Here is a 72,089-nt window from a genome sequence, read left to right as displayed (position 1 = left end):
GGGGATTCGTTGCATATAAAAAAATTGTTACCTATTTGAGTTTCATTTATTGGAAAACACATCATCGTTTTATTTCTCCAAAGGGAAGTTTGACGTTATATTTTTGATAGTATCCTAACCTAACTCCATGGCACTACAGCCCTTGAAGGGCCTTGGCCTACCCAGCGACCTCTCCTTAGCTCAAAGGCCTACAGATCACGAGGTGTCGTGTGGTCAGCAAGACGAATCCCCTCGGCCATTATTCTTGGCTTTCTAGACTGGGGCCGCTATCTCGCCGTCAGATAGCTTGTCAATTATAATCACGTAAGCTGAATGGACCTCGAAGCAGCCCACAGGTCCAGGTAAAAGTCCCTGACCTGGCCGGGAATCGAACACGGGGCCTCCGGGTAAAAGGCAGGCACGCTCCTCCTATACCACGGAGCCAGCTTTTAATAGTATACCTTGTTGTATTGTCTGAGTAAGTGTAATGATTAACTATGAGTTTGTAAAGAAATATACATAGTCGTATTAAAACATAAATTCGATATAGGTTTCCTTGCTACATTAAGACTTGATTTCTCTCCCTGAAGTAGTAACCTACACAAAAATAATGCAAGAATGAATGTATGCCCGGCTTATACGATCGCAGCTGTCATGAGGTCCTTGCCAGAACATGATTAGCAAAGATAGGGAACCGCGAGTGCTGCAAATTTTGGAATCGCTGCCCTAGACGTATCATACAGAGCTTAAGAATAATAATAAATTTATTGGCTTTACGTCCTACTAACTTCATTTTTGTGCGGTTTTCGGAGACTCCGAGGTGCCGGAATTTAGTTCCGCCGGAGTTATTTTTCACACAGAAGTAAATCTACCGAAACTAGGCTGGCGTATTTCAGCACCTTCAAATACCACCGGACTGAGCCAGGATCTAACCTGCCAAGTTAGGGTCAGAAGGCCAGCGCCTCAACTGTCTGAATCATTCAGCCCGGCATCTAGCTTACTCTACAGCCCAGTCTTCTTCATGTGCTTCAAAGAGACATGGAAATATGATACATAACACCAAATAGTACATACTACAACTATATAAACGAACAAATTCCAAAAGTTCTATGTTACAAACTTCTTAATACAGGAATTATGCATTTGTTATACTATTAGATAAAATTATGTATCCAACTTTTGCGACGTCAACATTCCTTTACTCGTGTGAACCTTTCCACTCATGCAAATAAAAATAGAGTACTCTTCACGCAAGAGTTGCATAAATAATGATTAATTTTTAAATGGTATTTTAGAAAGAACACGATAAATAAGCCTAGAAGAGCGTAAGATGCTTGATAGTTGAGTGGCATAATGAATGGATTCTCACTAAGGTGGCCGCTATCCGAATCCAGTCCAATGAATGTGGAAGTTTTTATATAATGCTTGTTGTTTTAAGGGGCCTAACATCTAGGTCATCGGCCCCTGATGGTACGAAATGAGACGAAATGCAATGAAGAAAATAAAATCCAAAATCCTCCACTGAGCAAAATTCAAAGCGTGAGGACGAAAAATGAACGGATGGATATGAATTTATAACAATCAGTGGAGCCGACCCGCAATGCCTCAGTCTCAGAAACTGATGGAAAACAATAGTAGTACTGTCCAAGGGACTGCTGCTATAGCATAACACTGAAGCGATGATGCTTGCAGTCTAAAGGGGGTCCAAAATCCAAGTTATCGGCCCCTCATAACAATACTGATCGCCAGGAAAGTAGAACCATGGTATTTGTCATGCTGCGGTACTAATCAAAAGTAGCAGAGACTTGAGGTATTCCACACATTATTGTACTACTCAGAGGTTATTAAATTCGATACATAATACAGACCTATGTTTTTCTCACTTTGCGGCGCCATTTACAGGCAACGCAAACCTATGGTGTTCATCACATAAGAATACTAACCACAGGGACCTTTCCCTATCCCGTGGTGTTCTTCATATAGTGGTTACTAATCACAGGCAAGGCAGAACCATGGTAGCTATCATCTCATGGTCCTGCTCATATGGTGGTACTAATCACAGGTACTGCAAAAGCCGACCGCACGGTGCTCCTGTGTGCTACTAATCACAAACCTATTTGGCACCTAATATAGTGGTACTACGCGCAAGTAAAAACGACCCATGATGTTCTCCGCGTGGTGGTACTAATCACAAGTAGTTTCATGGTTCCAAGGCAAACATCCCTTGGTCGCCCCTTTTAGTCGCCTCTTACGACAGGCAGGGGATACCATGGGTGTATTCTTCGCCGGCGTCCACCACCCACAGGGGGTTGTGTGTTTGGTCCGCGAGAGGTATTTTATTCCCCTCAAGTCTTCCGGCAAGCCGGTTGGGACCTGCCTATCCGCCATCTGGGACGCGCCACGTGGGAGTATCACCTCTCCCCCTGCTACGCCAGCGTAGTAGGTTCGTGGAGTTCTTATATAAAAGATCACGTTGTTTTGGTTGAATTTCTTATACGGAATTCATATCCTTTGCATTGTGATGTAAATTTAAATTGATTGTAGTTTAAGTATCATTACAATATCTATTTCATCTGTCCTTAAGGACTGCTGGAGAAGAAATCTTTGCATTTCTTAGACAGAATTTATAATCAATATGTCTATGCTCAAGAAGCACAGCATCAGTATCGCGCTTTCGGCAGTGTTCCAACAGAAATATCCGGTTAAACGTGGAATCCGAAGCAAACCCATTACCTTTTTCCTTTTACGATGCGCATATCAATAGTAAAGTAGACCGACTCATTGGCTGAATAGTAAGCGTTGATGCCTTCGGTTCAGAGGGTCCCAGGTTCAATTCCGGACCATGTCAGGTATTTTAAAGTTAATTGGTTAATTCATCAGGGTCGGGAGCTTGGTGTGTGTGCCGTCATCATCAATATAAACCATCTTAAGTGGGGCCTCTTCATCGCGGACATGCGGTTACCTATATGCCGTCTGCTTGGAAGGGAAAGGAATTGAAATGGTATTTTAGAAAAAAACATGACCATTAAGCCTAGAGGTGCGTAAGATGCTTCATAGCTGAGTGGCATAATTTCCACGCCTCCCCGGAGGCCATACACCATTATTAATACTTCTTAGGTCAGATCTTTAATCTTATGCATTCTGAAGGTAAAGTCAATATTGATGCCATTAGTTATGCTTTCTTTTGAACAGTGATCATGTCTATATGCCTAGAATCACTTCCTCATACCCCCATTGCGAAACGAACCTACAACCTATAGTTGAAATGCCCAATTATGGTTCTCCGCTGTGTTGGCGTAGAAATGGAGATATTATCCATATATCAAGAATATAAAAATATGTTTGGAAATTTTAACCAAGCTGAATGAATCAGGTAGTGAGAATGTCGAGTTTGATCCCAGTTCAATAATATAGGTACATTTACTTCTCCTGTTAGTTTTTCGTCCTAGCAACTAGTTATGCGACCGTTGGGTACGCCACGGTGCCACAATTTCTTCCGACAGGAATTCCTTTGCATGCGAATAAACCTACCAACACCACATTGACGTATTTGAGCACCTTATCTACCATTGGCCTGAGCTGGGTGTGAACCTGTAAACTTAGTATCAGAAAGGCAGCGCTCTACCGTCTGAAATACTCAGCTCGACAGACACATTTGGGCGGTATTTAAATGCCAACCAAGTACACTAGTAATCGATGACACATCATGATCATCGAAGGTGAGTGCCCGGTATAAATACGCGATGCAGTCGGTTATAACAACAGCGATGAGCATTTGTCATTTAGAATAACTCCGATGTTCACATTTCTCTAAATCATTCACTACTTCCCATTCTTCAGTAATTAGCTGTAAAATACTTCGAAAATATTTCCCCTTTAAAATCCTTATATCGATTCATGTGCGTGTTTCAATTTAGATTACCTCTTTTTGGGAAAGGGGTTCTGTAATTTACGTTCAAATCACTCTAATTTTAATATTTTTCTTCTTCCGCGTTTTCCGCACACCTTGGTAAGGACGCAGGCACACATATGGCCTTAGCCTTATTTGTAGGCCGAATAACCTTCCTTACACCAATCCTCTTCGAAGTTTTTATACTGCATAAAGAGACATGTATTGAGATAGATAGACCTACAAACACTCAATACCGGTCTGAGTAGCTCAGATGGCACAGCAATGGCATTCTGAATCCAAATTGGTTGGTTTGATCCAGGCTTAGTCCAATGATATTTAATTGTACTTAAAAATACTTAATTCTACAGCGAATCAGTAGATTTTCCGGCAACTAAAATAACTCCTACGAGATAAAATTACCGCACCTCGGCATCTCCAAAATACCTTAAAATAGTTTGTGGGACATAAAACTAATTACATTTGTATATTATTATTATTATTATTATTATTATTATTATTATTACAAACTCACACTTTTTGAGCCAAAATTAGTTAAACAAACTTGGCCAAAATCCCCAACACGTCTAGAAATCGAACAAGAGACTCTCTGAAACGAAGGCAATTTAGTGAGGAATCCGGACAGTTATTATTTATTTTATTTCCTACTTTACCAAATTATTTCTGGAAACGCCCTTTCTGGCTCGTTTGAGGTCCAACTCCCTCATATTCCAGGCATCATGCCAGTTTCATGGTAACATTTCAACTCAATATTCACATTTCGTCTTCCTTCCACGTATTTTTTTAAAGGATTTATGTTCTTTTTTTTTTTTCATATTTTCATCTCTTCTTTTTTTGAATTTCTACTCGTTTGAATTATTCCATATACGTATTTAAGTATCTAATCACTTCTCCCTGATAAACACACGTTCACGTGAATGCTATATTAAATCATTTTCTGGAAGTTGTTTGTGTGCACCCGTTTATATTCCTAAATACTGCCAGAATTCCTTGGTTTATTCTGGTAAACATTCACGCATTGCTAGTTTCCTTATTAAAGGGAACAATGCTAGATCCAGAACAAAAAGAATTCTATTCATTTGAATATGTGGAAATGTTAGTGTGACTATGAGTGTAATACTGGACTGAGCCGTTGTTAATTCATATCGTGAGGTAGATGTCTTAATGGTTGAGTAATAGTTAAGCAGACATAGGTGGAGCTCGGACCTCTTAGGCAGTTATACCAGAGAATGCAGTAATTTGGCCAGTCTGAAATGTCGCTTAACCCAGTCTTCCGTAATATACCGAGAGTAACATAAATTCTAGGCGTTATAATAGGTGTACCCCGAATGTTTATGCAAATCTTTTTACTTGCTTCACTATCATTCAATTCTCACCTACCACTTAGTGTCCGAGAAGACCTCAGCCGTATTACCTAGCTAGGTAGACCGGGTCCGCTAACTCTCATATCAGACAGCTTCTAGATAACCTTTCAAGACAGAGTGAACGTCGTTTTAGTCCTACTGGATTATTATTTTTTAATTACTTTTTTGCTATTTGCTTTACGTTGCACCGACACAGATAGGTCTTATGGCGACGATGGGATAGGAAAGGCCTAGGAATTGGAAGGAAGTGGCCGTGGCCTTAATTAAGGTACAGTCCCAGAATTTGCCTGGTGTGAACATGGGATACCACGGAAAATCATCTTCAGGGCTGCCGACAGTGGGGTTCGAACCCACTATCTCCCGGATGCTAGCTCACAGCGAAGCGCCCCTAACCGCACGGCCAACTCTCCCGGTATTATTATTATTATTATTATTATTATTATTATTATTATTATTATTATTATTACTATTATTATTACTTACATCTATAGAGCCAACTGTGGACTACGGTTACGCAAAATACCTGCCTCTCTTTCTTAGGCTTACACATTATTGTTTACATTTTAACAAAATATTTTCAAATTTTACGATCTTTTTCAGCCCTTCTCCGCCGAGATATTCGGTGGTTTTTCAGGTCATTTCTCTGGATCATACCTCATCCCTCAGCTTCTTTTCTAAAGATGGTACTCTTCATTATGTCCACTGGTTTTATATAATTTACCCGCATGTCTTTGTGCAGCTCCTTCAGCCAGTAGGGATGACATTTTTCTTTTCCTTGGAAAGTGAGCGATTTGTGCACCAATCTCTCCGTGTTCATTCCCTTCAGGTGACCGTAAAAGCCTAACCGTCGTTTTTGCTTAACGGTGGTCATCTTTTTGACTCCCGTATGCATTTCATTGTTTGACCTCAATTAAAAGGCAAAACCCTCGGACATTTTCTTAGGATACAAAATCTTTCCGAAGAATTTGCTTTCCTTTTTCTCAATCGTCATAACTTTTGCAATTTTTGCGAGTGTTTCTGCTGCGTAAAGGCACACCGTTCTGACTACTATGCAGTAGTATCTCAGTTTGGCCTGATAGGAGATGGATATGGATCCGTATCATGGCTAATTTTAAATGCCAATTCGATTTTCATGCTCTCTCCTCCAGTGCTTCCTTTCTTTATCATTTGGAGTAACGATCTCGCCAAGATACTTAAATTTTATGGTCCTCCGGATAATCACATAAACCATCTGAATGCTGCGAGTAGAGTCTATCTTTTACAAATTCATATACTCGGTCTTTTCAAAGGAGATCCATAAGCCTGTTTTAGCAGCTATTTCTTGAAGAATTCCCACGTGTTTTACTGCACATCATCACTGGAGAAAGTCAAACATTCGAACGTGATGCGTGTGCATTTTGAAAGTCACTTTAGAACAACTTTTCCTCCGATCTTTTATTATCTGCTCCGAAACAAAATTGAACAGGAGTGGAGAATATTCTTCTTCCTCTGCTCCTCTTCTATTTCCTTTATCCCTCCTCTCTCTCTCTCTCTTTCTCTCTCTCGGTCAAGAACCCTGAATCCCTTTCAGAAACAATAAAATTCTATCTCATAATGTTCTACTACACTACTCTGGCTTCTTTTGAAACCTGTGATCTGGTTCAAGAGTACGATCACACGTTCAGGAAGGGAATGAAGGAAATACCTTTAATACATGCAATGTAGAATGTGGCTTCCTGCGCAATGTAGCTATACGCAGCCTCCAATGAACAGCAATATTTCTGCGATTCAATGTATAGAAGAGTGTGCTTGCTAAGAAGTAACTCACCTGTGGCTGCGGCTGTCCTCGAGTGAGAATCTTCCTCTTCAGAGAAGAGAAGTCACGAAACCGCAAAGCTTGCTCACAGCTGCTCTCGTTCAAACTGGTGTAAAGTGTCCGTGAAGTTCGAGCCTCTCAGAGGATTTACATCTGTTTGCTGTGCAATTCACCACTGACCCAGTACCCAGCATTGGACTTTGGAACCAGATCCTTCTCACTTCTAACAAGGTTATAATAATCATAGAGGTACTTCGTACATTCAGAAATGATCGATACTAAGTGCTTTTTAATGTAAGGATTTATTGTAATGGACAGTACTAGGAATCGAAAGCGGACCCCCGAGGACGGCAGGTAATAGAGCTAAACGTTACACTACGGAGGCGGACACTCCTAAAGGTGATTGTACGTTATGGTATTTGGAACCGCAGAGAATGTATTTTAAATCTAAGATGAAATGGGAGATACTTGTCCTTGTTTCCTGAAATTATTCAAAACTTTTTACTATCTGAAACCATCTATTTTATGTTTCGACTCAGTTAATTGATAACCGTTAGGTTATTTAGTTTTCCAAAACTAACTATAAATAACAATAATATGAGTAAAATAAAATAAAATAAAATCAGTAAATTCATTTATAAACTAACTGAAAGAGAAAGCATACGGTAACGGTATTACACGTCGAAAGGGAAAGGAACAACTTAATTAAATTAGAGTGGCACGTTTCGTTGCTGATAGAATATCAGCATACACTGGCGGAAAAAATATCCAAACACCATGAAATAAGGAATGTAGAATAAGAAAATGTTGGCAGTATATTGCTCGAGTTAACACATTTAATTGATTAAAGGTACAAGACTGCAGGTTATTATCCGCACGTGATAAGCCATCGCAAATGTGCCATGCTGATCCATTAATAACCGGTATAATCGTCTGACTGTCCAATGCAGGCATACAAATGCCCATGCATTGTGTCGTACAGGAGCCGGATGTCAGCTTGTGGGATGGTGTTCCATGCCTGTTGCACTTGGTCGGTCAATGCAGGGATGGTTAATGCCGGTTGTAAACGACGCTGAAGTTGTCGCCCAATGATGTCCCATACGTGCTCGATTGGAGACACATTGGGGGATTGAGCTGGCCAAGGCAGCATGTAACCTAACGTGCTCTACAGAGGTCGACAACAGTGGCACGGGTGCGTGCATTATCCTATTGGAAAACACCCCCGGGAATGCTGTTCATGAATGGCATCACAACAGGTCGAATCACTAGACGGACGTACACGTCTACAGCCAGGGTGCGTGGGATAACCACAAGAGTGCTCCTGCTGTCGTAGGAAATTGCATGCCAGACCAGAACTCTCGGTCTAGGTCCGGTGTGTCGACGCCGCAGATAAGTGAAATATAGGCGCTCATCTGGCCTCCTCGTAACCAACACACGGCCATCACTGGCTCCAAGACAGAATCGGCTTTCATCGGAAAACACAACGGACCGCGACTCCATCGTCCAATGAGCTCTCGCATGACACCACTGAAGTCGCAGACGGCGGTGCTTCGGGGTAAGTGGAATGCACGCCGCAGGGCGTCTGGCTCGGAGCTGTCCTTCAAGTAACCGATTTCGAACAGTTCGTTGCGTCAATGTGGTGCCAACTGCTGTTCGAATTTCTGCTGCAGAAGCAGTCGGCTGTGTCACAGCCATACGCCTAATACGGCGGTCCTCCCTCCGGAGACAGTCTTCTTCCGAGCGTACCTTCTCGTGACCACTGCAGCCAGCACGCATGTACAGTGGAGACATTCCTGCCAAGTCGTTCTGCAATAGCGCGGAACGAATATCCACCTTCACGTAGCCCTGTTATACGGTCTCGTTCAACCGCAGTGAGCTGTTGATACTAGCCTCTTCGTCGTCGTAAAGGCATTCTTGACCCACTCACAGTCACTTCGTCCAATCTCACAGGTAACTAACGCTCTCGCACAGTACAGGCCGTATTTAAAGCAAACCTGATGTGCAAAGTGATGGGTCCGCAACTAGCGCCGTGTTGATGCGATTTTTGGGAAATTTTAATCAGCGTCATCTTTGAGATGTATAAATACGCCTACCAACGTTCATTAATCTAGCACAACACTTTCTTGGTGTTTGGATACTTTTTCCGCCAGTGTATATTTATTACTTTTTTCTAAACATTTGAGTAGGATTTGATATAACCTAATGATGTAATTTTAAGAACGAAATATGTCATTCTGTTTCTTTTTTAGGTGTAATACTGTTAGCATATATTTTCTCTTTTAGTTTAATAAATATACTTACTCAAAGTTAATTTCGGCAGACTGGAAGAGCCTAATAGTTATAAATATTCAAAGCGTAACTGAGCGACCTATGTGAGCCCACCTCGTCTCCATGATGGTTTCTAATGTTAATCTGAAGATAGGACAATGGCATTGTACTTAGGCTCGAAATTAGCCTGCTGCCAACAGTGAAGAAGGCAAGAAAATCACAAGTGGGTTTGGAGGGGATGGGGGGGGGGGAAGTGTGTGTCAAAGTCAAGTGTCTAATCATTGCCACGAGCTGGAAGCGAGAACCTGAGACTGAGCCTCGGTTTCCTCGTAAGCTAGACTTTCCGTACCTGTGAGCACGAAATCAACAGTTACGAAACACTACAAATTACTTTGTTACAATTACAATTTATAATAATGTTACTGGTTCTACACCACAATGATGACTTTCTACAGTTTTTGCAGTCGCCGATGTGACGGAATTTTGCTCCGTCGAGTTCGTTTACCAGCTGATAAATCTACGGGCACGAACCTGACCTATTCTGAAACCTTCAATTACCAGTGGACTGAGTCGGAGAATTGAACCTGACTTTCAAAGTTTACCGTCTGATCTACTTAGCTTGGCGAGATTTTAGCAAATAGATTTAGTTAGAAAACCAATATTTTACGATACAAATTTGTTCAATCGGAGATTTGGAGGGATAAAAACTATTTCGTGTATATAGAAGAGTACTGCAATCTGAAATGATGAATATTCCATAATATTTAAACTGATTGGAAGGACGTTGAGAATAAAATTATTATATCGTTTAATTATTTCTTAAATTAGCTATATATTCCACCGACACAGATAGGTTTTATGACGACGATAGGATAGGAAAGGGCAAGGATTGGAGAAGGAAGCAACCCTGAACTTAATTAAGGTACAACCCCAGCATTTTTCTGGTGTGGAAAATGGGGAACCACGGAATACTATCTACAGGGCTCCCTGTAGTGGGATTGAAACCCACTATCTCCCGAATTCAAGCTGACAGCTTGATCAGTATGTCTATATCTTTAGTGAATATGTGACCACGAAGACTTGTTGATATTCTCTACATTCGTTCCTGCTATAGATATGCTGAGCTGTGCTAACACCGATCGCCTATTCATTACGGTTCCCCTTGAGTGTACCTAACATCCCCACTCCCAACATGTTTCTGTGTTTGTGGTAATGTGCACTTAGGGGCAACAGCCGGGCCTACATCGCGTACAACAATGTCAACATGCACGATGGTGCATTCATTGGCTCTGGGAGGTAGAGTCAATATCTTCCTTCCTGTCACTCTGCGTATGCGTATGCGTATCCATAGTTACCGTGTGATCTGCGTTACGTATTCTTTCTCTAAACTGTTTCTTTTACCTGGTACATTTTCCCTAAATAGATACCATTTTTCCCCTCACACATTCTTTGAGGAAACTATATTTTCCAAGATCATTCACTTCCAGGATAACATTATGTACATTTTCTCTTAAATAGTTATGCATGAAATCTTTGCCAAAACTCTCTCACCAATATAATTAGTCATCAATAATTGTGTTTTTAATGATAACTATTTCTTTATTTATTCATGAAAGGTCCCCACGAGCAGAGCTCACTTTAAGGGGCCGTACACATGGGACATATACATAATATGCAAGTGTTAATATTGTAATATATTCATATGTGTGAGAAATCAGAATGGTACAATGTGATTTAAATTAAATGCTTCAGTAATACCCATAATAATATCAACAAAAACTGCAATATAATTGCAAGAAATACATTGTAGTCTAACGAATAACAGAACAATGCTTACATGTATGCATTTAATAATTTGCAAGAATATGTAGACCAGGTAAGCCTCCGTGGCTCAGGTGGCAGTGCGCCGGCCTCTCTACACTGGGTTCCGTGGTTCACACCCGGTCACGTCATGCAAGATTTGTGCTGGACAAATCGGAGGAGGGACAGGTTTTTATCCGAGTACTCCGGTTTTCCCTGTCATCTTTCATTTCACCAACACTGTTCGGTATCATTTCATTTCATCTGCCAGTCATTAATTCAATTCCATACCTGATCCGGTCAAATGATTGAAAGTAGGCTGTGGATTTTAATTATGTAAACCAGGTAAGACTGAGAAAATAACTTCCTTAATTTAAAATTAAATTTATTAATAGCTGAAATGCTTTATTTTATGGGATAGTTCGTTGTATATTTTAGACAAACAGTACTTCAGACTCTTAGTTCCATAAGTTACTGTTCCTCATTGATGGGGATAAATATTTAGATTTTTGCGTGCATCATGCTGATGTATATTTCTATTGTACTGCATGATAAGGTTGTTATGTATTGTTAACATTTTTTGTGAATATAAACAGCGTCATTGAACTTAATCTCTACTTCGAAATTTAGTATCCTAGAATGCTCATGAAGTACTTGGTTTTCACTATGGTGCTCCTAACAAATTTCTGATTCTAGTTAAATCGCCATTTGAAATGTCCAGTCATTGGAACAGTTCCAATATAGTTCAACGGTCAGTATCCAGTATTCGGGAGATAGTACGTTCGAACCCCACTGTCGGCAGCCCTGAAAATGGTTTTCCGTGGTTTCCCATTTTCACACCAGGCAAATGCTGGGGCTGTACCTTAATTAAGGCCACGGCCGCTTCCTTCCCACTCCTAGCCCTTTCCTGTCCCATCGTCGTCATAAGATCTATCTGTGTCGGTGCGACGTAAATAAACTAGCAAATATAGTTCAAATTATTGTATAAAATTACTTGTGTTTCGAACAGTATGTCAAACGATATTAACATTATCGTCTCTCCCGGGAACTGTCACATCCGTGCTGAAACCTGCTTTGAAATTGTAGTGGCAGGGAGGCAGGCATGTACAGCTGTATTGCGTTACCGTCTGGCCACGTATGGTAGGATTCCAGCTTTAGTTTTGGGGCCTTGTACTGGAATGAGACAGCTATTTCTTTGTACTGTATGTGGTATTCCTGCAGCCTGTCAGTAATGTCAGCACAGTTTCAAGGTAGAGTTCGGCTTGCATGGTACGGCACTTCCTCTGTCAACACAAGGAGGTAAAAAGGTACTTTACTATTGATATATTCTTCTTCTACCGCTTTTCCCAAACCTATAGGGTGCGATCTGTGTCGCACTTGTGGATTTGGCACCGTTTTACGTCCGGATGCCCTTCTTGATGCCAACCTTATATGAAAGGATGTAATCACTATTGCCCTTTTTTCTGTGGTGGTTGGTAGTGTAGCATGTTGTCTGAATATGAAGAGGAAAGTGTTGGAACAAACACAAACACCCAGTCCCCTACCTGGCCTGGAATCGAACCCAGCCGAAGGCCTCAACGCTAACCAGTCAGCCAATGAATCGAACTACTTTACTATTGATTTGCGCATAGTAAAAGGAAAAATGTAATGGGTAAAATACATACCGAAAGTTGGTGCAGGGGGAAAATGGATTAGGGAAATACATATTGGAATGAATGGTTCTAGGGAAAAGTGATCGGAAATTGCGTATATGCAGTAGGTCACAAAGGCTCTTGGTGCAACCACATAGCGTGAAGTTATTATTGTGCTACGTAGTCAGCGCGCAACAATCTCTGCCGTATTGTTCGGCTTCTGCGACCGGGTGTACTACTTTTTGTACCACATAGCTCCTCAGTTCGTATCTCGAGAGACTGAGTGAACCCTACTCCAGTCCTCGGTTCAGAATTGAAATCCTTGGACTGGTCGGCAATCAAATCCAGAGCCACCTTCACAGGACAGGCACGCTATTCATACTTCTGAAAGGATTATGAAGGAGACATGCTTTTTACAATTGTTGTCCATCATTATTATTGTTAAAATCAAACAATCTTATCAGCACACGAGTGTTTACTACATATCCGCTTTTTCGGACATTACGGTCCATAACCAGTGACTAAAAAGTTTTTAGAACATACCAATCCACATGGGTGTGTCATCAAGCTAAAATGGAGCCCATATGAAATATATTCTAAAAATAAAGAGGTGGAAACGAATGAAAGGGTGTACGAACCCAAACGCTAGACCTTAAAATATGAACTAAACACGCGTATGTCGATACGACTATTTGATTTAAATAATAATAATAATAATAATAATAATAATAATAATAATAATAATAATAATAATAATAATAATAATAATGAAATGGCGTGTGGCTTTTAGTGTCCGAGGACAAGTTCGGGTCGCCAGATGCAGGTCTTTTCATTTGACTCCCGTAGGTGACCTGCGCGTCGTGATGAGGATGAAATGATGATGAAGACGACACATACAACCAGCCCCCGTCAGCGAAATTAACCAATTAAGGTTAAAATTCCAGACCCTGCTGGGAATCGAACCGCTGTGGCCAAAGGTCAGCACGCTAACCACTTAGCTATGGAGCCGGACATAATTATAATAATACACCAATACGTCTTATCATAATGGCTTTGATATTTTATTTACCGAGCTCGATAGCTGCAGTCGCTTAAGTGCAGCCAGTATCCGGTAATCGGGAGATAGTGGGTTCGAGCCCCACTGTCGGCAGCCCTGAAGATGGTTTTCCGTGGTTTCCCATTTTCACACCAGGCAAATGCCGGGGCTGTACCTTAATTAAGGCCACGGCTGCTTCCTTCCAATTCCTAGATCATTCCTATCCCATCGTCGCCATAAGACGTATCTGTGTCGGTGCGACGTAAAGAAACTAGTAAAAAAATAAGATATTTTATGATGATTATAACTCAAGCAAGAATCCGTTAATGATGGAAAATATAAACATATATTCTAGTGTTTTAACGTCCCTATAACACAGGCCTGCCGAAGGTGCGTTTTGAATCCACCACCTCCCGAATGCAAGATCATATCTACGCGACCATAACCACTAAGCCACTCGCTCGGTAGGGAAGATTCTTAAATACGAGTATACCTTAATTCTATTCTTTCCCTTGAGAGTTGAATATGTAACTTTAAATAATTTGGATATACTTCTTGTCACACCGGTGTTCTGTCTGTCGATATTCCTTCCCAAGTGTCATGGGTGAAGTCTTCAGTGAATATTGAGTCATCATGTCTGGTAGCACGTTACTAGTTAACCATGAGCCACGGTAATGAGGTCACACTTCAAAGGTTGCGACCCGCCCAAATCGCCAGCAGTACACGTTCACTGGTCATGCAATACGTAGCCGCAAGGTTTAACCGGCCGGCCGTTCCTCCACGAGCTCTGTACCTCGCGTTCGCATAGCTCACTCCATACACACCGCTGATCTCAAACTCAGGTATATGACACGCAGTAAGTGTAGACTTCCGTAACCATGCAGGGTCTTCCAGCCAACTACCTACTCTACACACATCACCGTTCGAATCCGTTCTTACTAACTTTACAGAATTAAGATATTATCACGTTCACGATGCTCTTGGCCACGGTGATGCATCACCTATCTGCCAGCGAGTGACCCCTTCAAGCATTCGCACTTGTCACAGGTCCAGTCCGTCAACATTAGCACTATCATTGTAATGTTGAATACCGTAATGTCCGGAACAGGTACAATATATACTTAGGTATGTAAATTTTTGAAAATTTTTGAAGTAAACAAACAATTATTGAACTTAAAAGAGTTTAAAAACTAAAATTAACTTAACGTACCTGTTCTTGTTTGGATCATCAGTCCACAGACTTATTTGAAGCAGCCCTCCTAGCCACCCTATCCTGTACTAATCTTCTAATTACCGGGCGAGTTGGCCGTGCGCGTAGAGGCGCGCGGCTGTGAGCTTGCATCCGGGAGATAGTAGGTTCGAATCCCACTATCGGCAGCCCTGAAAATGGTTTTCCGTGGTTTCCCATTTTCACACCAGGCAAATGCTGAGGCTGTACCTTAATTAAGGCTACGGTCGCTTCCTTCCAACTCCTAGTCATTTCCTATACCATCGTCGCCATAAGACCTATCTGTGTCGTTGCGACGTAAAGCCCCTGCTTGTTAGATTCATACCTTTGTCTACTTCTAACATTTTTACCGTCTATACTTTTCCTCAAAAATTAACAGAACAAGTCGTAGGTATTATAAGGTACCCTCCATCATTTCGTCTCTTCTTCTGTTCAAATTTCAACATATTCTTTTCTGGTTGAGAGTTGTTAACCCTGCAGCAGAGGTAGAGGTAAGCAAATTTAAAGCCAGGTGAACAGTTGGTAGGGATTCTTGCACCTAGGCGGCAACCCTAAATGCAGATTGATTGATTGATTGATTGATTGATTGATTGATTGATTGATTGATTGATTGATTCGATCTACCCGTCTCACCTTCATCAATCTTCTGTAACACCACATTTCAAAAGCTCCTGTTCTATTTCCTTTTGAGCGAGTTATCGTCCATGTTTCACTTCCATACAAGGCCACGCTCCAGACGCCTTTCCAAATCCTATATCAATGTTCGAAGTGAGCAAACTTCTTAAGACTATTAGTCAATGAAAATTCATAAATAAACTCGCTGCACTAATGGCTAATCTTCAGCATAGAGTACTTGTGTGTGATCAACCACATCTCCATCATGCGTGATGTTCTTCAGAGATTGATTGAGCTTGTTCAGACAGAGACATTTCAGAAGTTCTTCAAGATCCTCATCCTTCTTTGAAAAATATGTTAATGCATTTCTGCACTATATTGAACAATGTGTAAGATTTCCTATAAGAGTAGACTGATTTCTTCTTTAACACTTAGAATTCATTTAAGTCTCAATTGTAGCCTAGGTATTTTTGCTCAAACTTCATTCTGTTTTTTGTACATAATGATGATGAAGATATTTGTTATTTAAAGGGTCCTAACATCTACTGTCGCTCATCGACCACTAATGGTACGAAATGTAATGACAATTTAAAATTTCAAAATTAATCCACTAACCAGAATTCAGAACTCAAAATAATGAGAATTAAAAATAATTCCACAATAAATCCAATGACTGGAATTAAGAAAGCAACGATGAACAATGGCTATCAACTTAAAACTATCGGTGGAACCGACCCGTAATGCCCCACCTTCCCAGAAACTAACATAAAACAATAGTATAACTGACCAATAAGCTGCTTCCAAAGCACATTCCTGAATCAATGGTGCTTGTTGTCTAAAGGGGTCCAAAATCCAGGTCAACGGCCCTCATAATGGTACTTACCGCTAGTAAAGTAGAACCATTTTATCTCTCATATAACGGTACTAATCACAAGTAGACTCACGGTGTTCCACACATTTTGGTACTAATTACAAGTAGTGCACGCCGCACAGGAAACGCAGACGTATGGTGTTTCTCATATAATGGCGCCACTCATAGGCAACGCAAACCCACGGTGTTCCTCACAAAGTGGTACTAAACACAGGTACCCATACTATCCTGTGGTGTTTCTCACGTATTGGTACTAATCACAGGCAACGTAAGCCCATGGTGTTACGCATATAGTGGTATTAGTCGCGGGTACTTTATACGCATATATTTCCACCCACGTTGCTACTAAGAACAAACCTATTTTGTACCTCATTTTGTGGTACTACTCGCAAGTAGTCGACCCATGGTGTTCGTCGCGTGATAGTACTTACCACAAGTAGTCTCCTGGTTCTGATTCAATCATCTCTTAGTCGTCCATTTTAGTCGCCTCTTACGACAGGCTGGGGATACCGTGGTTGTTTTTTTTTACTGAAGAACACGCTACTCCCTCACCAAAAACAGGCTACACGAGATAACACTCGTACGCATGTGTATTAAACTTAGCAGATTTTGGAAGGCATCACGTCCTGACTTAACGCAGTTTTCAAAAAAAAAAAAAAAAAAAAACATACGATTTCCAACCAAACACTTTACGATGAGTTCTGGAATAAAATATTAGTGCTAGGGGCTTTACGTCGCACCAACACAGATAGGTCTTATGGCGACGATGGGATAGGAAAGGCCTAGGAGTTGGAAGGAAGCGGCCGTGGCCTTAATTAATGTACAGCCCCAGCATTTGCCTGGTGTGAAAATGGGAAACCACGGAAAACCATCTTCAGGGCTTCCGATAGTGGGATTCGAACCTACTATCTCCCGGATGCAAGCTCACAGCCGCGCGCCTCTACGCGCACGGCCAACTCGCCCGGTTAAAGTATTAGTGACAAAGATAACAAACAAAAGCTAACGGACTTCTCGTTTTTCTTAAAACTAACTTAGTGAGTTATGGAAACTAGCTCTTCAATTAGGAAATGAAATATCAACTAAGTCATACTGAATAGACACATCTATAACAAGAAACATATTCCACCTCAAAGCTTGTACCAGCGACTTTGCACATTTTCCTACCTTGAAGAAGGTGTCTGATATTAGCAAGAAAAGTGCGAAAATGCAAATGTTATATGAAGATGCGTTGGGAATCTTACAATGTACAGGTTGAGTCGATAAGATTGTTCACCTGAAATATCTCCAGATTCCTTAACTTGGTTAATCGACAATCTGCATTCATATTCCTGAATAATATTAAAGGGCTTGAGAAAGTTTCGCTCCCCTTTTCCGTGATGTTTCTCATTACAGAGATGTCGACAAGAAAATTCAATTTTCGAATGACTTCATCCGCGACCACAATAGCGACAAATTAGGAGAGCACCGGGTCAAGAAAACTCCTCTCTTTTTTACATTAATCCTTTTCCTATTTTTGCGTCAAGACATGACCATTCCTTCCTCTTTTAATCAATAGAAGTTTTGTCTGTTAGTGGTTAAACGCCTTACTGACTGAGATACGTTTTCGTTCAGTGTATGCTTTTTTCCCGTACAAGCATGAGCAAATATTAATGTGTCCTTCAAACATCTGAAGAGAAGCAAACACGTTCCACGATCAATGGTTAAAATTACCAAAATTTAAACTTTTGATAAAGCGAGACGACCATGTTTCAGCGACGTACATTATATGTTATTATGCATGATTGTTATTGTGCGGTTCAATGGCGTACTACAAAGAAATAGCATCTCCCAGCCTAACGAAATTCGAGGCAGGCTATTGGTGTCGGAATTAATTTTTGGTTGAGAGTTGTTAACCCTGCAGCAGAGGTAGAGGTAAGCAAATTATAAAAGCCAGGTAAACAGTTGGTAGGGAATCTTGCACCTGGGCGGCAGCCCTAAATACAGATCATTGATTGATTGATTGATTGATTGATTGATTGATTGATTGATTGATTGATTGATTGATTGATTGATTGATTGATTGATTGATTGATTGATTGATTGATTGATTGATTGATTTGATTGATTGTGCTGACACTTACTTTAGCGGCGCCGTTTCTATTCGACTCCCTTGTCTATTTATCATAATGCAACACGCGACAGTAAATAATAATAGGCCTCGTAAATCCTGTTTGCTTGATCTATATGTTAATAGATTATTAAGTATACAGTGTTCTGACGATATCATTTGCATGTTACATGCGACTGTCGGTGTACAAACATGGTCCATAAACCAAGCTGCAACGTGTTGGGCAGGAGATAGTTCCCCATATGTTCCCCTAGTGAGGAGGAAGCCATTTTAACATCCTCTCACATGTTCTCATGAGTCATTGGTCATCAGGAGTCTCGAGATGAAGCGAGTATTTCTATCACGTGGTAATGAAGCTTAAAACACTCTGACGGAACCATAACGGTCAACAAAGGCGCCTTAGAATATCGGCAATTTGTGAGAAACGCTCAACTCCGAGGAATAAATTTAATTTTTTGTCAATCCAGGGAGATTCCGAAATAGAATACAACAGTAGATCACCTACACAAACAAGGTATAAACTAAGCTTATCTCAAAACCATCCAACTTCTTCATCCGTATGAAACCTCACGTGAAATGTCCAAGCAATGGACTACAAGGGACCTTCACAAAGAACGATCATATTCTGCGCTTAAAACCAATAAAACACTCTCTTCGGCGTATCCAACACATGTATCAGGTCGATGGAGCCACGCAGGTTCATTTAGGTTCTGGACTGAAGATTAACCCCGCTTGTCTTTTTTGATGCAATGTGATAATCGAGCTGAAAATCTCATCCCATGATCGATTCAAATCTCACCGTTCTGCTAAATCACTGAGTTCACTGCGCTTCAAACCGATATCCGTACAAAGCAATGGTTCACCGTCATATCTCTTACAATCACTTGCTCGCATGAGACTTTGACATGGATCTTATGCCAAACCATCTTCATCGTATTGAGGTGCTGAACTCCCACACGTGCATTGTAGATTTGAACCTTATTGCACTTTTTAGTACAACGCTCAGTGCATCACGAATAGCGATATTGATGTTCAAAAAACTGATAGAAATCGGAACTCCACTTCCCCACATTACGAAATATTATTTCTAGAATTCATCATTTTCACTTATTTTATTTAAGGAAAATTTGTATTGCGTCGATTTTTTTATATGAAAGTGTGCAAAAGAATTAACTCTGAATATTAGAACAACAGGTGAAAAAGTTTTAAAAATAATGCTACATGTACTATTCTCTGTTTACTCTCCTTTTTTTTAAGGTATATTACATCTATGCAATATGTTAATGTCTGGAGACAGTGAGTTTTTTATATGTAGTTGGCAATCTCAGAAACTAATGGGCCGATTATGAAATTTCTTTACCATTTGTAATGTAATAACTTTACGAGAAACACAGGAATCATTCCGGAATATCAGTGTGTATTCCATGTAATGCAAGAGCCATAAAATTTGATTAAATCTTGCAACATGTAGACTTCTTCATATACAATTCTGTATACAATATATAGCGAATCAGCTAGTATGTATATAAATAGTGTTAAATAAATGCCAAATATATCCTGGCTGTACGGGTAATAGAGCCAATAGCAAACTTGAAATAGAGGATCTTTTCTTAAGGTGAAGGATTTAACCCATACTAGAAAGTAGTTTCTAGAAAGGGCCCTGGTATGTCTGGACAAATGCTCAATTTCTTCCCGGCTATATAGCCTGCAGATATTAGAGTAATACGTGGCCAGCGTAACAACTTCATCAACCATATAATTTACATAACTTATCATGCCCTAATATCAGACAGTACCTCAGTTGGCTTAGCCGAGCTGAGTGAACCTTGTTTCCGGAATTAAATTCTCTATACTGATCGGAAAAAGAACCTAAAGTCTCTGGCTAAGAGACAGATACGGAACACCTACACTACTGGACAGGCACCAGGCGTTCTTATGTTCCTATGTGCCAGTAAATCTGCCATCACGAGGATGGCGTATTTGAGCATTTTCAAATATCATCGAACTAAGCCGTACTACCACTTGAACCATTGGTCCGAATGTTCAGTAAATTAATTCGAATCTTTTTTCTACTTCAGTCATGATTGATTATGTCCCGCTCGGTGGTCATGATCGTCAAGGCGTCAAATTTATATGGTCTGATACCGTGGTTAGTTGTTTCCAGTCCCGCTAGTGAAAAATATAGAATATCATTCTGATAATCCTGCAACTCGTTTGCTACTCTATACAGTATAACATAATCCACAAATAGTCTCATCTGGGATTCCAGCTCTTTACTCGTAAAAATTAAGGGTCCGGCTCCATGGCTAAATGGTTAGCGTGCTGGCCTTTGATCACAGGGGTCCCGGGTTCGATTCCCGACAGGGTCGGGAAATTTAACCATCATTGGCTAATTTGTCTGGCACGGGGGCTGGGTGTATGTCTCGTCTTCATCATAATTTCATCCTCATCATGACGCGCAGGTCGCCCGAGGGAGTCAAACCGAAAACCTCCACCTGGCGAGCCGAACATGTCCTCGGACACTTCCGGCACTAAAACCCACACGCCATTTCATTTTTCACCAATTAAGGTCCAATTATACTGCCCAGCGGGGCCCCCTCTTAATCATTACAGGACCAGATAACAGTTCACCTACTCCGATTCTCTGAGTTCTATTTCCTAGAAATATAGCCACCCATTCAAGCACTCTTTTGTCTAGTCCAGAATAGGTCAACGAATGAACAGTGAAACTCTATATTGTCTCCTGCCGTAATAATTTAGAGAAACTTCACTTTGATATGAGACATACACCCAATGAACCGGTAAGAACAACACCATCCTGCACTTCATAAGTGTTCCATCAGATACTTTTCGAATTCGGAGAAAGTTTTACATAGAAGGCTAAACTTTATCGGAACTGCAAGGAACGGTACAGTTGAAGTAGACCACCATGGTGATACTCAAACAGTTCATTTACATAACTTGTTTGTACAGAGAACTCATACCCTCGTTCGGTCTTAAGGCTTGGCACTTTTGAAGGCCAAGGACCACTACTTGCGGCAGACAGTCCCTTGCGATGAAGGGAGAGCAATTCGCATTATTATTATTATTATTATTTTTTTTTTGATTCGTTGTGCCCAGCTGTGGAGCGCGTTTGAACTTATTTTGCACAATGTTTCTTCTTCTTTTCTTCCCAATATCTCTTCATTTTTTCACTGTGTTCCTTTCTGCGTGTTTCTGTCCAGCCTGTATTTTTTCTTGTTGGTTTCTCTGCAAATTTATGTTTGTTTACTAAGCTTCTAAATTTCATTCTATCTTGAATGGTTTCGTCCTCAATACCCATTTCTTGTAGATCTTCATGAATTTCTGCTAACCAATTGTTGCGGATTTTCAGGGTTAGAGCTAGATTTAGAATTTTCTTTGTCAGCCTGTTGTTATCCATTCTGTGTAGGTGTCCGTAGAATTTTAGTCGTCTCTTTCTGATGGCATCTGTGATTTTTTCTGTGAATTGAAAAATTTCATGTGGTTTCTTTTTCATCCAAATTCCATTTTCGAACTTTGGTCCTAGGATTTTTCTGAGAATTTTCCTCTCTTGTTTCTCAATGCTTTTCATTTGTGACCTGCCGCCAATGATCAGTGTTTCAGATGCATAAAGTGCCTCTGGTTTGATGACTGTATTGTAGTGTCGTAATTTTGCATTTTTTGATATACATCTTTTGTTGTATCTGTTCCATGTGATTTTGTAAGCCCTTTGCAGTTTAGCAGTTCTTTCTTTGTTAGCTTCCTGATTTAACCCTGCTGGCTGAATAATTTCACCTAGATACTTGAATTTGTCTACTTGGGAAATTATTCCACAATTGGTGATTAATGGTTGATTGTCGAATCTTGATTTAGTTCCTTCCATAAACTGCGTCTTTTCAAATGAAATTTGAAGTCCGGTTTTTGCGGCTATTTCATTCAATTTTTCTATGGATTGGATTGCTTCTTGTCTGTTGTTCGAAAGGATCGCAAGGTCATCTGCGAAAGCTAAGCAGTCAAGGTGAATTTTGTCTTTAAGAAGTCTGCCAATGTTTATACCTTTAGTTTCTTTTCTCCATTCACGAATCACTTTTTCCAAAACTAAATTGAATAGTAGTGGGGATAATCCATCTCCTTGTCGGACGCCAGTTCTGATTTCGAACGGTCCAGAAATTTCTCCCAAGAACTTAACTTTTGATGTTGTGTTGGTCAGAGTTTGTTTAATCAATTCCCTCGTTTTCCTGTCGACTTGAAATTCCTCTAGTATGTTGAACAGGGTCTGCCGATCTATGGAATCATACGCTTTTTTGAAGTCAACAAAGGTGATTACTCTTTGTTTGGTTTTGCGAATCTGTAGTATGGTTTTTAGGTTTAGGATTTGTTCTGCGCAGGATCTCCCTTTTCGGAATCCAGCCTGATAATCTCCGATCAGGTGGTCTGTTTGTTTCTCTAATCTATTAAGTAGAGCTTTAGAGAAGATTTTATATACGAGTGAGAGGAGAGAAATTCCTCTGTAGTTATTAATATCTGATTTGTCTCCTTTCTTGTGAAGTGGGTGAATCAATGCACATTTCCAATCCTCCGGAATTTCTTCAGAAAACCAAATGTCCTGTAAGATTTTTTGAATACTCTGGGCCAGTTTGTCACCACCAATTTTCAACATTTCAGCGATTATTCCATCTTCTCCTGGTGCTTTGTTGTCTTTTAAATCTCTGATTATTTGTTTGACTTCTTGTAATGTGGGAGGTTCTGAATTTGGATTAGGTGTTGGTTTTTCATAGGTGAATTGTTCCTTTGGAGATTCACAGTTTAAAAGGTCCCTGAAATGGTTTGCTAGGAGTTCACAATTTCCCTTATTACTTGTTTCCAAAGTCCCATCTGTACGTTTGAAACAGAGACTAGGTGCCTGGTAATTGGATAATTCTTCTCTGAATGTTCTGTAGAAGTTCCGTGTATTGTTTTTCTTGAAATCTTCTTCTATTTCTACCAGTCTGTTTTGATCATATTTTCGTTTTTCAGATCTGATGATTTTTGAGGTTTGTTTCTGTGTTTTGAAGAATTCATCACGATTTTGATCAGTTTTATGGGAACTCCAGTTTAGCCAGGACCTAATTCTGACTTCTATGGCCTTGTCACAGGTGTCATTCCACCACCTGTGTTTGCGTTTCCTTGGGGGATTGCTGATGTTTTGTGAAGCTTTCAAGAGTGTGTCCTTGAGTTCTAGCCAGTTTGAAGGAGCATCGTTGGAGATATTCGCAAGGAAATTGTCTGAGTTCTGTCTGAGAAATTCAGGGTCGATTCTTGGGTTTCTGATTGTTTTGGTTTTCTTCCTGTTGGGTTGAAACTTTACTTTAACAAGAGATAGGTGGTGGTCGGAGTCAATAATTCCCTTTTTGACTTTAACGTTCATAATTTCTTTTTGGTTTTTCTTGGAAATAGCCACATGGTCTAGTTGAAATTCTCCTAAATGCATGTTCGGGGATCTCCATGTCATTTTCTTTTGTGGAAGTGCCAGGAAATGGGTTGACATCAATTTTAGATCGAAATTCTCGCAGAAGCCAATTAAACGTTCTCCATTTTTATTGGTTCTTTTGTGAGCAGGTTAAAGTCCTACAGTGGTCCTAAATTTCTTCTCTTTGCCAATTTGTGCATTGAAGTCCCCCAGCAAAATTTTGACATGATGTTTTGGAACTTTGGCTGTAGTTTCTTCTAGTAATTCCCAGAGGTCATCTACCTTCTGTGGGTCTTTTTGATTGTAATTGTTTGTAGGTGCATGTGCATTGATTAGTGTATAAGCTTTGTTTCCTGATTTGATTGTCATTAGCGAAGTTCTTTCAGAAGGTGATGTAAAGTATAATACCGAATTTGTGATATTTTTTCTCACTGCAAAACCAGTGCCAAATTGTAATATTTTGTTAGGGAGGAGGGTAGCTGGTTTACCTTTATAAATTCTATAGTTTCCTGATTCAAAATGGTTTTCGTCACTGTACCTAGTTTCTTGGAGTGCCAGAATTTGGATGTTGAGTTGGTCTAATGTGTCTGTTAAGTGCTTCAACTTTCCAATTTTGCGAAGCGTGTTGATGTTTAAAGTGCCAATAAAATGTTTTTCCTTTGGGCGAAGAGATTTGGGAAGCTCCGATACATTCCCGCATGATGTTCTCGGTCCCCCAGAATCCGATGACCGAGAAAACCTAGTATGAATACTAGGGCCTGGGGTAGTAGTATCATTAACTGACGTTGCCATCATGCTAGTAAGTTGAAGATAATGGGGAGATTGATCTTTGTCAATCTCATAGTTACAACTAAGGTATTGAGCCTCAGAGGTTGCCTCAAGATGTTTTCTGGCTGTGCCTGTTTTTGGTCCGCGAGAGGTATTTTATTTCCCTCAAGCCCTCCGGACAAGTCCGGCGAGCCCCCCGATCCGCCACCTGGGACGCGCCCGATAGGGGAACAGGCAAAACCCCCACGGGATTATTATTATTATTATTATTATTATTATTATTATTATTATTACTGCATAAATGATAATATATTTCCATGCAATCGTATGCATTGAATAATACGAAGTGCTCAGAAAGTCACTGTGTACTAAGACCATGGATACAAGAAAAGATTAGATTGATTTGTAAATTCGACCGAAACTAAGATTTCTCTAGAATCTTACCACATGATACAATATCTAGATAGAATTGATTGTTCATTGTTGTTCGACTTTTCCTTGATTATTTTCTTTCATTGTAGTGTAACATTTAACTGTTTTAGCTCAATATTCAGTCCCTAGACACCTTAGAAAGGCGATACTGGTGTAGTGATTAGTTGTTTAATTTGTATTTGTCGTTATGGAATGAGTAAAAGAAAAAAGTGCAGGAAAAGCTGGAACTTTGGAGAAAGCTCCTTGAAGAAGGAGGACTTATGATTGCTTTTGCTAGTGGCTTTACGTCGCACCGATACAGATAGGTTTTATGGCGACGATGGGATGGGAAAGGCCTGGGAATTGGAAGGAAGTGATGATGATGATGATGCTTGTTGTTTAAAGGGGCCTAACATCGAAGGTCATCGGCCCCTAATGGAATGTGATAAATGACATGACATGAGAGATGATGTTAAAATTTTAAAAAACATATCCACTGACTAGAGTTTAAAAATGATGGAGAAAAATGAGGGTGAGATTAAAACAATCAGTGGATCTAATACGCAATGCCTTATTTTCTAATAAAACAAGAGAAATTACAGGAAAACAAAAGAATAAGGCATTGCCTGGTAGTACATAATTTACGAGAGACGTTAAAATAACACATTAAAATAAGCAAAACAAACTAAAATTAAGTCAATAGGATAAAAGCGAAAGTGACACAAAACACACTAGGACAAAGGACAGCATTACACACGAGAAAACAGTCCACTATCCCTCATAAAGCGGATGACGAGGTCTGCTGACTGCTCGTCATCACGCAAGATAAGGGAGATAGTACTCGGAAGGTTAAGACTACGGCGCAGATCGACCAGGTCCACACACTCCGTAAGGATGTGCACCACGGTAAGGTGGTCGCCGCAGGTACACACCGGAGGGGGTTCTCCTTTCAAAAGATGCAAGTGAGTCAAGATACCGTGGCCGATCCGAAGACGACATAATACCAAGGCTTCCCTCCGCGAAGCCCGAAGGGAAGTCCTCCATACCTTCGTTGTTCCTTTTATCGCTCTCAGCTTATTGGGAAGTGGAATGGCCTGCCACTCCATCTCCCAATGGGACATAACAAGATGTCTCAGCTGGGAGCGAATATCACTTACTGGAACCTGGAAAGGCAACGTGGGCAGTGTAACTGCCTCCTTGGCAGCCTGATCTACTAACTCGTTTCCCTCTATGCCCATGTGGCTTGGGAGCCACAGAAATGTGATTCTGGTGCCAGCATCCCAACACCCGGCCAGCAGGTCCTGGATTAGCTGCACCAGAGGGTGCCGAGGGAAACAGGTATCTATAGACTGGAGCGAACTCAAGGAGTCGGTACACAGAAGAAAGTGTCGGCGCTCATTGTACAGTGCGTACCGCAGAGCCTCATAGATAGCATAGAGCTCTGCTGTGTACACACTACAGGTTGCCGGAAGAGCAAAAAGGAACCTATCATTGTTAACAACGAACGCACAGCCCACCTTCGTATCTGACCTTGAACCATCCGTGTAGACGACGACTGAACCTGGATAGCGGCCAACAACGGACAGGAAGAGCCTCCGATAAATCGAAGGGTCCGTGTTTTCCTTTGGACCAGTGTGCAGATCCAGGATTACTTCAGGTCGTCGTACGACCCACGGAGGTACCCCACTTGGTTGTCTGACAAGGCAAGGAACCGAAGGTACGTCAAACAATTCGGAAATGTTATCCAAGCGTATCCCAACCGGCCGCGTCGCTCGAGGACGAGCAGCGTACAGCAAACGGTTGCCATTGTTGAACACGCAAGGATAGCTGGGATGAAGTGGCATCTGTCGCAAATTTGCAGCATATGTAAGTAGAAGTTGCTGGCGCCTCAGGTGTAAAGGCGGCACACCAGACTCAGCGAGCAGGCTAGCGATGGGGCTTGTACGAAAAGCTCCCGTCGCCAACCTAACCCCGCTGTGGTGGATACTGTTCAGCTTCGCAAGAACGCTTGGTCTTGCGGAGCCATATGCTGCACTGCCGTAGTCTAACCGGAATAAAATGTGTGCCCGATAGAATCGCAGGAGCACCGCGCGGTCAGCCCCCCAAGAAGTGCTGCTAAGAAACTTAAGGATATTAAGCTTCCTAGTGCATTGCACTTTTAACTGCCGCACGTGTGGCTCCCACGATAATTTACTGTCAAAAAGGAGCCCAAGAAATCGGTAGGTGTCAACAACTGGAAGAACGACATTACCTAGATAAAGCTCAGGATGAGGGTGAAGTGTACGTTGACGACAAAAGTGGACAACGGAGGTCTTTGCGGCAGAAAACCGAAAGCCATGTTCTAAGGTCCACTTCTCCACCCTCCTAATAGCTTGCTGTAACTGTCGCTCTGCGACTGCCATACTGCACGAGCTATAGTGCAGAGCAAAATCATCCACATATAGGGACGGTATGACGGCTGGACCAGCAGCCGCGACAATACCGTTTATGGCAATCGCGAACAGAGTGACACTAAGAACCGATCCCTGTGGTACTCCATTTTCTTGAACGTGGTATTGCGAATATGTCCTCCCTACTCGGACACGGAATAGACGGAGGGACAAAAAATTCGCAATAAATACCGGCAAGTTACCTCGGAATCTCCATTGATGCAGGACTGAAAGGATGCCATATCGCCAGGTGGTGTCGTAGGCCTTCTCCAAGTCAAAGAAGACAGCTACCAAGTGCTGTTTGCGGAGAAACGCATCCTGGATAGAGCTCTCCAGGCGTACCAAGTGGTCTGTGGTGGATCGAGCGGCTCGAAATCCACATTGGTACTCGGACAAGAGTCCTTGTTTCTCCAGACACCACACGAGTCTGCGATTTACCATCCTCTCAAAGAGCTTACACAGGCAATTTGTAAGACAAATCGGTCTGTAACTTCCTGCATACTTAGGATCTTTGTCAGGCTTGAGGACAGGGATGACTATGCCCTCTCGCCACTGAGACGGAAAATCACCCTCTGTCCAGATTCGGTTGAACACACGAAGGAGATATAGTAAACTATCATCACTAAGGTGTTTCAACATCTGGTTATGGATGTTGTCCGGTCCAGGAGACGTGTCCTTGCAAAGCGCTAATGCGCTGCGGAGTTCCCACTCCGTAAAGGGCACGTTGTAGTCCTCTGAAGCTTGTGTGGCAAAACTAAGGTGATGACGTTCAGCCTCCCGCTTCAGAGGGAGGAAATCAGGATTGTAATTCCCGGAGCCAGAGACATCCGCGAAATGACTAGCGAGATGATTAGCAATCGCGAGGGGATCAGTGGCGACACTGCCTGCAATGGAAATTCCCGGTACAGCAGATGATCCTTGAATACCCGAAAGTCGTCGAAGTTTCGTCCACACTTGAGATGATGGAGTATGCGACGTCATGGACGACACATATCTCTCCCATGAAGCCTTCTTACTTTGTCGAATAAGAACTCGCGCCTTAGCGCGGTGTTTCTTAAATGTTACCAAGTTGGCCACAGTAGGCTGTCGACGGTAACGTTTATGAGCGCGACGGCGTTCTTTGATGGCTGCTGCTATTTCATCGTTCCACCAAGGAACGAGTTTTCGGCGAGGAGCCCCCGAGAAAAACGGAATGGACTCCTCAGCAGCAGCAAGAATAACTTGGGTGACGTAAGTTATTTCCTCGCCGACGGTCCGCCTGACATCATCGTGAAAGACAGCTAGTGATGTGTACTTTGGCCAATCAGCATGTTTAAGAATCCATCGAGGGGGAGCCTCGACGGGTTTATGTTTCAACAAAGTAAGAATAATGGGAAAATGGTCACTGTCACAGAGATCATCGTGTGCATTCCACCGAAACAGTGGAACCAACGTTCGGCTGCATAGACTTACGTCTATGCGAGAGTATGTGCCGTAACGTACACTAAAGTGAGTTGGTTCCCCTGTGTTCAAAATACATAAATCCAGATCTGTTATAAGTGTTTCCAACTCTCTTCCTCGGGGAACAAGGCGTCTCAGAGCCCCATATGGGGTGATGGGCGTTAAAATCGCCCAATAAGAGGAAGGGTGGTGGAAGCTGATCTATAAGATCAGCGACATCATTGATGTTCAGATGCTGGCCGGGTGGAAGATAAACATTACACACTGTTGCTATGACAGGCAGCGAGACGCGAACAGCTACAGCCTCTAGAGGGGTTCGTAATGGAACCTCTTCGCTGTAGCTATCAGAACGTACAAAAATGCCAACGCCTCCGGAAGCCCGGTGAGCATAGTATCGTTCTGTCGAGTATAGTTTGAAATTCCTCAAGACCGTATGATGACCAGGTCTGAAATTGGTCTCCTGAATACAGACTATACTCGCTGCGTACTCACTAATAAGCTGACGTAACTCAGCAAGATGCCTGTCATAACCATTACAATTCCACTGTAACAGTGTCATAGTGTGGACTGTAAAAGGAGTGTTAGGTTATGAGCGAAAAATGCTCGTTAGCCTAAACACTATCTAATTCTACATCCGTAGATGTAGAGGACAGCGCGACATCCATCCCGTCATCAAAAGATGGCAGGGGTGCCGCCCAGAACTTCGACAAATTTCGGGCGCGAGGGGGTCCCCTACGAGGAGAGCGCGCAGGTTTAGGAGCAGGAGTGCCTCCTGGCGCAGACTCATACCCTCCAGATGGGGGGCATGACTTCTCCTTCGCAGGGGAAGGCCGAGAGCGCTCAGAACGGGCGCTCTTCTTCCCCTTCTTTTTTTCAGGTTTAGACGGGCTGGGAGATGGTTTCCCAGCCCTGGTCAACGAAGCCGCCTCCGCCGGCTGGGGCACGACTTTCGTCGACCTCCTAGGGGGGGGGAGACTTAGTCTTCCCCCCTTGCTGTGCCGGCTGGGAGTTCCCAGCCGGCACAGACTTCTGGTTGGTCGAAGGTGGGGTGGTCCCCCCCTTCGAGCTTTGACTATTCGCGACGTTGCTGGGAGCAGCAACAGTCGCCTTGGGCGCAGCGGTCTGGACAGGTGTCTTGGTCGTAAATGACGAACCTGGAAGACTCTGAGCTATCAAGCTATAGTCGAGTGTACGGGCAGGTGTATTCATAGAATGAAACTTACGGCGCGCTTCCTGGTAGGAAAGACCATCCAGGGTCTTGATCTCCTGGATCTTCTTCTCACTCAGGTATGTCGGACAATTCCGATCCCGAGGAGAATGAAAACCGGAGCAGTTAGTGCACTTGTATGGAGTTGTGCACTCCTCCGCGCCGTGAGCTACTCGTCCACATGTACCACATACAGCCTGATTCGAACAGCGAGATACCATATGTCCGAATCGCTGGCATTGATAGCATCGCATAGGAGGCGGGATGTACGGCCTCACATCGCAACGATGAGTGGTTACCTTGACTTTCTCTGGTAACACTGACAACTTGAAAGAGACAATAAAGGCACCAGTGGCAACGTCTTCACCGTTGACCTTGCGCGTAATGCGCCGGACGTGTGTCACGCCACGGTTCTTCATGTCTTCCATCAACTCGTCGTCAGTGTTCAAAATAAGGTCGCGGTGAAAGATGACTCCGCGAACCAGGTTCAAGGACTTATGCTCCTCCACTTTGACGGGGATTTCGCCAAAGTGCTCGCACTTAAGCAACTGATCAGCTTGCAGTGCTGTACGAGTCTTGAGAAGCAAACTACCGTTGCGCATTTTCTTAAGTTCCTCCAGTTCGCCATAGACGCCTTCGATGTGCCGACTAAAAAGGACCGACTTCACCAGCTTAAAATCGTTCCCATCGGTTCTGGTAGCGACCAGAAACCTAGGGAAGCTGGATCCCATTCCTTCACGCTGCGCATGTTCCCAGGGAGTTGAACCTCTCAGGGAAGCAAAAGTTAAAGACTTAGGTGGGCGACCACCTTGAGAGAGCAGACTTCGTTTGGAAGCCATGCCCGATAGCATCCTCCCCGAATGCCACCCACTCCGATCAGGGGTCTCTGTAGCCGAACCAAGCAGCCAAGGCAATACCCACCTGGTCATAGCAGGTACTGCCCGGGGTCCGATGTTGGACGATGCCTAATACGGCATGACTGAGGCAATGAGCACTAAGACTCCCTTCCTCCAGTCACCCGCAATAGCATGTACCCCATAGCGTTTACAGAGCACTAAATATAGAGAAAAAAATAAAAATAATTAATAATAATATGTCCTTCTGGCATTCGGCTGTGCGGGGACCTGCGTTGTCAGGCGGATACCACTGCCCGGGTACATGATACTCCCACCCGCCGCGTCCTGGGTGGTTGCTGGCACGGGCTTTCGAGCGTAGTCGCACACATAGGAGCTCCATCGCCGGGCAGCACGCACATCAAATTTTGAATGGTCTACATCTGACCCTCGGAAAAATAATAAAAAATAAAGAGGGGACCATGGCCACATGACCCTTTAAGTCGCCTTTTACGACAGGCAGGGATTACCTATGGATGTATTCAGCCTCTCCCATCCACAGGAGGTCCATCACATTATACCAAACCGCAATCCATGTCCGTGCCAAGGTCGCCCCTTTTTGTCGCCTCTTACGACAGGCAGGGGATACCGCGGGTGTATTCTGCATGTGTGTCCCCCACCCGCAGGGGGTAGTGTGTTTGGTCCGCGAGAGGTATTTTATTTCCCTCAAGTCCGCCGGCAAGCCGGTTAGGACCCCCCTATCCGCCACCTGGGACGCGCCACGTGGGAGTATCACCTCTCCCCCTGCTACGCCATCGTAGTAGGTTCGTGGTGGAAGGAAGTGGCCGTGGCCTTAATTAAGGTACAGTCCCAGCATTTGCCTGGTCTGAAAATAGAAAAAAAAGAAAAAAAAACATCTTCAGAGCTGCCGACAGTGGGATTCGAACCCACTATCTCCCGGATGCAAGCTCACAGTCGTGCGCGCCTAACCGCACGGCCAACTCGCCCGGTGAGGACTTAAGGTTAGCAGAGGGAACACTGAATACATGTGGATTGGAGATGATAGAGATGGAAGTGTATGGATACTAGGGGACAGTTGAAATCTCTATTTCGTGATAATCTGTCTTGGGTTGTACCTCATGGAGAATGGGGGGATTGGACAGAGAAATAAAGCACAGGATTAAGGATGGGCGGGGAAATTGGAAGAATGGCCAGTGTGCTAGGTAACCGGAATATTGGAAAAAAGGAAAAAAGGAATTCTAAATTTGGTGGAAATAAGGATGTTTTAGTGCATAATGGGAAAAAGGCGCACACATAAGATTGAGAACGAAAGTATTCGAGAGATTTGTGGTGTTGTGGAAGTTTCAAGGAAGGTCCAAGAGGAATAAAAAGTTATGGTTTGGACACAGTATGAGACGAGAGGAGAACTACTGTATGCGGGAAGGAGGGTGAGCATCCTGAAGGAAGATGTTGGAAGAAACGAGCTGGAGGTAGACCGAAAAAGAGGTAGGACTGTGTGGTGGATGAAATGAAGGAGGTAGGAACAGTGACCCCTAAATAAGAATAAAGAAATGGTGGTTAGGGAGAAAAGGAAGAAGAAGAAGAAGAAGTATAATAAGAAGAGAATGAAGTTGATTCTATTCATAAATAAATTTCCAAATCATTTAGTCGACATACTGAGAGTTACGGAGAGATAGATACACTCAGGAGTGTTCGGTGGTGAAGGAGGCAGAAGGTCACTTACTGTAAACTAAACGTAGAGAAGTTGCGTGAGCATTTCTAACTCTATGCTATGGAGCCCATAAATATCATAATACAGACTGGCCCAGGAAGGAGACATCGGCTTTGTAGCAGTACATAAAACGATTCGAAAAACATTAAAAGTACTTCCGTTCAGTGTAACTATTTAAAAATGCAGATCCTGATGAGTGCCACAATGTCCTCTTGAGGAATAAGCTGAAATTCTTCTTGAAGGTCTTCCTGCAGTTACTGCATAGTCTCTGGACTATGACTGGGCATTTTTCTTCCCAAGGTGGCGCATAGTTGTGCAAGTAGTTTGATGATATCCGGGCTGCGCGAGGTGCTGAATGACACATTTTACTATATGAGGGTGCGGATTATTCTGCATTAGCAGGAAATCCTTACGAATGGATGGAGGAAAGGGAATACCATTTTCTGTCAGGATTTGTTCAAGCTAGCGGTAGGCCTTAAATGACACAGCTTTCACAACGGGCAGGCAAGAAGATGCCTGTCCGAACCTCAACTGAAAGTCTCCTGCGTAGAGGATCTGGGGATCTGACACTAACCCGAGATTAATCCGTGAAGAGAGCTGTTCCCCATTGTTCATCAACCCAGTGCCTCACGAAGTTTGAGTGACTCTCTCGATGTGGATGGGACAGATGTAGGCCAGATCTTCTGGAGTAGAGTTCAGTATCATGGTATCATGTAATCACTTTCTCACGGTGCACTCACTGACATTTACACCTCTTACCTGTTCAAGCCGATTTTTGGTACTGTGCCGGTAATGTCGAATTTAAAGGCGCAAAACTGCAGAAGTTGACTTCCTTCTACCAGATTCTGGCCTGCGATAGTATGAACCCATTTCCCGACACAACTGCATGTTACGTGAAGTTGTTGATGGAGCACAATTTAACAACTCAGCCACAGAACGCAAGCTGCATCCATCCTCGACCAACGCTACTGCCCTGGGAGCATTTTCACTCTCGTAAGTGCTGTTTAGCACTAAGCAGAATGTCCGATAATTCCATCCCTCACACAAGGAGGTGACAATTACAGTATGGAAACAAAGATTTGCGTTCTTTTGATAGGCAGTAATTTTCAGGTGCATAACACTGTACAGTTGGGATAGTCTATTGTTGGCTATTATTGCCTATAGTTGGGTTCATACCATCTGGCAATCTTTGAGAACATTTCCTAATAATAGGTACAAAACATTTAATAGGAGATCATGAGAAATGTTGAAATTTATATATCTCATTTTCTCAAATGTACTTGAGATGCTGCGTTTCTTTATGCTTTTTTCTTATTTTTTAAGGTCGATATTTTTTTACCAATATTTTCTTTTTTCTCATTCTTTCCTTGTTTTTCGTTCCATTTTCTGCTTAAGGACGACACACACACACACAGTCCCCGAGCCAGCGGAAATGACCAATTAAGGTTAAAATCCCCGACCCGGCCGGGAATCGAACCCGGGGCTCCTTGAACCAAAGGCCAGCACGCTAACCATTCAGCCATGGAGCCGGACGTATGCTCGTCATAAGACCGTCACTCTTCGGAGTTTTAGACCTCTTCCTACAAACACAGCTATGAAGAAGGTCTTGTATAGTCACCTGTACCACTATTTTCAAACAAGAAGTTTTTTCTCCATTCTCTCGTGTATTAATAAACAGCTGCCGTCTTATTCCTATACACAGAGAGATTCTATAAATAGATACTCCCAGCATGAGGGAAATGAAACAAGAAATATATAGCAGTACACGAGAAGACAGACGTATCCGAAGTTAACCTGTCAGTCACGTTGGTATAAGAATCTATGACATGCAGTAGAATCCGACCCGTTTTCTCGCGTACTATTCCTAGCTCTGAGGCGTTGGCTGGGTGGTCTGAAATGAGATGCACCTTGCCTTAAGAAAATATTAAATATATATTTACCGAGAAAGTTGGCCGTGCGTTTACGGTCGTGCAGCTGCGGGCTTGCATTCAGGAGATAGTGGATTCGAAGCCCACTGTCGGCAGGCCTGAAGATGGTTTTCCGTGGTTTCCTATCTTCACACAAGGCAAAGGCTGTACGTTAATTAAGGCCACGGTCTCTTCCTTGCCACTCTTAAACCTTTCCTATCCCATTGTCGCCTTAAAACCTGTCTGTGTCGGTGGGACGTAAAACAAATAGTACAAGAAACTAAATAATTTAAAGTAATCATTCTTCCATTCATGGAAATGTTTCCTCCCCCAGTTTTTAAATGTTCTGTTCTTTTTTTTTGCTAGGGGCTTTACGTCGCACCGACACAGATAGCTCTTATGGCGACGATGGGATAGGAAAGGCCGAGGAGTTGGAAGGAAGCGGCTGTGGCCTTAATTAAGGTACAGCCCCAGCATTTGCCTGGTGTGAAAATGGGAAACCACGGAAAACCATTTTCAGGGCTGCCGATAGTGGGATTCGAACCTACTATCTCCCGGATGCAAGCTCACAGCCGCGCGCCTCTACGCGCACGGCCAACTCGCCCGGTATGTTCTGTTCTAGTGGCTTTTACGTCACACTAATAAATGGACGATTTTAGGCGACGGGCGGTGTTATTGGTGGTGGTGATTATTGTTTTAAGAGGAACTATAACTGGGCAACCATCCTCTAACAAGAGGGAATTAATTGAACGGACCTGACACTTCGATAAATGAATGTTTTGGCCAAAAAAATATAAGGGCCACGAAGGGCATGAAAATGACCTATTACTATCGGAGTCGGAGAAGAACAAGAATAGAACAAGGGAGGTGGAATAGGTGAAACTGAGAAGCCCGGTACAGGTAAGTGGAAGCAATGCCAGGACTCAGCTAAGGGCCCCGTGGTCATAACTCACGTTCACAATGTAAGAGCCTCTGGGGCCCCTTTTTGTCATCTCTTGCGACATGCAGGCAGGGTATACCGTGGGTGTTATTCTACCGCCCCGACCCATAGGGCGAGGTGACTCAAGGATGGAAAAGGATTAATATTGAGGAAAGTAGTGACCGTGGCCACTTAAGGTTCAGCCACAGTCTCGTGTATGAGAAGTCATGAAAAAAAAAAAAAAAACCTTTTCGGAATAGATGATTCAGAACCCCCATCTCCCGAGTGCAAGCTCGTAGCTACGTGACCCGATCCGCGCTGTCGGCTCACTCGGCTTTCTTAAATTAGCAATAACACTGGTGTTGGTTTTACGTCCAAATAACTACCTTTACAGTTTTCGGAAACGCCGAGTTGCCGGAATTTTGTCCCAAGATAGTTCTTTATTGGGCTACTAAATCTACCAAATCGAGGCCAACGTATTTAAGCGCTTTCAAATTCCTACGGACTGAGCCAAGTTGGCTCCTCAAGGCCAGCGCTTTACCGTCTGAGCTACAATAATGTAAACACGGATAGTCAGAGAGAAAATGAATCAGCAAAAATCAAACTTAAACAAGTTGAATTGTTTCTACATCTGATTGCACCACTGTGGTTCCGTACCCATCTACTCTGCATTCCCTGCTATTGTCTAGGTTAATCCTTTTCTGACAGATAGATATCGCACCTATCATAGTTTATCATGAAGTTCGTATTTCCTTCAATAATCCAGGACCACAGGACCATGTTCACGACTCTGGTAACTTCGTGGACTGTTGACTGCTTTAAAAGGACCCTACCTAGGATGATTTCTAATGCTCAATACGCCACACAAACCCACCCCACAAGCCATTGGAATTAGCCAATTAAAGTTGAAATCCCCATTCAGCCGGGAATCGAACCCGGGACATTCTGAACCGAAGACCAGTTCGCTGACCATTCAGCCAACGAGTCGGACAATGATTTGCGTGTCGACTTGCCAAAAATATTTATAATGCAATATTTAATTGAAATGCACCGTATATATTGCATCAGCTACTAAAGTGATCGTTTACGATACTCGTTTCGAAATTCCATGCGAGACGGACGTAAACATCTCACTCGTAACGTAAATGATTAATTCCCGTGGCTTGAGGTGTCTAAACTGATCCTTCCACCAGTTAGATTGCATGCTAAATGTTTCCGAAACCGTTCTCTTGTGATATGTCTTGACATAACAGGTTCAATTCAATTTGTATAGTAATGGCGAGCGACAAGTTGTAGCTATCTTTACGAGTTTCATTAAAAGAAGGTAAAAGGAGAGAAGGACAGGTTATTCCGCTACTTCTGTATAAAGCAGAAGTAATTTTCTCTAAAATATTACTAAAATAACGCAGAGGAGACTTAATGTTTCAGTTTATCCATACTTGTTGATGAAATTATTATTGGGCCTCACGACCAGAAACTGAAGATCTCAAGGATAGCGCGGTATCGCAGTTCTGAAGGAGCTACGGTAATGGTGAGTCATATTAGTGTTTACTCCGTACTAAAGCCGGCAGAGGAGCAGGAAATAAACACTCTAGTGCACGATCGCTCTGATCAATATCGGTCAGGCACTTGACCGCGTTGAAGGCCAGCCTTGCTTTGGCTAGTGCACGATGAGTCGCGCGGGAGGAAATAAGGTCAGCCCTTTTAAATAGACTACATCCTAAACTCTGCTATTCAGAGGCATGATTTTTATTTTTATATCTACTCTTGTATACTTTTGCCACAATATTCAAAGCAGCACCAAGAGCATATTTAAAATTGCCGTACTTAACGGCATAAACACGACTAGAAAGGAAGGCAAGTAGAGGAAAAAGGCCGGAAAGTCTTGTGATGATGATACAAGTGTGAAGACCTGTACCATATTCCTTATGTAAATCAAAACCATTTCCATTCAGGTCCTTGGAGCAGTGGGACGTAAAGTCTTCTACTATACGACTATACGTGACCTCGACAGTAGGCGGCTAGAGTGGTTAGTTTTTATTGGTGGCCAGAATTAACCTGGCACTCATTTGTGTTGCAGGTTGAGTCATGCGTCTCTGCAGATGTGGAAACCTTGTTTGAAAATGCTTCGTCTAACAGACACGGGATCGAGCCCACATTCTTCAGCATGCACTGAGCACGCCTTTACCGACTAGCAGGGGAGTTTTACAGTAAAATCCCGTTAACACAAAGTCCAAGGGACCAGAAAATCACAATTAAAAATTGAAAATATGATCATTGAGTACCCAAATCTGAAAAATGATATCACTTTACAGCACAGTATTTAGGATTACTGATGCCTAGTATATGACACTACATAATTAACTGTTCAGGTTCTCACAAATCATTTTTGGGAGAAAAATTCAATTATGTTTCACTGTTGCTCACGAGAACGAAAGTGCCTCGTCACTTTAAGACCAGCAGCCATATTCATAGCTTACATAAACTCAGCTATGACTTCGGATGTTGCAGTAAAACACTCTAAAATGTTCTAGGAGGTTAACGTTTCCTGGCAGTTAGGCAGAATTACATTGTTCTCTTAATCATTATCAGTGGCTCAAACAAGGAAAACGGTTGAGTACTCTTTCCTTACTTTCGTATTTTTGTTACTTATTTATTTACTGAATGATGAACATAACAGGCATTGTCCCAGTTTCAATATTCGCAATATACAAATAATTAAATAAAAACAAATTAAAATACAGAGTACAATACCTAAAGTGAAAAATCAATGAACTGCACAGTTTAGATATTAGTATTCCAAACAAGATAACGTTGGTAGTACAATACAAAACACGGCTTCAATAATGAATTATTTCCAAATTGGTACATAACACAAAATAACACATCTAGTTAAGGACTTCAACTATGAGAGTAGAATTATAAGAGAGTGTACGAAATAAATATGACATTGTATGCAAAAGAATTTTCTGAGAAGAAAAATAGAATTGGTAAATTTTATGTACGGTAATTTAAAAACTGTGAACTCGAATAGAAGATACATTTAACAGTATAATGTACCGATAGGAATGAAAAGAACAGATAGACGAATGAAATGAGACGAGACATGTAGACAATACGGAGGTAACCTTCAACAGGAAGTAGTTTATAAGAATGTGTCGCATTCCAGTTCAGAGTTCATTTGATTCATAAAAAATACATGCACATTATATATATTTAACTTATTATAAAATTTTAGAAATCTATTAACGGATAAGTTGTATGGAATTCTGTTTGGCACTTCTTAATGTAAAATAAATTCTTGAACCTGCACAGCCCTTTGAGGAACGTAAAATGGTATACTAGTGGTTTAACGTCGCTCTAACACATCAAAGGTTTTCGGCGTCAGACAGATGGGAAAAAGCTAGGATTGGGAAAGTAGGGCCACGGCCATAATTGAGGTACAGCCCTACCATTTGGGAAACCACCGAAAGTCAAATTCAAGGCTGCCGACGGCGGGATTCCAACCTACCATCTACCGGATGCGAGCTTACATTTCCTTACATTTAATGAGCACGCAATTGAAATGAGTGTGTAGGCTAAGAATACAAGCTGATTGTTGATTCGGTGCCACTCACGATTTTGGATCAAATTGCACCAACGAACGTTAGTGTTAACATCGAATTAAACAATGGTTTGAGAGAGGTTTACTTTCAACTACACCGAGCAAGTGGCCGCAAGGTTTGGGTCACATAGCTATCAGCCTGCGTTCGAGAGATAGTGGGTTCGAACCCACTGTCGGCAACCCTGAGGCTGGTATTCCGAGGTTTCTCGTTTTCGCACCAGGCGAATGCTACGGCTGTACCTTAATTAAGGCCATGGCTACTTCCTTCCAACTCCTAGTCCTTTCCTGTCCAATCGTCGCTGTAAGACTTACCTGTGTCGGTGCGACGTAAAGCATATTGTAAAAAAAATCAACTACACGCATTTCTGGATCCCTAGCACACAAACAACTTAAATACGCATAGAATGACGTCAGTGGCTGGCGTTAATAGGTATATAACGGTACACGGGGCTAAGAAAGAGTTCATACTTCTTGGTAACCGGCATTCATGTCAACCAAGTAGACTTTCCTTAATAAAATCCCCCCCCACTAGTAAAATTCCCTTCACGTTTACCTGGTGTTTGCTCTATTTTTATTTTTATTTTTCAGGTATAATTTGATTACAGCTAATGCTTCCATTTCCGGGTTATTTCTAAATTGTGTTCATTTATAAATTAGTTATAACGAACTGAAGAAGCTAACAGTTGTATAATGACTGAGTCGAAAGTGGAGAGATGGTTTCAGATATAACAAAAATAAAACAATTTAAAAAATAAAAAATAGAGAAAAGCTTCACAAAATACGACAGCTGTGTGAGGAGAAGGGCTAATTCTAGATGGTTGAAGACTAGTGTGAATGTTCAGCTCAGACGACAATGAGTTCCTGAAGTTTCTAACAATGGATCACTTTGTCAACAAAGACCATTTGGCACTCGGTAGAGATCACGCACCCAGAATGAAGCGATTACAAAAACTCGCACTCAACATGGCAACTGCTGGTACCTCAATTCGAACCTCATATTTTTACTTTCATCAACGCCGCCAATAGATAGTCGGAGTAGCGCACAAGGCAGGTGTTCCTCTCACAATGGGCACGCTGTCCTTCAACATTCCTCTTCCATTGAGGAATGACAGAGGATTTCCTGGCAATCGGAATGTGCTTGTTAGTCTAAGTTGTTGGTTCACAGAACTCTACATTTTCATTGTTCCAGAAAATGACTGTATAATATTCAGCGTGCGAACACCTGCTAGCTTACGTCGTGCATAACACAGTATGCCCTAAGGTTGGTTGGATCCTCAACAGTTCCACCATCAGCTGTCATAGATGGCCTAGGCATCACTGAAGATGCGTACTAGGGATATAATAATAATAATAATAATAATAATAATAATAATAATAATAATAATAATAATAATAATAATACCGGGCGAGTTGGCCGTGCGCGTAGAGGCGCGCGGCTGTGAGCTTGCATCCGGGAGATAGTAGGTTCGAATCCCACTATCGGCAGCCCTGAAGATGGTTTTCCGTGGTTTCCCATTTTCACACCAGGCAAATACTGGGGCTGTACCTTAATTAAGGCCACGGCCGCTTCCTACCAACTCCTAGGCCTTTCCTATCCCATCGTCGCCATAATACCTATCTGTGTCGGTGCGACGTAAAGCCCCTAGCAAAAAAAAATTAATAATAATAATAATAATAATAATAATGTTATTTATTTTACGTCCCACTAACTACTCTTTTACGGTTTTCGGAGACGACGAGGTGCCGGAATTTAGTCCCGCGAGTTCTTTTACGTGCCAGTAAATCTACCGACACAAGGCTGACGTATTTGAGCACCTTCAAATACCACCGGACTGAGCCAGGATCGAACCTGCCAAGTTGGGTTCAGAAGGCCAGCGCCTTAACCGTCTGAGCCACTCAGCCCGACACTAGAGAAATGAGGAGTGGGGTAGTTTCCCGTTGCTTTCCTCACTGGGCCAGAAGTTTCTATTACATATCAGTCTGCCAAGCTCACTGAAATTCATGCACCAACCGACCCAATGAGGAACATTTTCACACCATTCATAGCAGGGACTGGCTGCAGAAGGATTGACACTACTAGCATCGCTCATACCTCAGTCACTATCATATTGTCAAAGCCAAGTATAAGACAGAGACAGATCAATGAAAGTAACAAAATTACTCTAGCCCGTACCAGAAGACATAGTGCACTGTAAACACTAGGTCCTGCCAGCAAAGGTAAGGATAACACAGAATGAACTACATTCTTAGGGTCTCAAAGTTTTTGGTTAGAGCTCTCATCGAGTGGTATTTGAGTAATAATTTTGATAATAACCTATATAAAGAAAATGACACCTTTGTCTACACACTCCAATATCTTGTCTCGAGTTGTTGTTTTCTCTTTAATGTCATTTTAGGTGGATTCAGTTTAATGTTTTATTTCTGTCCGTTTGTGTGAACATCGCGGGAAGATGACGTGACATAACTTTTTCTGAAAATTGGATTCTAAATTCAAGGATAGTCCGCCTCTGTGATGTAGTGGTTAGTGTGATTAGCTGCCACCCCCGGAGGCCCGAGTTCGATTCCCGGCTCTACCACGACATTTAAAATATGGTACGAGTGCTGGAACGGGGTCCAATCAGCCCCGGGAAGTCAAATGAGTAGAGGTGGGTTCGATTCCCACCTCAGCCATCCTGGAAGTGGTTTTCAGTGGTTTCCCACTTCTCCAGGCAAATGCCGGGATGGTACCTAAATTAAGGCCACGGCCGCTTCCTTTCCTCTTCCTTGTCTATCCCTTCCAATCTCCCCCCTCCCCGCACAAGGCCCTTGTTCAATATAGGAGATGAAGCCGCCTGGGCGAGGTACTGGTCATTCTCCTCAGTTGTATTCCCATACCAAATGTCTCACGTTCCGGGACACTGCCCTTGAGGTGGTAGAGGTGGGATCGCTCGCTGAGTCTGAGGGAAAAACCAACCCTGGAGGATAAACAGATTAAGAAGAAGAGGAAATTGAAGGATATCTAAAAATTAACACATTATCACCTCCTAATATTTAACGAGGGGTGTTCGTAATTCCTTATGTCCACTTTTTCAACTGATCATTTTTGTCTAGCCTGCTGTAACCTTCAGTACCTTTCAGAGGGACGCTGATAAAAGAGCGCATGTGGCTGTCCTTGCTACTGAGTCCTTCTCTATGAAAAAATGAACCAGCAATACAGAAGGTAGTAAGGCAAAGCAGCAGGTTGTCCCCTCTCCCTTTACATAGAACAGACGGTAAAGGAAATCAGAGAGGAATTTGGAAAGGGAATCCCAATCCACGGAAAGGAAATTAAATTTCAGAGATTTTCCGATGATACTGTTATTTTACCTACTGTAAGTCTGCAGAAGATTTGGAGAAATTGAGTAATGGTACGAATACAGCCTTGAAGAAGGAGTACACGACGACAATAAATAAATAAATAAATAAATCCGAAACAAAAGTAATGAAGCGAAGTCGTAAGTTGAAGTATGATGAAGGAAACGTGAAAGGGTGAGAATAGATTATTTTGAAATTAAGTGTTACAGAAAAATGATAAATATGAAATGGGCAGATGGAATCACGATTGGGCATATACTAGATCGAATTGATCAGATTAGAACGATTTGACGAAATTTAATTCGGATTTTGGGGCAAGAATTGGTGGTAACAACGGCGAGAATAGATCAAGCCATGAATATGACAATAAGATTCGAGTAGATGTAGGATGCAGTAGTTACGTAAACATGAAAAGTTTAGTACAAGGTATGGTTGGATGGAGAGCTGCATCAAACTCGACAGTGGACTGACGACCCAAAAAGAAGAAGAAGAAGAAGAAAAAGAAGAAGAAGGTGAGAAATTTCTCCTAGCCCTTTTGTTGCTATGAAAGGGCTAGTACCTGTTTGAATTCACTCTTTGGTTCTTGAAAAAATTGTTTTCTCTGCTCGAGTGGTTTAGTCGGACCCGAATGCATAGCTTACATAATTAACTGTTAAAACTCCGGATATGTTTAGCCTACAGTGCAGAAATTTCATACCCCGATCTGAACATCAAGGTCATTGTAACATGCAAGGTGACGACGGGGTCACGCATCTTACTGCACCCTTACGTCTTCAGTGTTCTTATTGGTCCTGCAGATTGTCAAACATGTTGACGAACACAGGTTGCTATGGAGACACAAGAAGACTGGATCTTTTCTCGTAATTCTGGAACATTCCTACATGAGTCATGTGACGTAGGCAACTGGGAACGAGAGATCGGGGGAAATTAAACAATGTCTAAAGTGTTGTCGTCGAAGGGCCGTAGTTCACTTTGTTGCATCCACTGTCGCTGCAGAAGCAAGGTTCTGGTGAACGCGGTTATTCCCTTATCAGTAGACGCCTTCTCTCCTCACTTCTGCCAACAGGCAATGTCATCCTTGGATTACGCAGCAACTTCCCCTCACCGATCATGCCACGCTCCAACCCCTTTTATCTACAACAGACTTACCATGTCACTGCTCTTTGAAGCGTTACTGAAAACTTAAAACACACTGACATCGTAAAATTTAATTTTGAATTTAAAGATAACTGATAATTTCTTCGCAAAGATTGTTTAAAATAGTTTTTTCCATTAACTGTTAGACTGATGTACCCTACTTCAATTACATCCTGTATATGTGTTCCCTTCACCTGAAATATTAAAGCTCCAGTAATACGTTTTTGTATCCATTACAAGAGGAGGGCAATAAATCTGCTGGTGTGTTGTTGTCGAAGTGGGAGACCGGACGCAGTTAAGTATCGTGGAGCTAAATATTTTCATTGCATTTCACCACGCCCTCCAAGGGGGGATTGCACAAATCCCATCACAGCCTTACATTCGCTCGTGCGTCACAGCAATAAAACACGAATCGTTAAAGGTTGTAGCCACATCAATGATGAGTGCCGTGTTTCGTTCGTTGTGAGGGCGGCACGAAATAGAAACCTTTAAATATCGTCAGAGGCTACAATCAAAGAAGTGGAACAGGAAGTGTTAATGTTGTCGGTCATGATTCTCATTTCATTTAAATTACGACCCGTAAGTTGCTCATGACAGCTCAGTCATGGGTTGCTAACTTGGGATTTGTTGACCTTGGTGCAAAGTAGCGGTAACACACGATTTCCTCTTTTGCTTCTGAGCAACACCGGATGAAAATTAACAGGAGTATGATGAAAAGTACAGGACTGGAGAGGAAGTAAATCAGAAAGGTCTCTGGAGAAAATCATAGCGGACAGACAAAAATCCATAAGACTCATTATACAGGCGACACCTCAGCTGAGATAAAGTGGTGAAAGAGCTAAGTCTAGTGTGAAAATGGGAAACCACGGAAAACACCATTTTCAGGGCTAATGACAGTGGAGATCGAACCCACCATCTCCCGAATACTAGCTGATAGCTACGTGACCGAAAATGCAAATCAATGGAAAATATAAGGAACATTCAAGGTAGGCCAAGATGATATCGAGCAAATCTAAGAAACACAATAACAAGGAATACGAAATGTGCTGGCAGGTACTGTAACGAATCGAATCACCATCGCCAAGGAGGTATTTAACAGATAGAAAAGGAAGAAGACGAGACTGGTGAAGTGCTTTATTTGAAGTTTAGCGCTAAGTGAAGCCGAGTATGGAGGAGACTGGCAGTCTTTGAGATGTGGTTGTGAAAAAAAAAAAAAAGATAGGATTATTTTTTCCCGTTTCTCAATTGTAGAATCTCCTGTTTTAGCCGGTGTCCCCGCAGCGTGGAGACATCCAGGTCGAACTACCATGCAGCACTGTCTCTGTGGCTTTACTTACTTGCTCTTTCCCCAGCGACTCCTTCTCATTACCACTGGGAGTAAAAATCTCAGCCAGGCGTTGAAACTTTGATACCAGCTAAATAATTGCATATGTCGTTTCACTCTTGCAATACTTTCTGTGTCCATATAGGCCTACATGGGTTTTATTAAAATATTATTAGACCAGTCTTAGCAGCTACTTCTAGCGGGAGTTCAATCTGTTTCTGTGTTGTTTGGAGGTCGTTAGCAAGGAGCAGGATACTGTAAGCGAAGATCAGGTGATACCAGAGTTTTTCACTAACCTGCACATTGTCTTTACATTGTAGTTTTTGAAAGTAAAACAAATAGATATAGGAAAAAAGTTTCTAAACAATGCAGCTTATACATTTCCACACCATTCATTGATATATCCGCGGGCTGTAATAGGATTTGCATGGGTTAATACAGGTCATGTGTTTATACCGGGCACGCAATACAAATATTTACTTATCTAATATTTTTTCCACCCCCCCTATATTGATTGTAGTGAAATGCATGAGATTCGTGCTGCTGCACACAGATCATCCCCTAGGGCTAGATGTGAGCTCGTACAAGGGTGGTAACAAATGGGCAATGGATGAGGGGCAAGTTTACGATAACAAAGGGGGCGTGTTACAACACACGCGTTCATTATCCGCCGTAATTCGCAAAGGACTGGCATCAGGTAGGGCTGCTGCTAACTTCTCTGCCGGACGTAAAGAAGCTGTGGACTTGCAAGCCTGCAGGTGGGGGAAGTCCTTTTTTGTTTCATTAAGCTTTGTTTATGAGAACAACGTAGTGAGTTTGTTCCATCAGAAGGGGTTCATCCCTTTCGGAACAGGAAATTAAAATATTTAGAGTGGATTTGCATACATCCATTTAGGATCCAAAGATGTGTTACAGTACAGGCTGATGAACGTATGAGAAATCACCGTCAATGTTTAATATGCTCCGTTTTGACGAGCAAACAAGGAACTGTGGGGGGAGAGGGAGGAATTCCCTAAGCATTTAAATATGTTTTACGTATGGTAAGAGTGGGTTCACAAAGGGGATATGGTAGGCTGAAGTTATCAAAATTAGGAAAAAAGTCACAGATGGTAGTCTGGAGTCATCAAAATGAACATTTATTTGTTTTCGTCAGAGATATTTTATATGTAACCTTTCTGAAGAAGAGAATACATACTCTAATTGTCGTATACGTGATGTATATAATTCATAATATATTTAAATGGAGTGTACACCTCTTTAAGTGGATAATGGCATTTACTATCGCAAGTTATAGCTGCAAAGAATCCAGGTGTAAGTAGCTATAGTGGGTAAATAGGATAAACGTTAGCGGTGTATATCTATTTCCTGTGTTCATTAGTGAGAATACTGCAGCAAGTGGGTTGGAACTCTGATTACAGTGACTCTCCCCTCTATGGAAGATGACTGGGGCGATGACAAGAAGTAAATTCAAATACACTACTATTTGTTAATTACAGTTTATCGAATTTAGAGGAGAACATGCATCGTGTTTCGTTGCCCCTAGAGTGTCAACTTCAAGCAACTGCTGTGAAGTTCTTTCTCACTGGCGCAGCCTAGACCCTGATATAACAGGAGTATTCATAAAGAGTCTGCCCGGACATTGCACTGCGAGTAAGTCTCATGCACATCCATCATCCACACTGTCTCTTGAAAGTTATAGGTGTAGCTAAGGATTGGCAGGGCGCTCTATTATCACAGTATAGGGCGAAATGATGACCGAAGCAAAAGCAACTACATCATCCTCTTGACTGGATCCGTCCATATTCTTGTTAAAGTTCAGAATAAGCTTTGATTGTTTGATCGACTATTTTTATCCACTTGCGAGTGAGGTGACATTTTAGGAGATATATTTATGGTGTCAGAAATTCTTGTCAAGTTAATCCTAAGATATATCGCACTGAAGCGTTGAGATATGATAGTAAGTTATAAATGGCGTTATATATAAGTGCGCCGGGCTGAGTAGCTCAGACGGTTAAGGTGCTGGTCTTCTAATCCCAACTTGGCAGGTTCGATCCTGGCTCAGTCCGGTGGTATTTGAAGGTGCTCAAATACGACAGCCTCGTGTCGGTAGATTTACCGGCACGTAAAAGAACTCCTGCGGGACTAAATTCCGGCACCTCGGCGTCTCCGAAGACCGTAAAAGTAGTTAGTGGGACGTAAAGCAAATAGCATTATTACTATTATATATAAGTGCGACAGTATCCAGTATTCGGGAGGTTGGGTGTTCGAACCCCACTGTCGGCAGCCCCTGAAGGTAGTTTTCCGTGGCTTGCCATTTTCACTCCAGGTAAATGCTGGGCCTGCACCTTAATTAAGACCACTTCCCTCCCATCGTCGCCGTAAGACCTATCTGTGTCAGTGCGTCGTAAAGCTGATTCTTAAAAAAATCAAGTGTTACTCAACGCATGTTAACCAACGTCTGTAGAAAAATGTGGCGTTTGCGTTACTTCGTTTGCACGTATTTTTCTGACAATTGAGTTCACGTAATTCGGGTTAGTCGCTCCAGAATTGCAAAAGTCCATAATCTCGGTCAGAAGGGACGTGATTCCCAACGACCCATGAAATGAACTAGTTTCTTCGATGGTTAACTTCTCCCTTTTTTGAAGTCTCGTCGCTTCCCACAGGGGCGATAAGCTCATGTTAGCTTGCGACCATTCAGGGCGCGCGTGACTTCGCTGGACACAGATCTAGCAGTTGGAAAAATGACACTGTCTCCTCACGTAGAGGAAAGAAAAAGTATGTAATTTAACCCTATAAACACAAAGGCATGGTACCAAGAACCACACAGCAGGATTTTCTCCTATTTTTCTACAAATGAGGCAGAAGTTATTTGAAATAGTATGTGATATGATAACGTACTAAGAATCGGTGTGCTATTAAGGGTGGTGCCTGGAAATTCACTAGAAAGCTTTCGAACGATATAAATTTATCATTTACAGTATTATGAACAAGTAAGCACCGATTTCTACTAAACAGTATTCAAAATACATCCGAATCTTGCTGTAAATAGTCTCAAAAGCACCAGAAAATCACGAGATGTTCAATGAAAATTTATCGAAGGAACAGACACTTTCGATATTGCTTTGATTTTGATCGGGGACGAAAAGGATTACTGAAGTTATCACATTCCTTGAAATGAGCTAAGTGTATTAATATAAATCTCCCTATGAAATAACTGAACCTCGCCGTTAATGAGCATTGACAACCTACTTAAGTAATCGCATGAGGTCCAAGATCTAATAAATAGCGGTTTGTTTTATGAACCATCAACTAAATTACAATACATTTCTGGACGGACATAAATAGCTGCACTTACTTAAGCGACATTTTTTCTTCCAGACTAGTCCTCCGACAGAAATGCAAATAAATTAGTATCGCCCGTATGAATTCGCGCTATTAGTTACAGGAGAAATATAATTAGCCTATATCCCAAAACATCAGATTTGTTGGTGAACCACTAAATTAAATCCAGATAGTCCCAGCTACAATATCAGTCCCAGGAAATAGAAATGAGCATTCACTGTCTGGCCTGTTATATGTCTCTCACCAGAGTAAACCTTCAGTAAGCAAAACAATGTGGAATAATGTGGACATGATATAGGTGACCAAAATATGGCGAGACAATTAAAAAAAAACAGTGCCACTAAAATCTATCTCGTTAATACATTGGTGTGCCATATTTTTTCGTCCGTATCAGAGACATGGACTTTACCATGCGGAGGCACTTCGGACGTGGGCTGTGCGTTCCTTGAACAGCACACCGAAGTATCGCATCCATCCTCGCGGAAATCCGACCTTAACAAAGACTGTGTACGCTGATTCACAAGATCATCGTTACCTTTTATGGACATATTGTTCCGAATAAATCAAGAGAAGAACGGCCATGGCCAGGGCAGCCACCACAAAGCTGAGTAAGATGTGGAAGGACGGTACTCTTCCAAAGAACACAAAACTGTAACTAGCTCACTCTCTCATTGCCACATATACAACTGAGACTTGGACAATCAAACAGGCAGATAAGAAGAACATGGAGAGATTCGATGTGTGAGTTTAAGGACGCGTTCTTCGAATTGCTTGGACTGAACATCGAGGTAATGCTGGAAGAACTAGGTGTCCAGATTATGATGATGATGATATTTGTTGTTTAAAGGGTCCTAACAGCTAGGTCATCGTCCCCTAATGGCACGAGGTCAAGGAATTGAAAATTAAAACTTAAAAGTATATCCACTGACTAGAATTTAAAACGAATCACAATGAAAAAAATATCGTGAAACAAAAACAATCATTAGATTTAATTTGCTATGCTTTCATTACTGGGATGATACTCATTATCTAAAGGGGTAAAAATTCCAGATCAACAGCCCATCAAAATGGTACAAATCACTGGGAAAGCAGAACAATGGTGTTCCTCCTATAGTGGTACTAATCATAGGTAACGTACACGCATGGTGTTTCTCGCATGGTGGTGCTAATCACAGGTAATGTAGACCCATGGTATATCACACACAATGGCACCACTGATAGGTAACACGAACCTATGGTGTTACGCACATAAGGCTCCACTCACTAGCAACGCAAACCCGTGGCGATCCTCACATGGTGAGACTAAAAACAGGGTCGCCGTCATTCACGTTTCACGTGCTAATACAAATAATAATAATAATAATAATAATAATAATAATAATAATAATAATAATAATAATAATAATGCACAAACACCCAGTCCCCGAGCCAAGGGAATTAACCATTTAAGGTTAAATCGAACACGGGACCATCGTGCTAACCATTTAGTCCTGGAGCCGGTATTCACGTGGTGTTCCTCATTTAGTGGAATTATTCACAGGCCACGTATACTCATGGTGTCGCCCACATAGTGGCAGTAATAATGGGCGCCAGCCAAACCCGTAGTGTTTCTCACTTGGTGGCACTAATCACAGGCAACATACCCGCTACCTCTCGTATCAGGTAGCTCCTCATTTGGTCTTACGAGACTGACAGGGAAGCCCGTTCCAGCACTCGGTTGAGATTCAGACTAACCAGGAATCGAACCCGGAGTGTTAGTGAGATACCCCAACAAGTCTGAGAATAGGAAATTGTAATTAATGACGCCCCACGCGAAACAGTTCATGCTGTTAAATTAACAGGAGGCACCCCTCTGCAAAGTTACAGGAACTCCTTACCTTGAATGGATAATTTATTCATTCGCTACTATGATTTAATCTGATTGCAACCGAATGTAGGGTCAATAATTGCATCTTCAGCTGTCCTCGGGGTAAAGCAAACAGCCAGTCTGTAAGGTAATTCACAGCAGTTCTCGCACTTTTAACCGTCATAAGGCCAGCAAACTTAGCTCAGGTCCTTCTTTCTTCTTTCTTTTTTTTTTTTTGCTAGGGGCTTTACGTCGCACCGACACAGATAGGTCTTATGGCGACGATGGGATAGGAAAGGCCTAAGAGTGGGAAGGAAGCAGACGTGGCCTTAATTAAGGTACAGCCCCAGCATTTGCCTGGTGTGAAAATGGGAAACCACGGAAAACCATTTTCAGGGCTGCCGACAGTGGGGTTCGAACCTACTATCTCTCGAATACCATAAGTGGTTTAGTGTCGAAGGAATTAATCGTGAACCAATTTATATACCTCAAAATAGCCATGAATTTTCAAGCAATACGCATCACAGTGTATTTAGCCGAGGTTATTATTTATGGAGATGTAACCTCGAATTTCTTTACACCAAGGGTTCAAAAGTACGTCGTACCTGATTTTATGCACGTAGTCACGTCAGAAATTGTAGAAGTGTACTTTGCCATTTCTCGCAGACTTGTCCATCCTCAAACACGCCGAGGTGAAGGATGTTTGGTGGTTGTCCTCAGTGGCATTTAGGATACGTGTCTTGCCGTAAAGTTGTGCTTCCATATTTCTGAGAATTGGTCGGCAGTCCTATGATGATATGAGCAGCTCTGCATGTTAATAGCCAACAGTAAGTTGCCGTCAAAATTCCTCTCTCTTTTGCATACTGAAAGCGCACATGGCAGGCTGCCAATTGCCCTGCAGCAGACACAATAAAGAATTTTCTTTCATAAATTTAGCATTCGCTATTTGATACATTGTAAAATGAAATTCAATATCGGTACATCATTTCATTGGAGGTAATCATTTCTCTAACATTTCGTTTGCCTGACAGGCGAATGAGAAAAAATTGTTGAATAAATGTGTCAGTTGCAGGCATGACATAAATGGTAAAGTATTTTTCTAAATGAAGACCTATTATTTTGTGATTTCCATAGTTGGAATTCAGATTCTGCCAAACATGGCTACAGAATTTTATGAGAAAATGGTCTAGGAACGAAAATGAAAGAGACTTGTGAGGCACTTTTCCGGTTTGAATTTTGCACAGTTTTCCTTCAAACGTTCAATGATATTAAACAGTGGATCTGAACATCCTCGAAACTCACATTAAATATCACTTAAGAGAAGTCAGAACCTTAGAAAGGGAAATATTGAAACTGTTAGATTTTCATCTCCGAATATTATTATATTTCCTGACGACATTCACGCACCCTTAGTGAGGAAGCTCTTCACAGAGAAAAGTATTTGAACTGTACAAGGTTATGGTAATAATGTACTACACTTTCACATACTTCTGCATATCCAAAACCAAGTGACGTAGAATTTGTTGGAAAATCTTTATTACGTACGGTGAGAACATTGCCGTTAAAATCTGGCTGCTAGATTCAGGATTTGTGTTTTAATGCTTCATTACACGGGTATACATATTGATAACTTATATAAGAATTGTATTTTTAACCTTTAATGCAATATATTCCAATAACTTCCAAAGTACAGAACGAAGTGTTTTCATCAAAGCTTTGAAACAACTAAAAGAAATCACTGGACCAATACGACAGTAAAGATTATGTCACTGCCTGTATTAAACAATCTTACGTAACATTTGTTCTTCTGAAAAGTTATTTTAATTAAAACAGAATATATGTGGTAATAAAAACTGCAGGGGAAGAGCTTGTAAGCCCCGATGGAACAGACAGCTGAGCTAGAGGAGTAGCTATATCAGATGGTATCTGTCGAGAGACCGGACTAACGAATCGATCATCGGAAGGTAGTATATTCCGAAAGTTAGAAAGGTGACATTCTGGACAATTGACTGAAATAGGTTTGCGATGCTATATGAATCGAGCATTGGTGAAAGCAGCGGGAAACTGCAGCAGTAACTCCGGAGTATTCTATCAGGAAGGTGACTTCATTCTGGTTTCAACGAACATACAATGGATTCCTAAAACAGATGTAAATAATGTATTTAAATGTTCTAACTCCTGGTACATAAGAGATGCATGTATATTAGTTTGTAAATCTTAATATTTGCGAGCTACAGAATTCCAAGTATCCTTAACGGAAAACCTAATACTCTGGAATTCGATGGCCTTATAGGAATGAGTATATGGGTAGGAAGAAATATATTGTTATTTGATTAATATCCCTTATTAACTTATTTCTCTTTACGACCATCTAAAGGCCACGTTTGCACAAAACACTTGCTCCATCCCTCAGACCTATGGAGATTTTAATACACTGCCATCTTTATCTTCTCTTTTCTCTCTTCCTCTGAGATGTTTCGTAGCTTGGCCAGTTGTTTCTCGGGTACATCCGTCATTCTCAAAGTATTTTTTACTACAGAGTGACCTCTAATAGAACCATCCCACTTCCAAGTCTTTATGTATCACTGGAGTTAGCCGCAGAGGTTGGGTTTATTCTATTTTTCTTGCAGGGTCAGTATCGTGTTGATCAGACGGACTGACTTAATCCTCTTGACATGTCATAGAGAGTTATTCTCATTCTTCTTATAGTAGTCGTTACTGATTCTACTAGTACGACTGGTTGGTTGAATAATTGTTGAACTTAATTTGGTTTATAGGGCTCCCGGTTCGATTCCCAACCAGACCGGAATGTTTCACTCCTATGATTCAGGGACTGACTGTAGGGCTGAGTAAATTAACCAGTAATATAGGGAAAAATGAAGGGGTGTCTTACACCCCCAGATCAGAAGCCGCGAAGCGACCCTAGGTTTCTACTTTCGTGTGGAAACACGATTGGTCTGACCTGGTTCTTGCCGTCCGGATGGTTAGGATAGGAACTGGACAAGACCATTGGTCGGGGTTGGTAACGGATTATTATTAACATTATTGACGGAAATGAAATCACGTGCCAATTCACATTGGCCAATAGGAATGCAAGTAGCTACTTCAGAAATGATAACGGCGTGTAACAGTCTCCATTAGGTTATAAAATTAAATGTACTTCTTCGGACGGGATGCTGGTTTCCTGGACATCGCAATGCACACTTCTCTGAGATGCTCTCTAAGTAAGATTTCATTAAATTCCACTTAATATAACATTAAAAATAAGATTACAGCCGAGTTGAAGTAATACTTGTTGTGTACTTTAACAGGCGCCAGCCTATTTCAGTTTTGTTCTGACCTTATCAGAATCAGGGCTCCGAAGCGGCTCTGACGTTTACTTACAAAGCAGAGTATGAAAATCCATTTCATAGTGCAGGTCTGTAATGTGTGTACATTAAATATTAAACAACTACCTTGTTAGTATTTCTCTAGCTAACTACTGTAGACTGAAATTCTAGAGCTCTTGGGTCTGTATGCAAACAAGAGGAACAAGTTTCTGCAGAGCACAGGTGGCACCTTGGAATGTTGTACCGGTAAATCATCTCAGTCTGTAGAGCTTCCGAGAGACACGCAGACTGGAAATGTGAGCCCTGCATACTTAAAAGCATTCGTGGTTTGAGGCCAGACACTGCTGATAAGTACACGTTTAGACATGTACTATACAAGACAGAAATATGTGAGCTAGCTTTGTAGACAGTTGCATTCAGTAAATTCTGCCATAATCTAGATTTCCCAATGGGTTAGCCTATATTTAAAACTGATTACATGACTGACTGGTCAGCATACTCTCCTTCGGTTGCTGAGGCCTCGGCTTCGATTCCAGGACGAGTCGAAGGACTTCAGTTTTAAAAAGTTATCTTGCTTGCCTCGATGACTGAAAATTTGTGCAGTCCTCAACCTCCCTACAAGACGTGCACCGCATACTATACCCCTCCTCCACGACAGTTACATGCAGTTTTGTCGAAATGTCTGCTTTGCAAGGGCTGCACCACCTGCGATATGAATCAAAACAAGCAACACGGGTATTACTCACCTGTTGTCCACATATACCTACCAACGAAGTACTTGCTTATTGTAAACAGGAGTTTGTCAAATTACGAACTGAGTGTTGTGTAATTATGATTGTACCGGTAGAGTATACCTGTACATCGGTAAAACATCTCAGTCTGTAGAATTTCAGAATACATGAAGACCAGAAATGTGGTGGTACAAATCACAGGAGCCAACCTGAACTGCCATGTTCCTTACATTTTGGTATTGATCACAGGCAACGCACACCCACGGTGTCGCTCATATAGTGGGACTAATCACAGGCAATGCCCAGACCCCGATGATTCTTACATAATGGTACTAATCACGGGTAACACAGACCTATTGTTCCTCACATAGTGGTACCAATCGCAGGCAACGCCCAGACGTGTGGTGTTCCTCACATAAAGGTACTGATAATTTACAAAAAAATACTAAAATGATCCCGTAAGTGCCTAAAATACTTCCCGGTCATGTCAAAACTGCTCGACAAATTGAGCTGAAATTTTTAGTGGATGTGTCTCAGGTGGTGGTGATTACTGTTTTGAGAGGAAGTACAACTGGGCAACCTCACAATACAGGACAAGCTGTTTATGGTGCAACGTTATTTCAGGTTATACGGAGGGGGTGTCGTAATTGTTTGAGTTTGTTCGTGGTCAGAGTGATGGTATTCTCAGTCTTATTCGTTCACAGTCACAACCGTCACCACTGCCTCCGCTATCAGACTTTTTGTCTCAAGACGGTGAGTGAACATGAATTCGGCATTAATATCCTTGTGCCAATAGGGATTCAAACGTGGGGCTGCCCAATAAGAGATATACCCGCTACACTTACTCCACGGAGACTTGATTTGGGCTGTGTGATTCAGACGATAGAGAGCTAGATTTCTGAGCCCAGAACGTGGATTATATAGTGGTTCTGTCGTGTAGTATTTCAAGGTTCCTGTGTTACATTACGTCCAGTTGAAACTCGTTATCGCTTTCAGTACTTTCCATTTATTTTTATAATATTTTAATCAACAACGGGTAATAAATGGAGCAATAATTAATTTATTCAGAAATAACATTCATCACATCCTGAAAAGCAACTTATACATTCAATACATAGATAGTGTACTTCTCATAAAATTTAAAAATTTCCGAGAAACAAGGCCACTAGGCCAAAGTGGTATAAAGAGAAAGGCCTTACTGATGTAGCAACACCAAATCCACTAGATCGATCAGCATGATTCTGATGATGCTTGTTGTTCAAAGGAACCTAACATCTAAGTCATCAGTACCTAATTGTGCGAGAGGAGACGAAATGTACTGAGAATGACAAATAAAATTCCAAAATTAATCCACTGACCAGAATTCAAAGCATAATGATGAAGAATGGATGATTATGAACTTAAAGCAATAAATGGATCCGACCCGCAATGCCCCTCCTTCCCATAAAATAACTTAAAACAATGGTATAAACTGAACAAGGAATTGCTTCCAAACCAAATCCTAAATCGATGATGTTTGATGCTTAAAGGGGTCCAAAATCCAGGTCACGGGTCCCTCATAATGGTATTAATCGTTGGTAAAGTAGAAGCATGGTGTTCCTCATATAGCGGTATTAATCACACGTAACGTAGACTCACGGTGTTCCTCACATTCCTCACATTGTGTACCACTCAAATGTAACGCAGACTAATGGTGTTCCTCACATAATACCACCACACATAGGCAACTCTGTCCCATGGTGTTTCTCACGTAGTGGTATTAATCACACGTAACGTAGACTCACGGTGTTCCTCACATTCCTCACATTGTGTACCACTCAAATGTAACGCAGACTAATGGTGTTCCTCACATAATACCACCACACATAGGCAACTCTGTCCCATGGTGTTTCTCACGTAATGGTATTAATCACACGTAACGTAGACTCACGGTGTTCCTCACATTCCTCACATTGTGTACCACTCAAATGTAACACAGACTAATGGTGTTCCTCACATAATACCACCACACATAGGCAACTCTGTCCCATGGTGTTTTTCACGTAGTGGTATTAATCACAGGAGCCACCCAGAACCCACATGTTCCTCACATTATGATACTAATCACAGGCAACGCAGACCCACGGTGTCGTTCATATAGTGTGCCAAATCACAGGCAACGCCCAGACCCCTGGTGATTCTTACATAAAGGTACTAATCCCGAGTAACACAGCCCCATGGTGTTCCTCACATAAAGATACTGATAATTATTACTTATTTATTCGTGTCAGTAGCACAATATAGATTACAGATTACAAATAATAATCCCGCAACTGCTTAAAATACTTCCCGGTCAAGTGAAAACTGCTCGACCAAATGAACTGAAATTTTTAGTGGATATACAGTATCTCAGATATTCAGTTCAAACACAGTTTTATTACGATTTTTCAATAATTAATCGTTTTAATATTTAGGTATCCGGTTGGGAGAATTGTCCGTTCATATCGACATTTAGAATGCCTGGAAGGTTTGCATAGCCACTTAACGGCGTGGGCGGACAAGTTGCCGGCTTATTCCTAGCCATGCTAGTGAAAGTATACTGTAGAGCGGGTTGTGGCCTCCCAGGCTGAATATTCCTGCTGTATGAGTTACAATGCGAACGGAGTTATTTCCCCTACCAAATACTTACTGGTAATATCCATTGAAAATACAAGTTACTGGGTAAATGGTTTTCTCATAACAGAAAATAAATCCCAGGATATGTACTTAAAATTCAAATTGCTACCAAAAAAAAAGGAACAGTCGGTTTCTTAGTCACTATAAAGGTACTGCAGAAAATTACGCTATTACATTACTAAACTACGCATTCAAGATATGATAGCCAGTAATTAAATTCATTTCATTAAAATGGCAGCCTACATGTAAATTTTAGGTATTTAGGTACATACAGAGTTCGGTAATATCACAATCGGCCCGTTAAAGACGGCCACATTCTGCTACTTTTGTTGTTGCTGTCGGATTATCAGTCAACGGACTGGTTTGATGCAGCTCGCGATGCCACCCTATCCTGTGCTAACATTTCTATGTAACTACTACACAATACATCTAATGTAATCTGTTCGTCATATTCATACCATGGTTTAACCCTACCATTTTTACCACCTACACTTCCTTAAAAAAATACCTGAACAAGTCCTGAGTACCTTAAAATGTGCCCTATCATTCTGCCTCTTATTCTGGAGTTTTAAATAACTGCGAAACAATTCTGAAAATATCGCTCCTTGCTCAATCATAGAAATATAGGTATCACAAGTTTAAGTCCAAATAAATCAGATAACACAGATGAACTGTAATTTAATACTGATATTATTATTGCATTTGTTTTAATTTTCTCATTTTTTTGGTTTGTACTGCTACCGTCTACATAAAGCGAAGGCTGGGATACTGAAAATCCGCGAATGCTGCACGTAAATGTGTACAGAGCGATGGTAAGTTAATTTTTTTCATGAGTTGTTACGTGGTATTGAAGGAATCCTTTGAATTTTGTGGGCCGAACATATTGTAGTTCAGTTCGCGAGGAGGGATAGAGAACTAATCAGCATAATCAATAAAATAAGGACAGCCTACTTAGGACATTATCCGAACAGCAAAAATACCGTCTACTGACAGTTGTACACTTCAATTTATTCCCTTCACTGCAGGATGTACTTTGCTCGTTTATATGGAGGAGATAATTATTTCGAAGATATGTTGTAGATATTCATGTATGTCATTTGCTACCTTTCACGCTACAATATGTTTGTTGATAATTTTCCATAGCTTCCTTTTGTAAACATGGCTTCTATTAAAATCAAGGAATATTGGAAGATATTTGTTTGAAGCATTGCGTGATCGTTTATTTATATGGAAAATATTCCCTAGACTCTCTTCTACAAGTAATATATTTTTTATGAGAGTCGCTAATGAATTTCCGGTTAGAATACTTTACACCAAATTTTTCAGAGAGTTAATATTGGCTAAATTCAGTCAAATACTACACAGCCAATTTTTTATTCGGTGTAACGTTTGACACGAAGACGGTTAAGTTCTCCTCACGTTAACTCATTTTTAAAAGTAGAAATAACAGTTAGACTTTTGTGTGATCGTCAGTAATGTGTACTGTTCTGCTCCCTTCTGTCGTGTTTGCACGAGCTGCAAATGGTCTTGGTTTGGTCATCAGAATTATTTGTCCACAGCAAATATACTCTTCATTAACTAAAATTGAAAAGCCTGTCATGCATGTAGTGAAAACCTTTACTAGCTGAAGCATAAACATGCATACACTAAACCTCTTTCAATATTTGCATATAATAATAATAATAATAATAATAATAATAATAATAATAATAATAATAATAATAAGAATAATAATAATCATCATCATCATCATCATCATCATCGTCATCATAATGTACTTTGAGAAGAATGTGTTCATAACCAACATTCGGGGAGAAACTTTACAAGAGAATAGGTCGGAAAGGAATGTAATTAAGGAGCGAGTGGGAAAAATAAAAATCGCATTTCAACTGACAAAGAACACCTACAATATGGCTCTATCATATGGGGCTGTGTTCAGGCATCTAGGCACTGTCGTTCAATCTAGGTGTCCGTATGAAAAATTGGGGGCCCAATTATATAGAGGAAATGGGGATAGGAGACTCAAATCTAAGAAAGAATTGTATCCAAGAAGAGAATGATTGGTTGAACTGATAGGAAAGAGAAGATTACAGTTCTATAGACGCTTGTTGAAGTTGAACAATAAAAGTCTAACGAAAGAGAATCTTTGAATTTTTCAGGAAGAAGAAGACAGAGCTGAAATGATTTCGAGAAGTGAGGTTAGACTTGATTAAGATGGGGGATACGAAAAATTGTATCATGGACATAAATCGATTTAGACAACTTGTCAACAAGTTCCACGGTTCCAAGGGACTGGGGAAACACTAGTGAGAAAATGGAGATGCTATACAGAAGAAGTTTTTTTTTTTTTGCTATTTGTTTTACGTCGCGCCGACACAGATACGTCTTATGGCGACGATGGGATAGGAAAGGCCTAGGAAGTGGAAGGAAGCGGCCATGGCCTTAATTAAGGTACAGCCCCGGCATTTGCCTGGTGTGAAATGGGAAACCACGGAAAACCATCTTCAGGGCTGCCGACAGTGGGGCTCGAACCCACGATCTCGGTACAGAATAAGGAAGTAGGAGAAATGATGAAAAGAGAGTCAAGGCAATGAAGGCTAAAATTACTGCAAAGATTGACAAACGTGTTCCTAAGGCCACTGAAACAAAAACCTATAATAATAATTGTACCGTTGCTACACCTTCTCTTCCCTGTTAAACTGCGCGCGCACCTTCTACTTGAACTAATGTAATGCAAAATTCATGGATTTTCAACCATCAGATGTCTCTACCATTGGCCTAAATGCCCTCTCTGGTGGGATTAAGGATAATTAATTCCTAAGGGGAAATTATTTTTTTAAAGTTTGGATAACCTTAATTTGTGAAGATTATTTTGTTCATGTATCAAATATGTGAACACTTCTACTGCTTCCTTCTTCTTCAGTTCTTAACCAATCAGGAATTTTTAGAATATTTCCTCTAGCCAATAATAATAATTTCGTGTGGCTATTTCTAGCCGAGTGCAGCCCTTGTAAGGCAGACCCTCCGATGAGGGTGGGCGGCATCTGCCATGTATAGGTAACTGCGTGTTATTGTGGTGGAGGATAGTGTAATGTGTGGTGTGTGAGTTGCAGGTATGTTGGGGACAGCACAAACACCCAGTCCCCGGGCCACTGGAATTAACCAATGAAGGTTAAAATCCCCGACCCGTCCGGGAATCGAACCCGGGACCCTCTGAACCAAAGGCCAGTACGCTGACCATTCAGCCAACGAGTCGGACTCCTCTAGCCAATTAAAATTGGTGATGTGTACAGGTGGCATTAAGAAGGCCCAGCAAGCGAGGTAATGGCAGAATTTCCTCAATATGTGTTAGGTTCGGCAGATAGCATGAGGGGAAGATTTGAAACTTCTTTATTTCTTGTAAAATCTTTAATTTATGGTTTAAATGTAAATTTTCGGCAAATCCGAGGACTCATGTAAAGTAAGGGAACAAAGAGTGATCACGCTCTGTTGATTCCCATTCAACTTGGTACGGGTTGACTAAAATGTTCTAAACCTCTAAATTCTTAATACACTTTCGGGATTTATACTTCTTGTTTAGTCACACTTTTGTAGAACAGACTTAGCCTCTGCTGCTTCGAGTCGTAGGCCCGAGGGTTTTATGGGGTTTTCAGAAAGGACTGCAAGTGTTTCACCTCCTAGGCTTTTGTTCATGACCAATCAAATTAAACTTTTTCTTTCTTTTACATTTATAATGGGCACTCATTGCCCCTGTTAACTTTTAATGGTTTATAGACCAGTGTGTAGAGAACTGTTGAGCAGATGTGTCTGCGAGTCCATTATTTGAAGTTTGTCAAACATAACATTTTAGGTAACTTGTGCCTCTGAGAAGCTGTTCTGCAGTAACGTTTGGAGCTCAGTCTCCTAGGATGTAAATTAGTGGAGCAAACGTGCTCTTACAAAAGTGTACCTGTTTAGAGCTATGTTGCTCAACTCTTATAGATTATCGTGTTGATAGTATTCATTAGTTCTTGTACCTGATTATTGGACATATAGTCAGCTGTCATTATCAGAGCTGAAGAGCTCGTTTGTTGTTCTTTATGAAGATTTTTTGTCTGTCAAGAAAAAATAAAATTTCAAAATTTAGTGATTTAATGCTCTGTTCATTACCTTGTCCGCCCATTCACCAATGCACATTCTTACCACTCTTGGTCCAAATTATTTGCATAATAATAATAATAATAATAATAATAATAATAATAATAATAATAATAATAATAATAATCATAATAATAATAATAATAATAATAATAATAATAATTGTACCGGGCGGTACACCTCCACGCCGCTAATTTAAAATTTGCGCCAGTTGAAACTCCTCTGCTGGAGGAAGTCTGAACTTTATATACGCTATTAATTCGCTACCTTCTCAAAAGATGTCACCACGTGGAAAATTTTGAGTTTTTGAACTGTGTCATTTTTGATGTGTTTTTGTTTTGCTTGAAGTAAGAAGTGTGAACTTTCTCTTCTAGAGGACACTACTGAAGATCAACAATAGTGCACCCTAGTGCGAAGTCAAAGAACTATTTTGTTGGAGAAATTTTTATTTCAAATGTTTGTCTTTGCTAAATTTTTTTCAGTTATTGGTTAAGTTGGCTGTATACCCCTCTCTTTCCCCTTGTTTTGCATTTAACCAATCCCGAATTTCTGTTATTAATTTCTGACCAATCGTAGGTATCTTCCCCCAACTTGAATATGTTGCTGTATCCTACCCAATAAAAAGTTTGTGGGAGGGTGTTTTCATTCCCCTGACACCTAGAACCTTCCGCGAGAGGATATAAACTGCTGATTTTAGGGTCTCCGGGCCACTTCTGTTCCATCTTTCAGTGTATTAAGTACATAGCAGGAGGCGGGAAGCGCCTCTTTCCTCGGCAGCGGTCAACAACAAGGTAATGGCCGATTAATAACTTCTTTCTTTGCTTGCTCAGCAGTTTAACTCTCGGGGCGGGTTCTAAGCGTTCCACCATGTAACCTTTTCCTAAATGTAACTACTCTTTTCATATATTCTCTTTTAAAGCTACATACTGGGATAGAGAGAGCTAACCCTCTCGAGCTCCCACTCATATTGTTTTGAGGTGAACTTATTTTTTTCAACCTATTCTCGTTAACGTTAAACAAATTGTTCTTTTCTTAAGTCACCTCTTTAGTATGGGATTAGCCCTGGTATTATCGGCCTAGTGCCAAGTAGGTCTTAATCAAAGTGTATTAGGAGTGCAAGTTCGCCTCCTCTCAAATTGTTCCCTTAGAGGTCATTTAATTAACCTTCTTTTAATTTTATAGACCTCAGTAGATTGGGTATTTTACCCCTGTGTTTATGTCCGTTGAGGACAACTTGAAGGTGGAGTTTGGTGTGGCCTGGGAGAGGCTTAAATTTGAGAGCGAGTGGCTCTTTTGAAAATTGAGTGTTGTATGCCTCGTGGAGGCTTTTCAGTGTAATTTGGAGCTAGGGCTCCTAGGCATGAATGGGGTTTTCTGCCCCTCTGTTGAAACTTGTGTTTGGAGGTAAAACTGAGCTGATTGCCCAGGCATTGTGTTTTCAGGGCTCGAAGCCCAAATCCTGTAAATATTGTAACTACCCTTTGACTTGCTACTTTGTACCTGCCATGCTTGTTATTTCTTTGTTTTTGAAAAGAAAATATAACCTGGTTAAATTTTAATTAATTTTACTTTAGTAGCTTGAGACCCGTTCACCACCCCGCACCTTCTTTCACGCATAACTACCACAAAAACCACGGTAACAATAATAATAATAATAATAATAATAATAATAATAATAATAATAATAATAATAATAATAATAATAAATCATCATAATAATAAATTGGCCTCAGCTACCTGTGCAAGTATTTCAATTTGAGACCATCTGGCTGCTTGCTCGTCAGTTTCGACGTTCCTGTTTACTCTAATCCCACTGGATAGCAGGGTAAACCGAATCTCTGTAAAGCGTCTGCGGATGAGATTTAATTAACTTTTTCGGCTAAACACTACGTGTCTCCCAGAAGAACTTTTACATGCCGACATCGTACGACATGGAGTGTCGAATGGACTTTTCTCCGTCCTTCAAAAATCTGACTACTTTTCCCGGAATGCAACCCCGTTATTTTTAGATTCAGAGGCAGAAACCCTACCACTGAACCATAGAGGTATCTATAATAATAATAATAATAATAATAATAATAATAATAATAATAATAATAATAATAATAATAATAATAATAATAAAGGTCTGATGATATCTATTGAAAAACAAGAGAGCATTTGTAATAGAATTCGGACTTTTGGCAGGCAATTTACCCTCCCGAGCAGCATTTCCTGACCAATGGAAGTAGAACCGGCTAACCACGATGTCAGACCATATAGCCTTGTCGCCTTAACGATCATGAACACTAGGTAGGCTTCTTAGAAGTGCAGGTGTGATTTAAAATATAAACTCATGATATTTGAAAATGATTGTGTAAGCAAAGAGAAGGGTACCGTCACGATTTTCAGGGTTTGGAATTTCCACTAGTACCAGAATTGACAGTTTGATTTCTTGGACCTTTAGACACTATTTTTCAAAGTAGAAATGACCGATATAGTTTTGTGATATTAGTCAGTAAAGTTCCTTGCACAGTTCCCCTCTGCCGGGTGCATACTAACTGCTAATTATCTTGTGTTTGTCATCAGGATTATTTATCCACCGCAAATATACTCTTGATTAAGGAAAATTGAAAGACCTCTCATGCATGTAATGGAAACCTCTACAGGCTGGAGCATAAACATTGAAACACTAAGCCATTTTATTAATATTTGCATTTAATATCCTTTTTTTCACATTTAGTCAGTTCAGCGTTCAGGTTTTGATTCTCCCTAGAACTCATTGAGAGATCCCATCACTACCGCCTTAAGGAACGTGTCCTGTTGCGTGAGACATTTCGTCGGGGATTCAACTGGGAAGGAGCACCAGAACCTCGCCGAGGTGGCCTCACCTGCTATGTTTAACAGGGGTCTTGCGGGGGATGCAAAGATTGGAAGGCATAGGCGGGGGTGAGGAAAGGAAGCGACCATGGCTTTAAGTTAGGTACCACCCCAGAATTTGCCTGAGAAACGACGGAAAACAACTTCGAGGATGCCTAATGTGGGAATCGAACCCCTTCTACTCAGCTGGACTCCCAGGATGAGTAGACCCTGTTCCAGTCCTCGTACCGCTTCTCAAATTTTGTAGCAAAGCCGGGAATCGAACTCGGGACCCTCCAAAAAGAAGGCCTGAACGCTGACCATTCATACAAAGAGTAGGGCACAAAACTACAACACCAACAGACAGTAATCCAACCATAGTGCCTGTATGCTTCAAAATGCCAAGTATTAACAACCAGAAAAGACAATGAAGAAGTTGAGAAGAAGGAAGTAAATATTTTAAGAATAAATCTCGGGAAAATTACGCATTAACAAAGAAGTATGTAAAACATTCAGCAGTATTTCAGAAATAATACGCAAAGGAAAGGTTAAATTCTTAGGACGTATTTCAAGGATACCCGAAGAGAGCGTCACTAAGGAATATTTTAACCATTTCAACACGCCCAGTAGGAAAGCTAACACTTATGACAAATAGTTTATTAAAACCGAGAAGGATCTGTAAGAAATGAACATCATGGATCATGATATTTGCAACAGAACCATTTTGAGAAACAAGATACACACATTTGAGGGTTTCCTAGAACCAGAAACAGCGACCAAGAAGAAACAACATTGGACGGCTGAAAGGAAAGAAGCTGTAAGCAAGAGAATGAAGGAATACAGGCGCCATAGACAAGTGAAATAATGGAGAGTTATTTACATGGTCAACAGTTGGCCAAAATCGATTATGAATATATGCATGAATAAAGAATGTAGAGCCGAGAAAATTTTCTGGCAGATACTACTACTACTACTACTACTACTACTACTACTACTACTACTACTACTACTACTACTACTACTACTACTACTACTACTACTACTACTACTACTACTACTACTACTACTACTACTACTACTACTACTACTACTACTACTACTACTACTACTACTACTACTACTACTACTACTACTACTACTACTACTACTACTACTACTACTACTACTACTACTACTACTACTACTACTACTACTACTACTACTACTACTACTACTACTACTACTACTACTACTACTACTACTACTACTACTACTACTACTACTACTACTACTACTACTACTACTACTACTACTACTACTACTACTACTACTACTACTACTACTACTACTACTACTACTACTACTACTACTACTACTACTACTACTACTACTACTACTACTACTACTACTACTACTACTACTACTACTACTACTACTACTACTACTACTACGAAGAAGAAGAAGAAGAAGAAGAAGAAGAAGAAGAAGAAGAAGAAGAAGAAGAAGAAGAAGAATAAGAATAAGAAGAAGAAGAGAATCTTCGCGGCTCAGGCGGCATCGCACCGGCTTCTCACCGCTAGGTTCCGTGGTTCAAATCTCGGTCACTCCAAGTGACATTTGTGCTGACAAAGCGGAGGCGTGACAGGTTTTTCTCCGGGTACTCCGTTTTTCTTTGTCATTATTCATTCCAGAAAAACTCTCCAATATCATTTTATTTCATCTATCACTCATTACTCATTGCCCCATAGGAGTGCGACAAGCTTCGGCATCCGGCACAATTTCTATCCTCGCCACTAGATGGGGGCTTCATTCATTCCATTCATGACCCGGTCGTATGACTGGAAACTGCCTGTGGATATTCAGTTTTCAATAAGAAGATGAAGAAGAATATATGGAGACCAAGGGAATAATGTTTCTACACTGTTTTTAATGAATTAAGGGTATGGAATTTGCGTAACTAAACAGGACCTCAGAGCTACTTGAAAATAAGTCTTTTAGGACGCGCGGTAAATTCACAAAGGCTAGAAGACTCAGCGACGAAGGACATACTGTATAATCTATAATGAAATTCTATGGAAATATGCCCATTGGAAAGAAACATTTTAATTAATGTTAAGTGTCCGACTCGTTGGCTGAATGGTCAGCGTACTGCCCTTCAGTTCAGAGGGTTCAGGGTTCGATTCCTGGCCGAGTCGGGGATTTTAATTTCTTCTGATTAATTCTTCTGGCTCGTTGACTGGGTGTTTGTGTATTTCCCAACACTCTCCTCTTCATATTCACACAACACACCATACTACCAACCACCACAGAAACACGCAATAAATGATTACATCCCTCCATATTTGGTTTGTGTGAGGAATGGCATTCAGCCGTAAAACAGGACCAAATCCACATGTGCGACATAGTTTGCACCCGCGACATTACAAGTGTGGAAGACGCGGTTGAAAAAGAAGAAGGCACGAAATGTTAAGTGCAGTAGATAGATCATTTATGAAGTGTTTTCTTCGTTACGGCTCACGTGCTGAATGGTCTAGGGTTCATAGGACCTTAAATTCGATATCTGGTGGGGCCGGGTATTTTAACTGCGCATGGTAATTCCTTCAGGCTCGGGAACTAGATGTTTGTGTTAGTCTGAATATCTCTTGATCTATACACAACACACGTAATAGTGAACACATCTCCCCACGTAGGATTGACATCGGGAAGGATATCCGATAGAAAAACACGGTCGAGTCTACCTCAAGTGCTGATCCCAATGGATCGGGAAAGAGGCCAGTACGAAGATGAACAAGGATGAGTATTTCCCAGGTTGGTGGTTTATATCCAGGTGCAGCAGTTACGATCAACAATATTCTGTAAGTGTGAAGTGAGGTTTCGGACGGCATTATATTCACATCTGTCTGCCTGCCTCCTGATGGACTTTTCTGTGCGGGGGTGAAAGCTGGGTAGAATCAGTATGATGCAACATACATGGTAGTAACGAGAATGATTGCTGATAAAACAGATGGGAACAATGTCAAAAGGGAACTCAGATTATGGTGATAGAGGCTAAGTTTGGTTTCAATTCGATGGGTATAAACCGGCTTCGGCGTTGGGGACAAAATATTGAATATTATACACTAGAATTAACAGGAAATATCGTGGTAGTTGAAAGAGAAATAAACATTAAAATAATTAAATAATAAATAGTTATTATTGAAGAGGTGCGTCAACCCTTTGTTCAGTGATGGGTCTTTTAAGTCTTGAGGAACCTATATTGGAACGTTGATTTACGTTAATTTAGTAGGAAATGTAATAGACTTTGGTAACCCATTCTTTTGGTCACTTCTTAAGGTTGCTCCTACCAATCTTTATTCAACCAGTCATAGCCCAGTCTGCCCCTATATACGAAATGACCAATTTCTGGCGGATTACCTATCTTGACTCTGTGATGGATGAACGAGGTTCTCACCTCACGTGAGCTAGAGCAACAATTAAGTTAGGCTTCACGTGTTAAATTATGTGACTCTAGAACATACTAGTGGTTTCGGGTAAGATAACAGCATTTCCATACAATTAAATGTTTAGGGTCGTGCCGTACCTAATTTAGCATTATTATACGGATTTTAGTAATTTAGTTTATTTCTATAGGTTCCTTTAAGATTCGCATGCAGTGGAGGTTAACCGCCCTAATTGGTGTAATATCGTAAAAAGGATGTGCAGGTGTGGACCCTCGTTTCCTTTTTCTCAAATATTCTTTCTTGTGAATATGGTTTTTTTAAATTTAATTGCATCTTTAACTTTTCGCCCGTTCATTTTCACTACGTCCAGTCACTAGTTAGTATAGGTTTATCCACAGTTTCCCTCGGCATCGTGCCCCATTAGGTTTTATTCTTACGCTATGCTATTGGATCGTTTGGTGCTTTTCAGCATACCCTGTCTCTTCATGCATTGGCCTATTTTCCACGCATTTCTGATCATTTGGTAGGTAACTTGCTTTGGCCTGTATTTTGTAACATCAGCTTAGCTCCTGATTCGGTGTGGATTCTCTCCCGTTCTTACGTGTATTTTCGTTGGCTTCCCTGATAAATAAAAGGGTAACGAGACTTTTGTAGTGTTAGTAGGATATGAGAAGTCTCGTATGCCTAGGAAAGTGAGAGCTCTATCCTCCCTTGTTGTTGATAAAGTTCTGAGAACTGTCCCATTTAAAATCTCTGTTGCTGGTATTCATCGTTAATGCGATCGACCAATATTGTTAACTATTTGCTCTGGTTTCTGGTTAACAGAAAAGAAACAAACAAGGGAAAGAAAAAATAAGATAGAAAATACGAATATTTTAGAGTTTTCCTTTATGTTGTCATTTACTAGTGCAAGTCTATGAGTATGCCACTTCCTCCCCACACCTTGTGAATCCGCTGGAAAAATTATAATACTCACTTTTGTTGTGAATGTTTTTCTGGCCTACGGGTTTACATTTGCCTATAAACGCTAATTGCGTCTGGTTTCAAATGATAACGTGGACAGTGTAAATACAGTCACTGTCGGTTGTATGGCCGTCGTAAATTCAGCCAGCACTCGCCAATGATTTGCTTGTGTGGCCTATGTTATTTACTGGGTACACACCCGCTGGTGCTCGCCTAATGAATCAAATGTCCAGTTAGTTAGGAATGGCTTTACAAGATAGTTTCTGTTACAGTAATCGTTTCTAAAGCAAGCTACAGTATCTTGGTTTTAAACTGTCTGCCTGTTAGGTCATCAGCATAGAGGCTGGTTGGATCCTCAAATAGCACCACCAAAGGCTATGCAGTTGTAGGGAAACAGCAAAAACCAATGGCAGAGCCCAAATGAGGCATACTAGGCAAGATGAGGAGTGAGGTAGTTTGCCATTGCTTTCCTCACTGGGCCAGAATGTGCCACTGCAGCAAGACTGACTCTATGAGTAACACCTTTCGTAACACTCAGACACTATTTGTGCTCCGAGTGTCATTACTCAGCACCACACATACCCCAGCAGCTTCCATATTGTCACAGCCATGGATGAGGCTGGGACTTCAGTGGAAGCTACACTTTGCTCTGGCCTGTGCCAAGAGATGGATACAAAAGTACTGCATCCGTCAAGGATTTGAATTTGGCTCTATGCATACACTGACAGTATTCATTTCCAATTAATAAAATAAATGACTCGAAAGTTTACAAGTGATATCGTGTCTCTGTCATCAGGCCCAACTGGGTTCTAATGCGAATGTGGAGGGACTACTACATGATTTTAACACAGGAATTTCTGCTACAAACACGAAAATTGTGCCACCAGACGGCAAATATAAGGGAGAACCATGAACACTGTAAAGGTTACATTGCACTGGAACAAGAGGTTTGATATCTGGGAAATTACATCTCACTACGTAAAATTTCTTATGTTCATATTTTGCTTTAGTCGCGCCGTCACAGAGAAGTCTCACGGCGATGATGGGATAGAAAAGGGCTAGAAATGAGAAAGAAGCAACTGTAGATTTAATTAATGTACCACGCCAGCATTTTCATATTGTGGAAATGGCAAACCACAATAAACCATCCTCAGGACCTTTGGTCAGATGGGTCCCGGGTTCGATTCCCGGAAGGGTCGGGAATTTTTACCATCATTGACTAATTTCGCTCGCAGGGGGGCTGGGTGTATGAGTCGTCTTCATCATCATTTCATCCTCATCACGAAGCGCAGGTAGCCTACGGGAGTCAAATCAAAAGACCTGCACTTGGCGAGCCTAACATGTCCACGAACACTCCCGGCATTAAAAGCCATACGCCATTTCATTTCATTGCACCCGAAATAATACATTAAAATTCAACCGTAGACGCTTAAGAGGGATTCTGTTTATTCTGTCATCTAGCAGGCGAAGTGATGTGATTATTATTATTATTATTATTATTATTATTATTATTATTATTATTATTATTATTATTATTATTATTATTATTATTGCTCGTTTACATTGTTATTCAAATTTTTACAATTAAGCAAACAGTTATAAAAATAATAAAGCCGAACGGAGTGGCTAAGATGGTTGAGCACTGGCCTTTTGAACCCAACTTGGCAGGTTCGATCCTATCTCAGTCCGGTGGTATTTTAAGGTGCTCACATATGTCAGCATCGTTTTGGTATATTTACTGACACGTAAAGAACTCCTACGGGAATAATTTCCCGCAACCCGGTCACCGAAAACTGTAAAAGTATTTAATGGGGCGTAAAGCCAATTTTTATTCTTATTTCTCTTATTATTATTCACAATATTACAGATGATGTCGAGTACATTTTTGGTACCTGATACAAGTCAGAAGCAAAATGTATATATATTTTTACACATTAAATATTTCCCAATTAATCTTAGTGATGACAAATATGTTGGAGTCATACAGTGAACGTTTCATCTCTAGAAACTTCCAGATAATGAGAAGAAATGATAACAAGGCTGCCCTTTTTTAGTTTCATATAACTAACGAGCTACGTGTATGAGTTCTAAGACTGTTATGCAATTGCATGCTATTAATACTGCCACTGTGATTACGTTTTCACTCCCCACATTGCTGTAAGTTCCATCGACAAATCGGTTTACTTAGTTATTTGTTTCTGTATGTGTTTCTGAGAGGTTGCGTGAACTAGAACATGCAGTATCAATTATGTAGTTGGCTTACTCAAGGAACACGAAATCTCGTCCTTTGCGAGGTATTATTTTGTGTCCCAATAAAAACAAAATCAAAACCCACGTTGCAAAAGCCCGAAGGGCCGTGGCCTACAAAGCGACCGCTTCCCAGCCAGAAGGCCTGCAGATTGTGAGGTGTCGTATGATCATTACGACGAATCCTCTCGGCCGTTATTCAGATAGCTCCTAAATTGTATTATCTTGGGCGGAGTGGACCTCGAATCAGCCCTCAGATTCAGGTAAAATTACCTGAAATGACCGGGAATCGAACTCGAGGCCTCCAGGTAACAGGCGCGCACGCTACCTTATACTGTGTAGAGAATGGTTCGGAAGAAATACGATAGGAGTAAGGGGAGGTTTTCAAGGATTAGATTGAGAATGGGTTAGCGCCTGTGAGGTAGGTAACCAGCACAACAGGGGGTCAACGGCCTACTTTTAAACACTGGCTTCCGTGGACTGGCTAGGGTCTTCAGAATTCATTTTCATATATCCGGAAGATCTTTTCCGAGTTCCTGCAGGCAATTATGTCTTACTATCATTGATAGGGCTGGGTTCAGAACTCGTTTGTCCAATCTCTGAGTAGTCATTATGTCCAAAATGTGGCTGCGAGTTTCTCTAAGATTTTCTTATTATCCAGATTCCCCCTATATGTATGGGTCAAACAAGTCCTTAGGATTATTCTTTCTGGCTTTAATACATCTTTAATCAATGATATTTCCCCAGTGATCAGTATTTCAGATTCATCCTATAATGCTGGATGCTTTATTACAGTGTTGTAATAACTTTATTTTACATTTCGGGGTATTGATTTTTATTATTACTTCCAAGAGAACCTGTACGCCATTTGTAGTTTAGAAATCCTATCTTTTTTGGCTTCACGATTCAGTCCTGAGGGTTGGATGACTTCCCCCAGGTATTTGAATTGAGATAGTTGGGATATTTCACCAGTTTGGGTTTTCATTGGATGTCCATGTAGATACCAAAGAGCTCATTTGATGTAGTGGGTTTTATGATAAGAGATCAGGAGTTCTGCTCTGGATACAATTTCATACAGTGTTTCATTGGATGCAATCGCTCCCTTTTGGTTATTGGACAAGACTGCTAAGTCATCAGTGAAGGCCAAACACCGTAAATGAATATTATTATTATTATTATTATTATTATTATTATTATTATTATTATTATTATTATTATTATTATTATTATTATTATTACAGCGATGTTCTCTCTTTATGCCTTTCCGTTCATTGGGACACAATGGCCATTCTCTTCGTGACCGCCTAACACCGTCCCTCACTTACTGTAGTACAGAGCGGCATCGAGAACTCCCCTCTTTGACTGGAAGATAGAAAAGCACTTTCTGTTCAGATAATGAATTCATTTCTTTCTCACTGAGACTCGACTCGGTAGGTAGAGGTGTAAGAAGGTGCGGGCGTGAATGGGTTTTCAAATTACGGAATC

The sequence above is a fragment of the Anabrus simplex genome, chromosome 4 (genome assembly GCF_040414725.1).
Source record: "Anabrus simplex isolate iqAnaSimp1 chromosome 4, ASM4041472v1, whole genome shotgun sequence".
Taxonomy (NCBI): domain Eukaryota; kingdom Metazoa; phylum Arthropoda; class Insecta; order Orthoptera; family Tettigoniidae; genus Anabrus; species Anabrus simplex.
This window is presented reverse-complemented; position numbering follows the sequence as displayed.